Here is a 66,961-nt window from a genome sequence, read left to right on the forward strand (position 1 = left end):
AAAATGGAATATCCGAAACAACCCTAAACCTACTTAGAAGTTACTTAACGGGAAGAGAACAATTTGTACAAATTGGTAAAAGAAGGAGCAAAACTCTACCAATTAAGTACGGTGTCCCCCAGGGAAGCGTATTAGGACCTATACTATTTCTAATTTACATAAATGACCTTATGAATCTTCCCATCAAAGGAAACATAATGAGCTTTGCAGATGACACTGTAATTTTATTCCATGAACAAGATTGGACAAGCACATATAAGGAGGCTGAACATGGCCTAACTGTTCTTCAAAACTGGCTTAAAGCAAACTCCCTTACATTAAATGTGAATAAAACCAAATATTTAATTTTCTCCAAAAACAAAAGAGGACAACCAATGAATGAGCATATACTCAAACTACATGAATGTCAAAAAAAATTTCCTCAATGTTCCTGCTCGATTATAACTCAAACCAAAAGCATAAAATATCTTGGTATTGAAATTGACGATAAACTACACTGGGATTCACACATTGATCGTACTTCAAAAAAGTTAACTAAACTCATCTACTTCTTCAAAAAATTACGGAACATTTTGTCAGCTAGGGATTTAAAGAGAGTTTACTATGCTTTATGCCACTCCAAATTGGAATATGGAATAATAGGATGGGGCTCAGCAGTATCAAAACATATAAAACAGCTGAAGGTAACTCAGAATTGCATCATAAAGACCATACTAAAGGTTCCCATAAGGACATCAACAACAGAAATTTTTAAACAATTTGACGTTCCAAGCATACAGAAAATCTATGCCAAAAACATTTTGGTACAACACCTCAAAAATAATTCTCAGGAAAACACCTCACATACTCATAATACCAGAGCCAAACAAACAGAGATACTAACTATACCAAAGTGTAACTCTACCTTTGGACAAAGAAGCTCTGAATTTTTAGCAGTAAAGGTATATAACAAACTCCCACTTAGTATCAAACAAATCAAAACAAAAAACAACTGCATTAAGAACATTAAATCTTGGCTTAAGGAATTACCGGAAAAAGAACTTACTAGCATATTTAAAACATCGTCGTAGAAGTTTCTGGAAACCCTTACCCAAAACATGAAGTCGAACCATAGAAGTCGCTGAAAAATTATTCAAAACCTAGTCCCCCTCAGCACAGGATCTCCTAGTGAGGAGGACTATAAAAATCTATATCAATTAATCATATAAATATATATAATTCTTATAAAAATGTTTAAAAAAATGTAATATAGTAACTAAATAAAAAAAAAAAAATAAAAAAAAAAAAAAATTTAAATCTTCAGCTCATTGGGTTAATTTGTTCAGTTTCGGTAACGCTAATTTGATGCTGTCAATGCTAATCCGATCGTTTGGAATATTGAAAGTGACGGAGTCATGACACATTCATGTTCACGTATAGCTAATCACGTAATGGCGTAGACAACCTCAACTTTCCCCACTCTACCCATGTCAGGGCTCTGCAAATCACACCGTGTGTAGGGCCCATTAAAGGAGACGCGTATTTATCGTACCCAGTAAAATATCAGGTATATTCATGCCGTACTTGTCCTTGCGATAAATCTTCAAAATACCTGGTTCCGTATTTGTAAAGATCACAGGCCTTGAAGTACTTCGCATTTTAAAATACTCTGGTCTGTTAGAAAGTTGTATTGGGAAAAGGGACATAGTATTTTTGCCTATGGTATTTCTTTAGTGGAGTGGAATTACTCTTCACTCCACAGAAGAGGGAAAGAGATAGGTATATTATGTCGATTTCTGTGATGAGTCGTACTGTAAAATACTACCTTTTCGCTCGGTCCTATTAGAAAGGTGTACGAGGAAAAAGGACAGTAATGACCAGTCGGGGGTACCCACGCGTAGTGTGTTCAATTCCTCAGCTGGCTAAGTCCTCCATCACAACACAAGCAACATTTTCCGCTTACTGTAGAGGCAGTAGATATTCAAATATTGTCAGGTTATTCGTAAACCAGGAATGTTTCTTTATTTTTTAAGAAATAATAATGCGTATTCAACCTACGATAGTATGTGTAGTTTCTGTTCAATCGCATTATCCGTTGAATACGTTTAGCTGGCTACAGACTGTTTCAATAATTTATTTAAGTTTTTTTTTTTAAGTTAAATAAATTTCCTACTCTTTTTTATATCTGTGAGAAAATCTAGTCCCACGTTCCCAAATTATACAATACCATACATTGTTTTTGAATGGATGTATTTACTTAAAATTACTCCAAAAATGGTGCCTATTACCTACTTCATTATATTAGATTATGTAACCTACATTACACTACGAAAGTACAAACTATAAAAATCAAGCAAACATTATGTGTATTGAACACCCTCGTAATTCTGGCTCGTTACTCCCCTCCCTGCCCCTCAACTTCTCTGCTCAGTGCTCAGCACACCTCAGGACCCAAAGTAGGTATATAGTATTTTGTAGCTGGTATTTTTTTGTACATGCAGTCATTGTACCCAGTAACGATAAGTACTCGCAGGACCCACCTCTAGGACCTATCATGAAGTCTTCAGTAATTAGTCGATACTCCCAGTATCATCCTGGCAAAATCTTTCAGAATTAAAATGTTGCTTAAAATGGCATAGATTGGTGACAGCATCTGAAAAGCCAGCCACTTTCCAACCCTCCCTTTAGCCGCATCATACCTCAATTGCCACAGTCCCACTGGCTTCAGGCAATTCGTGTGGGTATTCACATTTAAAAGAAACCACGGTCCAAAACACTTACCAGCAGTCTTCATCGAATGGATATTGATTCAACTCTCACATTTTTCGCAATAAAAATATGAATCCAGAATGCCATATTTGTTTGTAGGTCAGGATTAGGGTAAGGAGTGAATTGTAACATTATTGAAAGACTCGTGTCAGATGGTAAAAATGTATTTATTGTTTATTCAGACGTTCTCCTGTACCGGGGGCTCGTAGCCTTCGGGGCGCTCGGTGGGGCGGCCCTCGGGGTCTGCGCCGGCGATGGGGGCACCACTCTCCTCATGGAGCTCCTTCAACCTGCTGGAGTCCATGCGGGGCTTCTTCAGTACCTTTACCTGGAGACAACAAATACAACAGATTTAGTACAAGTTCTGATGCTTGAATACATCTTTACGGCAACCGTTATTTTATTAGTAATAATAATGTGATAGCTGTACCATAGCTTTAATAAGGTACATTAAAAACATGAGGTACATTAAGGTTCATAACAAATAATGCTGAAAACTGAACAATGTTCCATTCCCGCTGAGAGCTCTGTTGTAACTTTCTCTTTCTGTTACATGTGTCTTTTATTAGTGAGGTTACGATGGAATTATCTAAAGTTAACACAATATCAAAATTTACACATCTGCACCCTTGTTATGAAAAACCTAGTGATTTTGTTGATAAATGATATTTGACAGGAAAAATAAACTAATCAACTCTATTTGACTCAAATGGACACAAAACTCCCAGACCAAATATGTATATAATTTGTAGCTCCCTTGAATGGTGTTCCCAGAAAAAAGGGCACTTTAAAAATAATCATAAATTTATTATCATTATTACATTTTTGAACAACCAGATATACCACTAATATGATAAGGCAAAATTGTACAAAGCTAAGTATGCCGAACCTGTAATTCTGTGTAATACTTAATGGAGTTAAATGCTTAGAACAATTGAATTTTAACATAATCAGTGTGCTCAGACAAGAAATATCAAAAGGGAACTTTATTTCTCTTCATATTTGTATCAAAGCGAGCTGTGTGGATCATCATTACACACTGATCAACTAAACAGACAAAACGAACAAGCTTAAATTTAATTTTGATCACAAAGCCAATCTTAATACTGAAAATTAGAAAATAATAAGAGACGATTCTTCAAATCATATTTTTTTTACTTTGGAATTATTATGGACGAAATGGGTGCACCTCGAGGTAGTAATAATTCCACTGGATTGCAAATGTGGCCAGCCTCAACTTCAACAGCTAAAGGTTAATGAATTATGATTTCTTACCTTCCTGATGTAAACGTCATGCAGGGGGTAGATGGTCTGACAAGCCTTCTCGATGTCCTTGGCGATTGAGTCGGGGAGCAATTTGCTGACGACTCCCTTCAGGTCGGTGGTGGTGACGTTGCGAGCAATCAGCTCACACATCTTCTTGCGGATCTTACGCACCTGTGAACAACACGCCAAGATTGGTTAGTTCATGTAAGGTGAACTGGGCGGGTGGGATGGTATGGAGAGGTGTCAGACAAGAAATATCAAAAGGGAACTTTAGTTCTCTTCATATTTGTATCAAAGCGAGCTGAAGTGTTGCATCATTGTAAAGTAATAACAATATGATAAAGTGTTGCAAATACAGTATACAATTAATTTTGTTTTTACCCAAGGGATCATTCCATGGAATACCGTGTAATTTTTTTCACAATACATTGTGTTTTGGAAAATGGGTTAATTCTAATAAGAATATTTCCATTTCCTATTGTTTACAATGCTAAATCGAAATCGTGTAAAATCAATTCGAAACCAAAAAATCGACTATTCATTTGAAGGGTTTACAATTACTAGAAAGAAGTTTTGTTATTAAATTATTTCAACTACTAAATCAGCCTTCCAAAAGCTCAATAAGTCCATCGGAGCTTCAATAATCCATATCCAGGTTAATCCGAATGTTGCCGTGATCTGAACTGCCCGACAACCCTTCATTCCGAGGCTGCTAAAAGCTTTTTGCTAATGTTTTTTCTGTAGTACATAAGAGCTCTTGCACCATATATAGGTTAACGTGGTTCTTGTTTACAAAGTTGCAGCGTTAATTAAGAGATAAAGCCTTTTCTTGGTCAGTAAATATAACGAACCAGATTAAAAATAGGTCAGTTTTTGACTAAGCGAATGTGTTTTGAAGTTAATTAAATATAATCTTCCTAAGCAAACAGCTGTTTAATTTAATTTTTCTATCTAACATACGAAAGCTTTGCGAGTTCGAACAGATGTTATTTTACATTAGTTTGGATTACCAAGTCTTTACTTGTAGTTAGTTAAACATGGCAAACTGTAAAAAATTACAGTTTGAAGAGTTAAAATTATGAGGTGACTGAACCACACAAATATAGCTGTACCACGGATAAAATTTATAGGCCTAAGGCCAAGCACACAATCATGATCTATTAACATTATATTTGGAAGGTAAGGGGTGGTTGGTGTATAATGTTACCTGTGTGTGTTGAGCATAGCTGGTCTTGCGCTGGCTCATGGGATCCTTCATGGTGAAGCCGATGCAGAACACCCTGAGGAGGTAGCCGTCAGTGGTCTTCACGTCGGTGCATGCCTCGATGAGGGTCTGCCATTTCTTTACCATCGATCTATGAAGAAATAATATTGGCAAATTGTTACTTTCTGTAGCTATAAAATAAAATCGTTAAATCATTATTTTTGTGGCTGTACAAAAAATATTCTCTGGAAAGTGCAACTGTGAATATGGGTCTATTAAAGCCAGGTGCTATTGCTCTGCCATAAGGTAAACATACAGAAAAGTGGGCAATGGTTAGTACACATTATTTTTATTTAAAAACAATGCATTTTAATAGTTATTTCATTCAAAATTTTATTAATTGTTGATTTGGCGGCTACTGTTATTGATATAAAAGTTTCAGAGGTAGTATATTTTCTTCTCTCATTTATTAACCTAAATATATATATACACCCTAGCAAAATAATTGTTAAATTTAACGAATTAATCAGGCAACAACCTGGATTATAGTAAAGCTTCCAAAACATGAAACACGTCTGATGATTTCGAAACCGAATCATCTATTCTCAGAACAGATACAAAATTAGACTAAAATCAGATTGGCAACCATAGAGCTGGAGATAAGACTAAACAATATTTACCTGAGTTTATCAGTGGTAAGGTCCATTCCGTGGAAGTTGGTCAAAACCTCACGGCCCTGGACATCCTCAGCCACCAGGCGGAACTTGCGGAAAGACCTGAGTAGTTGGAGAAGCACAAACACACGGTTAGTAAATCCTCTAGGAAACTTGGTTTCTGTAGAGCGGAGATGCATCAGTGTACTCAGACAAGAAATATCAAAAGGGAACTTTATTTCTCTTCATATTTGTATCAAAGCGAGCTGTGTGGATCATCATTATACACTGATATATTTTTTATAAGCAAACAAAACACTTTAACGAGACAAACGTGAGACATGGCAAGCAAGAAATGCCAGATATATGATTAACAGTCCTTTACGCTAACAGTCAAATTCTTGTAATAGTATTACAAATACAATCAATGATCTAATGAATAAATTGCGAATAATCGCCACTTTTAACCATAACTTAAATGTACGGATTTGTGATCAGCTAAATGAACATCTTTAACATTTTCAGCTACCTCGAGAAGACCACTGAATTAATATTCTCATTACTACACAGTATAATGTAAAATGTGATAGTAATAACAATGAAGTTATAGCATTTCATTTACTAGATTATTGTGGAAGTGTCAGATTACTGATTTAATTAAAATATAAACAAAAGAATTAAAATAGTATTGACAAATAATAATGTATGGTAACTTATGGTAAATTTGAGCTAACCTTTCGGCATCCGACTCGTTCTGCAGATCAGCGAGAGACACCTCGAAGACGCGGCCCTTCAGACCTTCAGAGGCGATCTTGGTTCCCTGGACAACAAAATAGAAACGTTAATAACTTCTTCATAGTGAGTGATACTGTTGGCTTGAGGTGTTATCATGGTAGGGGGTTTTGGAGATAGCAATTTACTGTAATACAATAAATTTACCTAAATAACGACTCACTTGTACCGCATTAAACCGTTGTATGCGTTCAGCCCTAATTAGGGTCCTAATAAGTCTGTGTACCACTTGACTGAGGGACATTTACAGATTTGTTGAAATTAGGAATTTGCTCTCTAAGAGATGTGTCCACTTAGCCGATGGGTCACTGGAGAACACGCGATCATACTAATAATATCTTTTTTAGAATAATTTGCGATGCAATTTAGTCCTTAATGCTTCGAAAAATGTATGAAAAACAAAATCAGCATCATTTGGGCTAATAAATCTTTAGGTTCCACCAATAATTTTCTGTTTTAAACGACGGCCTTAACAGGTTAAATGTAACGTCTGACTAATCAAAATGAAATTCATACTATGTAGCTTATTGGAAAAGTCTCTCGCATTACTAGGCTTACACATTATGTACAGGAGCTAGTTTTAGTTTCAAAATAACTAACCCCATAAACCCCCCATATGACATTTGATTCAAGACGTGGTAATATATAAAAATTTATGTATAGAAATCTTCATGCAGTTTTCTATTACGAACGAGGTTGAGTATATTCATGTTTGATTTAACCTCAAAAGGTGTACGACACCACATTTTTAACAGGTTAAATAATTTTGCTTTCATTTTATATTCAGTCAGTAAAATATGGAGCAAGCTTTATATCACTGTACTGATAAAGGAGGAGAATGCTGATAGGATAAAATACATTATAATAGTAAAGTAAGGTTGACTTGCCCATGACTTTAGAAAGCCGTAAATCTCTGAATAAAATTATGTAAGGTCACTAGTTAGTAAATGGGTGTAATATTTAGAGGTTATGAATAATAGCATTTAGGAAGTCAGAAAAGTGCGCTCAGACAAGAAATATCAAAAGGGAACTTTGTTTCTCTTCATATTTGTATCAAAGCGAGCTGTGTGGATCATCATTACACACTGATCTGACATTTTGAGGAGTTGAGAATATAGGGATTTCAAAAAAATATATCTTACCTGAGTACGGTTGACCAGGGTCTTGCCGATCTCCCTTTTGGGGAACATGGATGGTGACTTTACATCGTACCAATCCTTACGAGTGAAAGGGTCGATACTGAAACAACATTTTTCGATTACAAACACGAAGCAAACACATGTAACAGAAATAAATCATACCGAATTTAATACGAACTTCTGCAGAACAGAACATAAAACTATTCCACGAACTATAAAATCACTTATAACCGGCCATCGAACACATGTTTAGGTTAGACTTTGACGTGACAAACCGCGCATGAGACCCGATATTTCATCCCAAGTTATCGAAGCCATCGGGAAGAATTTTCACTAAAACTTGAGAAAAACGATTGTTGAAGAGTTTAACAGAACATTTAAAACAGTAATTCACAACTTACATCTTCTTCTTAACTCCCTTTTTCCCCCCTTTTGATAGCCCCTTATTTTTACCAACCGCCATGATGAATGCGGAGACAAGAAAGAAATAGACAATAATAAATACGGAAACTGCTTTGACTTTTCAGTGTGGCCATACTAGAAACAAAATTTATTGAAAGCCTTTCAAGATGAATAAAAATAAATTAACTGTGCAATATTTACAAATTTAAAAAATATATTTAATACATAATGTAAAACCTGAACAAAGAGAAAAATATCTTAGTTATAAAATACCTACCTGAAATAAGTTTTCTTATAACGGTTTTGTTTCAAATGATTATTGTAATAAATAAAATATAAAATGATATCGATGCATTCCGGTAAACGGTAATGATTTATATATTTAAACATGCATAGTAAATTTAATTACAAGCGATAAGGTGGGTATTTTATTTTTTTAGAATTAAATTAAAGTGTTACGTTTGTATTATGTCATTGTATGTCCATACAATATCGCAGTAATTTTATCTGAGATGAGAATAGTTCATAATTATTGTCTTTAGCTCCTACGAAAATTTATTATACGAATGTATAATTAAGCCGTTTTGAAGAAATGTATTTTTTTTTTGTAATTATTTTTTATTTTTAATAATATGTTTACATGGTACATAATTAATTTTACATCTTGGGTCTTCTTACTACTCTTCCATTGAAAGCATTTGCTTGTGTATGGAAGGGGAGTGTACATAAATGTTGTTGTTAGTTAGTACTTAAATAATTCATTGTACATAAATGTATGTTTGCTGTAGTATTTTTTGATAGTAGTGAAGGATAATATATTAATATAATAAATTTTTAAAAAAGAAAAGTATTCTTCGAAAGCAATCACTTTATGGTGTGTGTTGGTTTGTTTCATGTTATGTAATCAAACAAAAGGATTAATTTTAACAACTAATTCGTTTAAATTTATTCACCAATCAAACATTTAAAACTAAATAAAATACATGTGTGGCCATACATATACAAGGAGTCCGGGAGAAAATTTTTATTTATTTGAGAAATAAGAAAAGTACATATAAAATAATATTAACTTTGGGTTTGTACATACTATGAGATTTGAATACTACTCTTCCACGGAGGAGGAGTGGTGTTGAAAGAAAAGTGTACAAACCAATATTGTATTTAATAATAGGATAGGAACATGTAAAGTACATTAACTTCATGAAATGATTCTAAATTATCATGATAGTACACCAAGATAGTGATTGTTAAGGCTCTCGACTAGCAAGCCGAAGGGCGCAGGTTCAAATCCCGAAGTGAGCAAGTTAATTTGTGTATATTTGATTGAATAAAAATAATATGTAGTTTATTTGCGGCATATTACAATGTTAGATACTCCAGTTTGGCCCTGGTGTAAGACCACCATTCATAATTGAAAAATTGCTTAGAATCGGCTCTATCCGTGTTTGGTGAAGAGATCTGAATAGCTGGGTACATCTCCACGTTCATCTTCCCCATTTAACCCCCACCCCCCTAATACCTTCAGCCTCACAATATTCCCCAATTAGGGATGCCATAGTCTCATTTGCTCCAGACGGTTGAGAGCAGTTAGGATTCTTGTTCGGTATTCACATTTAAAAAATGATATCAAGCTTTTGAGGTAGTTTTAAGGTAAAAAAAGATTAATTATTTGTGTGGAAAAAATATTATTTTGTGGAACAATATAAATGAATATGAAAAAACAACGGAAATAGTTTTTTTCAAATCTTTTTTAATTATACCATCCTCAATAACCTCCCAAAATAAGTTCCCTGGACACCCAGTTTATAGGTACCCCTCAATTATAGTCTTATTAATACAATGTTTGCGTGGAATCAGTAAAGATAAGGCCTTACTCATAAATTTGTACACATCTGATAAACAACAATTAATGTGTGGTAAATGTTGTTTATCTATTCTGTAAAATTTAAAACGCATAAGGGGGTAAGAATTTCCACAAGAAAAAAGAAGAATTTCACTCGGTAAACCACCCAGTTAATAAATAACATGTTCATCAATTTCATTACAGGCGAAAATATTTTGAATATAAGAGACACCACTTTTATATTGAATGCTGTACCATGTGCGTTGTAATAAAAAAATACAAACGCACCTGTAAAAGTGGACAAAAGTGAAGCTAAAGAACTAACGAAATAATTTTTTTTTACACTCGTGGGTAAGTTTACACGTAAATGGTGTTTCGTATTGTTTCTACAGAAGTGATATGATAAGTTTGTACTGTACATTTCATAAATAAACCACTCTCGTACATTTGTACAGTAGCTTCTGACGCTAGCGACGTCCGCATAAATAAACTAGACGTCCGCAATGCCCAAATCTCGAACCTGGTATATTTATGCTCGAACCCATCCCAAATGCACCAATAGTTAATTCATTCGCAACCCAATGAAAATAATATTAATCAAGTTCCTACTTTTGTTTTTTTTTGCTGGCAACTCGCAGGAAAAACCTTCTCAAACATTTTCGTGTCTATGGGATATTTTAAATTTCAAACAAAACTGCCAACGAGTGGTTCATTTATGCTGCCAACAAAACTCGAAGTTCGTAAAGAGGCAAACATTTTCGACTCGTTATAAACTGTATGTTCTGTTAATTACTGTTATATTAGTATTTGTGCAATATCTTCCTTCCTTGGTAGATTTGAAATTCACCCAAAATGATCAAAAGACCTTCAGCAGCGCAACGTCTATCGGAAATCTGCGATTCGTTGAATCCAAACAAAAACAGGGGGTAAGCAAATCATATTTTTACTGTCATCGGAGTTTCATAACAGAGATTTGTGCATTTATTACTAGGCTTTTACATTTTATTACACGTAATGACACGCATGTTACCTATAAAATATTGAGATATAATGACGATATATAAAATGTACATTAGTACATAATAATGAAACAAGATAAATATAGAGAGTGCAGTAAAAAAATATCCAGGACTGTCAAGAATGGCATACAATTTTCATAACATTATTTGATAGACTTTCAATACCGTGGTATCGAAATACGCATTACCTAAAGTTGTAACAGAAAAATACCACGTAGTAGCGATTTTAAAACATTTATAAGAACCATATCCTTCTATAACATACCAATATATGGGGTGGGATCAAAATAAAAAGGATGATGTCAAAATCTAATATTTATTAGCAGGGTACAAATTAGCGAGAGTTAAGATATTAATTATGATATACATAATGAGAACAAGAGACTCTATAATTAAGATTGAATAATATCTCAGAGTGCGTTCAAGGTTCCACAGGAAGCACTTGTAGATTGGAATTTATTGTAAAGCATTATTTCGTATTTGTGTGACATTAAATAAGACTATAAGAACCGACCTTGTTACCCGCCTGTTAAGTGTGTTCTTACTGTTAAGGGGCGCCATGTGAGTTCAGGAAATTGAACTCGCAAAATGTAATAATGATTAAGCCCGATGTCCAGCAACATCTAGCTAGCTAACACGTTTCCAAAATGTCGATCCATAATGTTGTGTGGAGTTCACCCTCTTTCCAGTAGACCGTCTCCGATTCGCTTCCCGTTGAGTACTGTTTCTCTAGTTCTCCGTGAGTCGCGCTGATTGCTACTCCTCCAAAATGGGCGGCTGTACAACCGATAGCTAGGCGGTCCGTAGTCCCAACTATGGATGAGTCAACCTTAAATTCCTGGGGTAATATTGAAACTATTACAAAGTATGCGGTCGATTCATCACGAAATTTAATTATGCATTGGTTATATTTTTACAATGGTAAGGTTCTTACGATTCCTTATAACATGCACAGAAGTAATACAATATGTTAATAAAGTTTTGTTTTAATTATTTAGTCAAGATGGCGGACACAAGCTGTCGTTCATCCCGCGTCCCAGTGGACGTTCGTTGGAGCGAGTTTCGGGAGTGCAACCCTTCGAGAGTGCCGGCGGGAGCCACTTCCAGGTGCCCCGCGTTTCCGGGGGTCTTGTGGCCAGGCACCGGAGTGCTGACTCCAACAGGAAGACCCAACTTCATTCGAGGAATAGATCTGAATCTGCTCAAAGACCAAGTACTCATGTAAGTATATTATATTATGTACTAGTGCAGACCCGTATTACGTTGTATTGCGCTTTCACCTCCTTTAGCCAATGCTTCAGAATGCCTTGCAATGCCCACCATGAGGAAACTTGTCATAAGAGTAGAGACTTGTCGAGAGAAACGTAACCTCTGGAAAACCGTTTGTGCACCAATAACAAGATTTTTTTCCCGCCGACAAACCGTTCATGCGCTGCTGGCATTGGAATTTCGCCCTAGCTGGAATTTTTTGATATTTGATTTAAACCTGTATGCCACGAGAAAGTGCATAAAATTTGATAAACAGAATCGCTTGCACTTGAAGTACTTTAGAGTTCATTTTTGATTTCCTTCAAAAGAGTCTGGTATTCCAAAGGTTAAATCATAACTTAACACTCAGGTATTTTATTGGTACACACTTGTTAATTGCTTTTATCGTCCACCCATCTCTTTTTCCTTTGGCTTTATGGAAATACCCGTAATGTGAACAGTACCATCAATTAATGCAGATGAAATTTAAATTGTTTAATATATCACCTTTGTGAAGTTTATTACCTATATATGGTGTCCGAAAACAGTAGTATGCAATGATCTATACCATGTGTATAAATGATTGCATACCATGTACAGCGCCCCTCAGGTGATTTTACACAATAATGGCGTTATACAAATTATCCAATTATTATTATTATTAATATAATTTTATTTTGTTCCAGCAATCAAGATCGCGAAGCACATTCATGACAGTGCGTGAGACGCCATCCCAGCGCACACCATTGGCGCGCCAACTGTTACAGACCCCCATGTCTGCTATGGCAGGGGTAAGAAACATACTAATTTACATAAAATGACAATAATACTGCTCTGGTAAATAAAACCAGTGTCTTCTTTGAGACAACCACATTATTTAATTAATACCATTCCTCAAAATATTAATATGGAAACATATGAAACTGCTTACTGCGGTTTAAAGCCAATGAATCCACCTAGATCTTAGCGTTTATCCCATATTTTTAGGTTCTATAAATTTGACACATTATGGCAAGTGATCGCTCAAAACGTTTTTGCAAACTTGGCATAACAAGTGTATTCAATTTGGTGTATAATTATTATTGTGACAGCTGTTTCGCCTTCCGAAGGTGTCATCAAACATTCCTCAACAGTTTCTAATGCCTTCAGAAGACGAAACAGCTGGCAAGCGTAATAATTATTTCACAGCAGACCTGGGCTGGTGCCCCAAAATACTTAATAAACCTGCTTGAATCTGTGCAAAGGAGAGCGATCCGTCTGATTGACAATCCGTTGTTAACAGACCGATTGCCTTCTCTAATGCATAGACGCAATGTAGGCATGCTGTGTCTGTTCTACAGGTATTTCAATGGAACCTGCTCCAAGGAGCTAGCAGCATTGATTCCTGATGCACCGGTGCACGCGCGCGAAACTCGACGGACACGAGCTGAACACCCGTTCACGATTGACGTTGGCTTCATGAGAACGGGCCGTTTTTACGACTCGTTTTTGTGTAAGTCGGCTCGTATGTGGAACGAGCTACCGGCATCTGTTTTTCCTCCCTCCTATAATCCGAGCCTCTTCAAGGCCCGCATTAACAAATCCTTTCCTACAGCCCCTACCTTATTCCGCATCACAACGCCGCCCAACCGGGTGGTGACATAGTTCCCCTGTCTGTACACTGCACAGGCAGGGACGCTCTTGTGAGGTGTCACATAAAAAAAAAAACGTTTATAAATAAACAATTTTTTTTTTGAAATTGAATAATAATGTTATTGAGTAAATTAAAAAAAAGCTTAAAATTAAAAGAGTGTTTATCATCATCGTCATTTTGTTTCCCTTATCCTATCGAGGTCGGGGACCAATCGCCTCGACGCAGCGCCTCCAGGCCCTGTCCTGAGCTACTTCATGTGGCCTTCGTCCATTGCATGCCCAGCGTCTCCTCGCAAATAGCTTCTGCAGCTGATTTCCCCAGTTTGGGGCGGCCAACAGGGTCTAGTATTTCTGTTAAAAAAAAAATTGATAATTTAGAATTTTTGTTTGGTTTTGTAGATTCGACCCCGCACTCCTTCCGCTGAGAGACAAAGGGGAAGACTGTCTGCATTGGAGATAGCCATTCTGGCTATGCCTGGGAAGGATAACAGGTAAGAGATAGAAGTAGACATATAAACAATATATATTCTGCACATAGTACTTTATAAAGCCGAATATTATATATTTTCCTCAACGTTTTTAGTTAATAAAGTTGTATTTTTTAAAATAAAACAAAAACTTTGTATTTAACCACGAATATTTATTATTTTACACATCGACCGGTTTCGCTTAAACCAAGCTTCATCAGGATAGAATAATAACTATTAAATACAAAGTGTTTGTTTTATTTTAAAAAATATAATGTCTAACCACAAAGTAATTGCTTCTTATGAAAAAATTAATAAAGTTGCATAAATATAACATGAATATCTAATTGAGTATAATAATAATACTTTTTTTTTTAATTCGTGCAGTCCAAGAGAGAGTTTGTACATGACGTCATCATTCTAGTTTTTTTTAATTATTATTATTTTTTTTAATGTTTCTCATCTCAACCATCTGGAGCCAGTGATACTATGGCATCCCCAATTGGGGTATGTTGTGAGGCTGAAGGTATTGGGGAGGGGAAGAATATGGGGAAGTACCTTGCTATTCAGATCTGGTCACCAAACACGGCCAAAGCCATTTCAATTCTGAATGGTGGTCTTACACCAGAGCGATACTGAGAGTATCTTCCAATCTGGAATGAGCCTGGTGAACTTGCCGGGATTTGAACTCGTAACCTTCGGCTTGCCAGTCGAGAGTAGTGGGGACCAAATCCCACCCAGGGATATAGCACCGTGATGATGATGAAAACTGCATATGAAAAGTGATCATCTTCAATGATTTGAGATTTTCATGACCGAAAGTATTATTGTGATTTATTTTTGGTTATGTATGACTTGTTGCACTTCCTCCTTCTTTAGCCAACGTTTCAGACAGTGTTACAGTGTCCATCGTCAGGGCAGATGTGTAGATTGTGGTGAAGTGTGTGTTTATGTATACAGTAGAACCCCGTTAATTCGAACCCCGATAATTCGAAAAAACGCGTAGTTCGAAATTTTCGCCAAAAAAATTTCTGCAGAAAAATTTTTTCATACAAAAATTTTTTTAATTCGAAATTCGTTAATTCGTAATTCGAAATTTATTTTTGTCAGGCAACGAAAATTTGTTTGTGTAATTCGAAAAAATTTGATTTTTGCGAAAATAAATCATAATATTTCGTAAATCTGAATCTAAAAGTCAACCGTGGCGGTAAATCGCCGAAAAATGTATTTTTACGTGGTTATACATCGTCCTAATTAGTATTATTATTTTGTAAATCTGAATCGATTTACACTGGAATGTCGTATTTTTTCAAATTTATTTCGAAAATCCTAGTTTGAAGGGCCGAGAAAATACGTTTTACGCGGATATCTGTCGTAGTTTTGCAAGTTTACACCAAATATCTGAATTTAAAGGGTCGGCCGCGACGAAACTCGGCCACGAAATTTCGATTTACGCGTAAATATATCGTATTTTTACGATTTTATTTCGAATATCTGAATTTTAAAGGGCCCGCCGCGACGGAAATTGGACGCTAAATTTCAATTTACGCGGAAATACACGGTGTCCGGAAACTCGTAGTACAAGCGGGAAACTGGAGAATCTACACCACATGAGGAACCCAAAAAAACATAAAGTTTTTTGATTTGAGCATTTTCAAAAAAAAAAAAAAACCAAAAAAAAATATTTTTCGGCTATTTTAAGGCTTAAAGTTTTTTCTGGTGTTTAGGGTTGAATAACAGATGTTTTAACCCTGCAGAGCAGAAATATTTTATGATTACACCGGGTTAAATGAAGGGTGATTTCAAAATAATGCTTCAAATCCGAGTTTCTTCATTTGTTTTACTTTCAAATAGTTTTAATTAGTTGGGTACTTTGATCTTCAGTAATAATTTATAAGAATTTGATTAAAAAAAAAAAAAAAAAAAATCAACTTCAAACTCCATTTACTCGATAACGAAAGCTCAAATAAAAAAAAAAAATACTACAAAATCGACTCCAAATGTGATGTAGATTCACCAGTTTCCCGCTTGTACTACGAGTTTCCGGACACCCTGTATATCGTATTTTTACTAACTTTACTTCGAATATCCGAGTTAAAAAATACGGCGCGACGGAAATCGGCCGAAAAATTTCGATTCACGCCGAAATATGACATATTTTTACGCATTTACTTCAAATATCTGAACTTAAAAGGCTGGCCGCGACGAAAAACTGCCGATAAAATTCGATTTACGCGGAAATATGATATTTTTACGAATTTACAACAAATACCTGAATTTAAAGGGTCCGCCGTGACGGAAATCGGCCGCGCATTCTCGATTTACACGGAAATATATCGTATTTTTGCGAATTTATTTCGAATATCTGAATTAAAATGGCCCGCTGCGACGGAAATCGGCCGCGAATTCTCGTTTTACGCGGAAATGTATCGTATTTTTACGAATTTAAATTCAGATATTTGAAATAAAGGGCCGGCCGCGACGGAAAATTACCCCGAAATCTCAATTTACGCGGAAATATATCGTATTTTTACGAATATCTCAATTTAAAGGGTAGGCCGCGACCGAAATCGGCAGTGAAATCTCGATTTACGCGTAAATATATAGCATTTTTACGAATTTATTGCGAATATCTGAATTTAAAGGGCCCGCCGCTACGGTAATCGGCCGCGAAAATAAAGAAATAATTGGTATTAATACGAATTTACAACTAAAATACCACCCGGATTTGAAGAGGCGGCCGAGAAAATCGATTTTCGGCGTATTTTTTTTTCACAAAATTTCGAATTACGTGGGAATTCGTTAAGGGGAGAGCATAAATAGAGCTAAACATCACTTTGTATTTACCTAGTAAAAGGAATACCACTAATAATTTATCTAAAAATTCTATAGGGGTAGTTAGAAAAATGTCTTATGTTACCAGTGAATTAAATTTTTTTATCGTAAACTTTTTTATTTTATATGAAATACACATTGCAACCTTACGTAAAACTTCAAAAATGCCTTCGCTGGAAGCAGAATAGCTCCTATCAGAGAGATTTTTTTTTTAAATCCATCGGTAATCTCAAAGTAAATATGATACAGGTCATTTTAAATAAATAAAAAACACTTTAACATATATGGATTTTTGTTGTGATTCAATTAAACTTCCCGAATATTTCAATTATTTTCTGTCATACAAAATCCTATGGATGAAATCATTGTCCATGGCTTGACCGAACACCGCCAGTCACTGCCAGTCTCGAGGTGAATTCGGAAGTGAGAGCACGCTTATTTTGTTTATTCTCCAGTCCGCTGCCAACTTTCAAATTTCTAATAGGAATCCAGAGGAGATTGGTGCTATAGCCAAGGGGTAAGTGGAAATTAAATATCTTATATATAATTTGAAACTTGTTTTACGGTCTCAATTTTTTTTTTCCCTTTTTCAGATAATAAAGGGACTCGCGCGTACAGCGCCTTAAGAAAGAGACCGCTCCACTGGAGGAAAAGAAGAATAAGGTTGGTCAAAATACATCATTCTGATGGACACGTTTTCTACAAATTTTTACCGACTTCTATCGAAGTCGGTAAAACGGAGTAGGTGGTGGCTTGAACTCGGATCTAATTCCAAAATGCCTTATTTCGGCATCAATCATAAATTTCTCCAGTTCTCTACCGATTTAGTTCAAAATCGGGATTAGGGAGTTTGGATGTGCACTGAACTCCGATCTAATGTCAAAATGCATAATTTCAGCATCCATCTTGGATTTCTTCAGTTCTCTACCGATTTAGTTCGAAATCGGGATTAGGGAGTGTGGATGTGCATTGAACTCGGATCTACGTCAAAAAACATAATGTTGGCATCCATTTTGAATTTATCGAGTTTTCTACTGATTTGGTTCAAAATCGGGATTAAGGAGTTTGGATGTGCACTGAACTCGGATCTTATGTCATAACTTCAGCATCCAGCTTATATTTCTTGAGTTTTCTGCCGATTTGGTGCAAAATCTGGATTACGGAGTTTGGAGATGGATTTTGCGAGACTAGTGTGAAGGTGCTTTCAACGATTCTAGCGATTCCTTTTAAACTGTCGCTAAGATTTTTTCTTAGTTTATGTACTTCATTCTACTTTTTTTGTATATCTATGTTAATATTGTAAAATATATTCTTTCCCGAGTACGAAAAAAAAACATTTAAATAAATTTTCAAATTACATTCATGATTTACAAATAAACTTTTTTTCCATTTCTATCGCATTTAATATATAATCAAAAAATATTTGTCCTAACTTAATTTTACATTTTCCCTTTTTTCATACCCATTGCTTTCTGGTAATATTATATTAAAAAAAACAGTTATTGTCATTACACAAACCATACAATCAAATTTATGAACCAAAAATCTTTTCCAAATCAAAACACGATTAGATTCTATGTGACCTTGAGTAAAATACTGAGACGTCAAAAAAGGTCCAGGGCGTAAAAGATGTGACTGTATATCCATTATTTTGCTAATATGATTTTTATTCTGTCAAGTTGTATCCATTATTTAGTAAATAAATATAAATTTTATAAAGCACGTGTATTTTTATTTCGTATTTTATCAAAATGCTGACTGATTTATCAAAACCGTGTCAATCATCCCCCTATCTACTCAAAAGACGCAGGTGTTGGTTTTGAAACCGTAGCTGTTCTGGCGGCCGACCGATTCGTTTACAAGTAGCAATAATACCTAACTGTACTGAAGTCGAGATTTGATACCGTCCCCTTAATTCGAAATTTGATTTTTGATGTCCCGTGGATTTCGAATTAACGAGGTTCTACTGTATAGGGTTTATGCCGTGTTTCGTGCGTTAATCCTCTTAGGGCCGGTATTTAAGTAAATTAATAAGTTGTTCTATTAGCCGTGTAGCCTCTAAGTACCGGATTGCAAGAACTATAATAAATCCTGTAACTGATGATGGACACTGTAACTGATGATGAACACTGTAACTGATGATGGACACTGTAACTGATGATGGACACTGTAACTGATGATGGACACTGTAACTGATGATGGACACTTCAACGGATGATGGACACTGTAACTGATGATGGACACTGTAACTGTAATGGACACTGTAACTGACGGTGGACTCTGCAACGGATGATGGAAACTGTAACTGATGATGGACACTTCAATGTATGATGGACACTGTAACTGATGATGGAAACTGTAACTGATGATGGACACTTCAATATATGATGGAAACTGTAACTGATGATGGACACTTCAATGTATGATGGACACTCTAACTGATGATGGACACTGTAACTGATGATGGACACTTCAACCGATGATGGACACTGTAACTGATGATGGACACTGTAATGGATGATGAACACTGTAACTGATGATGGTCACTGTAATGGATGGTAGACACTGTAACTGATGATGGACACTGTAATTGATAACTTACACTGTTACGCTGTCCGAATCATTGCTAAAGAAGGAAGCACAATACAGTATAAAAACCCAAAAATGAATCATAATAATTGCGTATCTTCGTTTTCTCATGAGCACTTTTCGTCTTATAGAAAAATTGGCGATCCCGGCTGGCAGAAGAAGACTTGCGACCGCGTGGTGGCGTACCTGAAGGAGCACCCGCAGGCATACGCTCTGCTGCCCAATGTCAACAATCCCCTGCGCCCAATCACCATCAAACTGTTTGTGGACCTCGTCAACTGTCTGCTGGGTCTGCCCAATCATATCAATACTGGTAACTACATACAGAAGGTTAGTTGATGTTAGTTTTATGTGTTTGGTAGTAAGTTTAGTTGTATTGAAGGATAACAAATAATTATAAGCAATAGTCTCCTAAAATATCAAGACAAATTGAAAATATCTCCCGAGTAAAAATATTTGTTATCCTAACAATTATTTGTTATCCTTTGTGCTATGCTTAAAACCTTGTCTTATAAACATTAGTTTATCATTAAAAAAATAATAATATTTAACAAGTCAAAAATATTTCACCAACAAATGAAGATATTATATGTGTCGACGCCATCTAGTGAGAAATTTAGCACTATCAAAGCCTTTCCTACAAAAATAAAGTTGGTTGTTTACAGGTGGAAAAAATATAATAAGCAGTAATTGTTGATTGAGATACTAGTACATATTGAATTATTTGGCGGGTTGGAAATAAGCCGACGTAGCTCAGTGGTCCAGAGCACCTGACCGGACATCAGAAGGTGCTGGTTCAATTCCCGTCGGCGGCATTTATTTTTACTCAGGAGATATTTTCAATTTGTATGGATATTTCAGGTGACTAATTATTGCTAATAATAATTTATTATCTGATGTTTTAATTTTTTGTTTGTTTGTCTGCAGCTGCCCATCACGGCCCGCAAGATCCTGTACCCCGGGGTGATGACCAAGTCCTGGCTGAAGTCTGTAAACACCATGCACACCTACCCCAACATGCTGGCCTTCCTCGCCTACCTCGTGGACTTCTCCAGAATCAGGGTGAGTCCGCAGCTTCCTATTGAGCGGGTACTTCTTCATGAGCCTTCTGGCGTCCAGTTTTAGACGAGGGTCTCACTCAAGTTTTTCAGATTTGCTAATTTTTGATGGCTCACATCTATCTTAATAATGGTTGGTGTTATCACAATAAGGAAGTTGAGTCCGTTTTTTTAATTTTTTTTTATCAATGTTCGCATTCAAACTTAAATACTGGTATTTTTTTTTTTTTTTTTAAGTTTGTTTTCATAATTAAATTAATTCTCAAAGTTTAAATTTTATTCAGCCCGCCAAAACGAGCGGAATCCGAGCGGTAAGAGGCGGGTTGTGGTGTGACGTCATTCGAACTGTGAAAACCACGTCGCTTAAGCATTTTGTATGGAAAAATTTTTAATTCTTCAACAAGGAATTCCAGTAATTTTTTTACCAATGTTAACCGTCTATTAGAATTGATGTTATTAAAAAAAAAAGAAAATTGATTAAGATTTCATAGTTAAATTAATATTTTAAGTTAGAATATTTGCTTTTCCCGCCCGGTACGGTACTTGTACAGTATTGCCGTCGCTACTTGTTGACGTTCCCCGCGCGAATTCAGGACCACCGCGCAGAGAAGTAAAGACCAAAAGTAAAATAACGGTTTACAGCCCAGTTCGCTGTGAGACTTTTCTGGGCGGCCGGCGGCCTGAAGTGTATCACATGTTATGTCACATGTATAATAATAAAAACTTCTAAGTTATGCAATAAACAACATATTATTATAAAGCACTATACGAATATGTATCTTTAGAAATCCATTTCATATAATAATAACAACAAATACGTACATATATTTGACAAACCCAAATAAACCTTTGGCCTATACACCTCTCTCATCTAAACCGACCATCTCTCATGTAATAGAAAGAGATGCACCATAGGTGATCCGTTGTACGTACAAGTCACGACACATGTGACGTCAGAATTCTTTCGACCAATCGTGGAGCGTATACAGTCTATTGCTATTGAATGCTTTTTCAAAAACGTTTAACTAATTCTAAAAATAATAATATAGAAATATATTTATATATTTAGAATCGATATTTTTTGATCTACATGAACATATTTTTTATAAGTCTAAATATTTTTCACTCAACTTCCTTATTGGTGACCCAGTATTTTTGCCCTGTATGTATTTTATTATTATTATTTTTTTTTTTTGAATATATAAACACATTACAATAATTTACAAATGTAGATATTTCGAGGCTGATTGCGAAAAAATTAGAAATTTTTAACAAAAAATTGCCCAACTATTTATTGAATGTAAAAATTATTACGATCCTTAACCACTCAGAACATTAGAACGTCAAAAGACGTAAATATGATAATAGCGGTCAAGACATTAGAACGTCTTTTCACGTAAATGCGCGAGATTTTACAAAAATCGATTTATATCCATCACTAGTACACGGATTGCCATGATTTAAAAAACAGAGTATCGATAATGAATAATGCTACGCGTCTGTATTCAACAATATCTATGGAACGTAGAACTGCATTATCTAAGCCGATTGAATCTGTCATCTTGTTCGTTCATAATTTATTGCGTTTCTAAATAATTTATTAAAAATATTTTAGTTTGGACGGTTAATATTTTGAGGTGACTAATAGTTTTTAATTATATTTCTTCAATATATAAAGTGTTATTTCTTTATGATACTCAGAAAAAATACATTTTTCACGGCTTTGAAATAATGGTTATCGATTCTTACATATTTTTGACGTTTTCATAAAATATATATTTAGAAATGCAAATATTTACTTATAACAACACAATGCGATAGTGATTTTCATAATCTTTCCAAAACATTTTTTAGAATGAGGCTACGTTTCCCAAGACGTGAGTTATGATGCTTTTAGCAAAACTCATAAATAACACAGATATTATCACGTTTTGACAGTTCTCAAAGGAACACATAGTATATAAATGTCTTTGTCTGAGAGGTTAATATTCATTTTGCTCTTTCCAGTAACAATTAGCTACAACCTACCGTTTTAACCGAACACAGTCCATCTTTGCCCAGCAGACAATTAATGCAAAGCAAGCAAGTAATGCAAAATTGTACAAGATATAGTACAAAATCCAAAACTCAAACCAAAGTAAAATATGGTAAAAAGGGATAATTCTTTTTAAATGCAGATTGATTATCAAATAGTTTTTCTAGAAAAACTTAAATTATAGAGAATGTAATGTCAAAAACAACTTTGATATTGCATAAAACTCTCGTTTGGGGTAACTATATTACCCTCCTTCGGAGCGGGAGTGTTAATGTAATATATGTGTGGCAGCCCTGCTGCAGACTCACAGCTCTTCGGTAACCCTGCAGACTTATAACCGCGTGGTGACACATTGACCAATCACTGGAGGCCACGCTATCAGCAAACTACGCAGACTGGAATCTTCGAGACGTGGCGACCTCAATCAACCGCGTCTTGACCACATCTCAATCCTTGTTGCATTCTCTTTGTGATCTTACTAAATAAATATTTGTGATGTATAAGTTGGATATTCAAGCGATAGCTGGCACTAGTCAGAAAGCTTACTCCAGAGTCCGACAGATGTCGCTAGAGTGTAGCAATTGCCTGTGGGATATCATTGTCAGACTTCAAGCTTCTAGAAACTGAGAATTACCAACCCTCAGGTAATGAACAGTGTAGCTAAATTCAAACTAATTTATTGTAACGTAAATAAAGGCAATTATTGTAAAGAACCTTTTACTTTATCAAGAGTTCCCAACACAGAAATCTGCAAGTAAGCACACGTAATGATTTACTGAAGGATATTATTGTTAACCTTTCAGGATATAACGGCTTGCAACATGTCCTTGTCCAAACTGAGTGGAGAGGAGAAGAAAGGACCTGGCGCCACCATGAAGCAACAATACTATCTGGATTGCTGGGAAGTGTAAGTATGGTTTGAATAGGCATCTAAGAGCTCCTAACCCGGGCTGATTACTACGAGACTTATAATGTTTTATTTCCAGATTTCAGAATCCAGGGGAGCCAGATTACGAGCCGAATTTGAACGCCTACATAGACAGTCTCAAGGAAATTTATGGAGTTTCCGATGAAGGCATTATGAATCTGAATGCACAAATCACTGGTAAGTCGCCAACATTTCACTACATCCCACCTAGAGAACAACCTTTTTTTTCGTTATAAAAAATTACATTTTTATATCCGGTATAAACATTTTAACAACTTATTTCTATGATATTAAGGACACTACGATACACCTAAAACTTATTTATGTATAACCCACGAAACGCAGCAAGGCTTTTAGCTTCTTTAACATCTGTCTGTAACTCATTAAATATCTTAAATCCTTTAAAATATAGATTATTTTGGGTTCCCGACAAATTTGTTTTTGAAAGTTTAAAATTTCCACAGTTTCTTGTGGGGTAGCCATGTATTGCAAAATTTAAATTTACATTCTTAAACATTTATTTTGGGAGCATCAATTACAATTACTTTCAATTACTGTCAAACTCGTTGTGAAATCAGATATGAGCGCATCAGCAGAATGCTGCCTGCTCATTACATAATAATAATAATAATCTTATTTTTTTAGCTTAACCACTCAGAACATTAGAACGTCAAAAGACGTAAATATGATAATAGCGTTCAAGACATTAGAACGTCTTTTCACGTAAACGCGCGAGATTTTACAAAAATCGATTTATTTCCATCACTAGTATACGGATTGCCATGATTTAAAAAACAGAGTATCGATAATGAATAACGCTACGCGTCTGTATTCAAGAATATCTATGGAATGTAGAGGTGCATTATCTAAGCCGATTGGATCTGTCATCTTGTTCGTTCATAATTTATTGCGTTTTTAAATAATTTATTAAAAATATTTTAGTTTGTTATATTTCTTCAATATATAAAGTGTTATTTCTTTATGATACTCAGAAAAAAGTAAATTTTTCACAGCTTTGAAATAATGGTCAGCGATTTTTACATATTTTTGACGTTTTCAGAAAATGTATATTTAGAAACGCAAATATTTACGTATAACAAAACAATACGATAGTGAATTTCATAATCTTTCCAAAAAATTTTTTAGAATGACGCTACGTTTCCCAAAACGTGAGTTATGAAGCTTTTAACAAAACTCGTGAATAACACAAAAATTTTCACGTTTTGACAGTTCGCAAAGGAACACAAAGTAAATAAAAGTCTTTTTCTGAGAGGTTAAATATAAATATTACGGTTTTGTAAATTATTCGCTGTGTCACACTTAACATTCCTAGTTTTTCTGCATAATAATTATCTTAGAATACCTACTACAATTCAATACTGCTTGCATGCCTCTCTTTTGAATTATTTGCAATTTCTTTTGGGTTGTTTGTTCTGGGTTAATAGCCTCTCGGATTTTTTTGTAGGTGTTGTCTTTATTCTTCCAAGATTTGTAACGAATTTTGTGGTCACAAGAACTAAATATATTTTTTATTATATTATTATTATTATGTAATGAGCAGGCAGCGATTATATAATATATATATAATTGAAGTGCTCATAGATGATTCAAAACCTTTCCAAACTCGACACTGGTGAACTTAAAGTGGTGACCGGGTATCATATCAAAATGACAGTTCAACACTTTGGTGAAATGCCATCATAAATCTCATTCTGTCACCCGTCTCTCGTTCACACATCACCATCTTCCAGAATTGATGATGCAGACGACCAATCCGAACCTTGTGGCGGCTCGCAATCAGGAGGCGGTGCTGAAGGCGAAGCCCGCACAATTGGAGGAGCAGGCGCGCCAGCTGCGGCAGACGCGCGCCGACCTGGAGCGGCTGCTGCGTCAGGAGTTGCACCAGCAGCGCACGCACAAGGACATAGTGGATAAGGGAAGGGAGGAGACGCAGAAGCTGGAGTGAGTTATACTTCACTTATAGGCTTTACGAACCTGGCTTCACTTATAGGCTTTTCTTTTTATAGGCGAACCGAAAAATATGTCTATTTTTATTAGTATACTAGCTGTACCCCGCCACGCGTTGCTTTGGCTCAGTCTGTCTGTGCTGATAGAGAAACAATAGCATGTGTTGCTTTTATGTCCAACAGATGGGGCTGTTTTTCAAAAAAGCATGTTTATAGCTGTCACAGGTGACATCTATGTAATATAGGTATATAAAAAGGCACGCATATTTGAATGCAACGTTGTGTCAAAATTTCAAAGCAATCGTTGAAGAACTTTCCGAGTTTTAAGATTTTGAACAAAGGAAGATTAAAATTTTTATTAGATGTATTTAATAAAAAATAATTATCTGACTTAGTATTGAATCTTCCCTGGGGTTTAACTGCTGAGAACTTTTAAAAATTTAAATTTAAAAGATTTTGTGTGACAAGCCGCTACTCCTACGGCCGCTGCTCTTTCGCCCTTTTCCTTGCTCGTCCATCAACCCGCTTGTTTATCAGCCCTCAATTCCTTTATGTCCTGGTAGGATCAGGGTTATTTTTATTGATGGTAACAAGAATAGTCCTGCATTCCATCACCAGTCTGGAATTGGATCATTTACATTAGCGCTGGTTATCAGAGCACTGGCTTACCTATCTACATAAATAAAAATGTAAATGTTTATTTGTTTTACCTTTCCTTATCTGTGGTGTGTATTTACTACACATTGCTTCTAATAACTTTAATAACTCTATAAATATAATAAATTCTGGGTTCAGATTTTAGGTATTCCTCCGTTATACATTTATGCACTGAATTAAAAAATAATATTTTACATAGTTTTCAAATTCAATTAAAAATCAGAGATTTTTGTTGAAAATCGGGAACAAACACACCAATACAAACAACCGTGTGATACTAATACGTGAAGAGTGTGCGAGGAAATGACACGCTATTGATGTCCCGCTTTAATTCGCTATGCGGAAACATGAGACATCCACACGTCTGCAATTGTATTTTTGATTTAGATCATCGATACCTACGACCGCACAGCTGTGTGTGTGCCAGCCGCCAGCCGCTAGCCAGTCGGCCGCGAACCGTCGTTAGATGTGGACCTCTCGTACGTTTCTTTAGCATCTGCCGATGGTTTTTTTCATGTTTTCTGCAATTAAATTACAATTATTATCACTTTTGATATAAAATATAATAAACATAATCGATTAGCTATGAATATTCATATTTTTCTGATATTAAATGGGTTATTTTGAGATGTGTGTTGACTACACAGCACCGGAATGCGTGGATTTTTTTAGCACAGTAAGGGAAAGGTTAAAATCTTAAATCTCTAAAAGTTCTGAACCGATTGCTTTGAAATTTTGACACAAAATTGCATTAGAATACGCTTGTGTTTTTTATATACCTATAGTATGTAGATGTCACCTGTGACAAGTAAAAACATGCTTTTTTTTTAAAAACAGCGCCATTTGCTGGACAAACATACATATTTATAGCCATACAGTAGAACCCCGTTAATTCGAACCCCGATAATTCGAAAAAACGCGTAATTCGAAATTTTCGCAAAAAAAAATTCCGCTGAAAAATTTTTTCTTACAAATTTTTTTTTAATTCGAAATTCGTTAATTCGTAATTCGAAATTTATTTTTGTCCGCGCACGAAAATTTGTTCATGTAATTCGAAAAAGTTTGATTTTTGCGAAAATAAATCATAATATTTCGTAAATCTGAATCTAAAAGTCAGCCGTGGCGGTAAAACGCCGAAAAATGTATTTTTACGTGGTTATACATCGCCCTAATTAGTATTATTATTTTGTAAATCTCAATCGATTTACACTGGAATGTCGTATTTTTTCAAATTTATTTCGAATATCCGAGTTTAAAGGGCCGAGAAAATGCATTTTACGCGGATATATGTCGTAGTTTTACGAGTTTACGCCAAATATCTGAATTTAAAGGGTCGATTAAATTTCGATTTACGCGTAAATATATCGTATTTCATCACCGCGACGGAAATCGGACGCGAAATTTCAATTTACGCGGAAATATATCGTATTTTTACTAACTTTACTTCGAATATCCGAGTTGAAAAAATACGGCGCGACGGAAATCGGCCGAAAAATTTCGATCCATGCCGAAATATGATATTTTTTTACGAATTTACTTCAAATATCTGAACTTAAAAGGCCGGCCGCGACGAAAAACTGTCGACAAAATTCGATTTACGCGGAAATATATCATATTTTTACGAATTTATTTCGAATATCTGAATTTGAACAGCCGGCCGCGACGGAATACGGCCGCGAATTCTCGTTTTACGCGGAAATATATCGTATTTTCACGAATTCAAATTCAGATATTTGAAATAAACGGCCGGCCGCGACAGAAAATTACCGCGAAATCTCGATTTACGCGGAAATATATCGTATTTTTACGAATATCTCAATTTAAAGGGTAGGCCGCGACCGAAATCGGCAGCGAAATCTCGATTTACGCGTAAATATATAGCATTTTTATGAATATATTTCGAATATCTGAATTTGAAGAGCCGGCCGCGACGGAATACGGCCGCGAATCCTCGTTTTACGCGGAAATATATCGTATTTTTACGAATTCAAATTCAGATATTTGAAATAAAGGGCCGGCCGCGACGGAAAATTACCGCGAAATCTCGATTTACGCGGAAATATATCGTATTTTTACGAATATCCCAATTTAAAGGGTAGGCCGCGACCGAAATCCGCAGCAAAATCTCGATTTACGCGTAAATATATAGCATTTTTACGAATTTATTGCGAATATCTGAATTTAAAGGGCCGGCCGCTACGGTAATCGACCGCGATAATAAAGAAATAATTGGTATTAATACGAATTTACAACTAAAATACCACCCGGATTTGAAGAGGCGGCCGAAAAAATCGATTTTCGGCGTATTTAAAAAAAAAAAAATTTTCATAAAATTTCGAATTACGTGGGAATTCGTTAATTCGAAATTTGATTTTTGATGTCCGCTGGATTTCGAATTAACGAGGTTCTACTGTATAACACGTGGCGAGGTACAGCTAGTATTTAAATAAATATGATATTTTAGAACCCTGCTAAAAGTGTTCTTTTTCCATCATCAGGTTAGAGATTCAAAACCTGCAGCAGAGATTGGTGGACCAACAGATGACTGTGCGACAGAGGGACGATATCCTGAACGAAGTAGAGACCATATTTACGGCAGTGGAGTCCAAAATGGAGCTGCTCCATTCTATTCAGAAGGTTAGTTGTGTACATATTGAAAATGGAGTTGTGTTGGGCGTCTTTATGTCTTTAATCAATCTTCAATGAGTGGTTCCTTCGCAGATGGGCTACACCAAAGACCTGGAGTTGGGGCAGCTACAGAAGCAGGCGCTGAAGGCCAGCATCGACCTGAACAGGTCTCTGGTGGCAGTGGGGCTCTCGGCTGGCTCCAACCTCAACGATTACACCATAGACGAGAGGTGAGTAATCTATGCTACTTAACTCAACTGAACCAACTAACTTAACAAAACCTAACTTAACTGAACCAACTAACTTAACAAAGCCTAACTTAACTGAACCAACTAACTTAACAAAACCTAACTCAACTGAACCAACTAACTTAACAAAACCTAACTTAACTGAACCAACTAACTTAACAAAACCTAACTTAACTGAACAAACAAACAAACAAATAAACATTCATTTTTATGTAAATATATAATATATATATATATTTATATGAAAAAACAAAAAAGTTAGGTGATGGTAATGTTTATAACCGTTTTTATGAACATTCCGATCCTGCACAATAAAGTCCCACAATGGACTGCTCTGTAAACCAGCTAGCAAACTTTACTTTTCTACACAGGGTCTGGTTATTTGAATGTGCGCTCTTCGGTGTTCAACGTACGACTGATATCGTAGATTATTCAAAGCACCCTCCTGGTGTCAAGAATATGGTCACGTGGTTTTCCTCCAGCTCTTCAAAATGATACCCGGTTACGTGTTAGGGCAAGTCCATCGATTTGGATGTTTATGATATTTACTAATAGACTATGAAATATTCCAGAGATCTCCTGGCTGGTAATTCAATTGAAGACAACATTAAGAAGACAGAAGCCGTTCTGGTCTCCATCAAGACCAAATTCGAAGAGCGACTGCAGCAGGCTCGCCACAACAAGGAAGTCGGTGTCTGCAGGAAGCAGCAGGTCAAGATTGAACTGGTAAATGCACATTTTTATTTTGTTGCCCTTTTTTAGCAGTCCTTATCAGTCCATCTCTCAACTTGAACTTTTGTGATTTACGGATATGGTAAAACTTTGAAACTTATATCAAAAGTCTCCTTTTGATTGCTTTTTGATTTTTCTATTTTTATATTGTGATTACCGCACAATAGTCCAGACTGCTTGAAGCTAGTGGGGCTATGGCATCCTCAGATTGAGGTATGTTTATTTTATTTTATATATAAAAATGTAAATTTTCTTTTATTCAAAATCTAAAATATCCAAAATTTCTTCACCGATTGCTTTGAAATTTTTACACAACGTTGCATTCTAATACACATGTATTTTTATATATCTATATTATATAGATCTCACTTGTGATAAAAATATGCTTTTTTTTAAAACAGCGCCAGCTGTTGGACCAACATGATTTTTGAAAAGCAGCGCCGTCTGTTGGACGTAAAAGCAACACGTGCTATTGTTTCTCTATCTACACAAACAGACTGAGCCACAGCAACGCGTAGTGGGGTACAAAATTTGAAAGCTTATTTCATCACCTTTCAAAAGCAGTTTTTAGTTTTCTGATACATTAACCCATTGGCCTCCGAATTGTTTAGCTAAAAAATTGTCCTTCACATCCGAATTTACTTACCAACGTTTCTTTTCAAATCTGCAGCAAAAAAAAAAAATAATAATATTTTTTTATAGTTTTAAATCTGCTGCAAAAAAAAATAATAATAATATGATTAAACGAGGATATAAAAATATTTATTTTATAAAAACCATTTTTTTATAATTGGATTAAGAAAAGTTTTACATTAATCATACTTATTACCATAATATATATTTTTTCAATTTGGGCTGATGTTAGCCGCCCACCACGCATTTTACGAACAAGCTTGTCAATTCCCAAACCACACGCCATTTTGAAAAAATTCAATGACACTGAAATATAACAAAATTTCAATCGTAAATATCAGTAAAAACTGTACCAACGGAGTCCTGCCAATTACTACGAAATGAATGCTTAATTATCTACAGAAAGATTCGCATTTAAAATTTTAAACACGGATGTCAATAATGTATCCCCTTTTCGTTTTTAAGCCGACAGACATTAGACGGCGTCATTTGATTTTAAGACACATCGCCGTACACAAGCTGGGACGGCGTCGTTTGAGGCACATGGGTTAAAAAATATTCCATTTATTTGGATTTTATTTAAAAAAGGAAATACTCCGAGGAGGGGTTGAGTATATAAAAATGCATGATGCCCTAAACTTGCATGCATGAATGTTAAATACTCAATTTTATTAAATTAAACCATAAAAACACAATTCTGAACACCTAACCATTGGGTTCAGAGACAAGAAGCTTACAGCGCTGCCACAAACCTATGTTATTAATGCTAGGTTTAGAGACCACTTTAACATAGAATAAAGTGGGCATGATAGACCTTTATCAGTTATTTTTATTAAAGGACTTCCATGTTCCATTAATTTAATTACTTTTTGTTCTATGGTGGTCAGGAATCGGAACGGCAGTGCGTGTCCACCCTGCAGTCGGAGTTGGCCGCCATGGAGCAGCAGCTCCGGGCCGCCGAGGATGCCGCCGCCGACAAGGTGGCCCGCCAGCGGGGCGATACTCAGACCACCAAGCAGAGGACGGCCGAGAGGAGGCGGCAGACGGCCGAAATGCTGGCCAAGGCTCGGGACGACCGAGACTTCTGGGAGGACCAGGATCAAAAGTAAGTATATGGATAGGTGACTGACAACTTTTATTATTAAAAATAAGTGTTGTCAGTTATATTTCAAGATGACTGAAACCGTTTTGAAATAAACGGTTACTCGAAATTGTTTAAAAATATCGTAATAAACTTTTTTTAATACGTGAATTTTCAGTCGAGAGCGTTTTGTAACAACGGTCGGCGACGGAGTTTCGGAAGAAAGAGTTTGAAAGTATTTTATAGCAACGGTTTACGATAGGTATAGCAATTCAGTAAAATGTTTTAAATTTGGAATTCTCCACCGATTTGCGCTCTTATCGAATCTATTCGCTTGGTCTTAGTTACATGTTTTTTTTAAACGCTTATACAAAATCTGCGAAACTGTTACAACTGTTTCAGAACTTAAAGGGTTACTGTTTTTTTACTCATCTCATCTGTTGAGGAAAGCGAAGGTAGCAGTCCACAATGGAGTTTTGATTCCAACTATGAGTATATTGACTGTGTTATACCTGGTTCCATAATAACTCAACACAGTGACAATTCAACACACTTTTAAAAAGTGATATAAAGTCATTCGAAACGATGAAAAAAAAATTTTTTTTAACCTAACCTAACCTACTTAACTCAGTTAATAAAGTTTTTGTTTCATCACTTTCCATGACTTTATATAACTTTTTAAAGTTGTGATGAATTATCATTGTGATGATTTATCCGGTTACCGTTATACCTATCTGTTGTGTTCCCACAAACAGTTCTCCAGCTCGTCGTGGAAGGAGAATATAAATAATTGGGTCTTTGTGATAAATCAGGGATTTATTAATACTTTGCGTATTACAATGGTGACTCGATAGTCGACCTAACTAGAAGCTGGCTAAATGAGATCTGAAAACAGTAAGTTTGTCTGGGAGCATTCCCACTGACCCTGGCGACTACTGGCCACTAGCTACCATCTTACGGATTTCCAAGCAAGCTCTTTGCACTGCCCTCTATGATTGCATCTGTTAAGCTCTTAACTAACTCATTTCTCAACACTATCTGTCTATGTATTTTATGCCTTTGTATTATAGTCACTTGAAATGTTATTATTCTATATTGTGGCTTCTAATTATATCGACGGTCCCTATGCATACTGTTAAATCTGCATTTTGCGAGTTTACAGGGAAGCAAAAGCAACATTTGAATTTTTTTTAATCACCCGATATTATTAAATTTGATTGTTTTCGTTTAAAAACAGTTAGATTTAATTAGTCAACCTATAATAAAAAGTAAATTAAATAGTTAAGACAGTAAAACAAAAATCTAGAGACCGTCGATATGTGCGATTAGTAGTATGATTAATATTGTAAAATTGACCTGCTGGCAAATTTCTTTGGCAGTTTAGTATAATACTAAATTTCAAAAAACCCCGATGTGTGGCAATGAAATATATAGGGTTTTCCAATAAGAGGTGTTATTTTGAATAGCCCGCTATTTTGGCTATTTTGGCTATGTTACTTTTGAAGCTGTCATTTTTTGATATTTGACAAGTAGAAACTATGCCATTAATAAAAATGGAACTATACACGCTTCAACAACGCATTGATATTATTAAAATTCACTTGAGTGAATGAAATGCAAATCATCTTGAGTGATGAGGCCCATTTCCACCTCGGTGGCTTCGTCAACAAGCAAAATTGTCGCATCTGGGGCTCGGAAAACCCAAGAGTTATTGTTGAAAAGCCTCTCTATCCTCAACGTGTGACTGTTTGGTGCCGGTTATGGTCCGGCGGAGTCATTGGACCTTACTTTTTCGAAAATGAGGCTGGAGCAACAGTTACGGTGAATAGATTGCGCTATCGAGAGATGATTAATGATTTTTTATGGCCGGAATTGGATGGTATTGATCTGGACAACGTTTACTTTCAACAAGACGGCGCTACGTGCCACACAAGCAACAAAACCATTGATCTTTTACGATTGAATATCAAAATAACACCTCTTATTGGAAAACCCTGTAGAAAACAGATAAGGAAGGAGACTGAATACAGTATCTCTGAGATACAGTATCACGTATCTCTGAGACATGTGTGATATATGTAAAAACCCACCCTTGCAGATTATAAACCGAGGGTAAAGATATTACATGAATTATCTATAATATATTTTCTCTTCCACAGATGGCGCACAAAGCTGGAGCAACTGAGGGGAGAAGAAGATCTGGTGAGAAAGACGTGTGAAGCTCGGGCTCAAGCTCTCGTCGGGGAATATTTGGCTCTGGCTAAAAGCGCCGTGGAAAAAGGATCAATTTGAAAACATATTTTAATTTTACGTCTGTTTTTTTTTTTATGCTGATTTTGAGCAAGTATCCTATGATATAAATAATACGCCCAACTCCAGTAAAATACTTGCAGGATCACCAACGCTGGCCGCTAGAAGCGCTAACATGTTGACGTTGGCATTCTTATCAATGGCGGCAAATTGAATTTATGTAGTGCTTGGTGGCAGTGTTTTGCGCTTTCTAATTTGTATTTTGAGCAATATTGATTATAAATAAATGTAAAAAATGTACTACGAAACAGGTTCTGTGGGTGCAGTTTACTGATGTATAATTATAAACAACAAAAAGACTCTTTAAGTCATTTTTCCGGATGCCACAAAACTTTGACAGGTTAGTTAGTGGAATGTAATACAAATACAATATTGGACTAAATGAGTCGTATAGTAGGAACTAAGTAATTCAAGTAGCGGGTAATACATCTAGAAAGCGAGTTATCATCAAGGAATCTTGGAAAAAACACGTGGATAGCCGTAATAGGTCCTTAAAAATCTCCTATTTTGAGTGGAACCATTCATTGAGAGTCGGTCATTACTGGGTGATCCCAAAACTTCGCTCAGTTGTTTTTAATAATTTTAAAGTTTGTATTTATTGTTTTCAAGTTTTTTTATTATTTCTAATAATAAGTAAGGTACACTTTAGTAATTGTGCCCGTTGTTACTTTAGTTAACAAAAGTTTTTATTTTATTTGTTTATTTCTTGTAATAAGTAAGGTACATAATATTATTGGCAATTAACCAAAGTTTTTTTTAATAAAAATAATACACTTGTTTTGTTTGACCACGAGTTTTTATTTAGAATTAATAATTGAAAATCCTCGATTTTTGGGTAAAAAATATCTCCTTTTTGAATTTATCGAGAAGAATACAAAAAAAAATACTATCATCATAAAATTTCTACATTTCTTTAATCATTTTAATAATATATATTGTTCTATAATTTCGTTTATTCGCACAATAGCTTTTGAATTTATTGTGATAAATACAGAAAAATTGTAATCACAAAATATTTGCATTTCCTTTTTTATAATATTGTTGTGTTTTGTTCTCCAATTTAGTTGATTAGCACAATAGTTTTTGAATATTTTGTGATAAATACAGAAAAATTGTAATCATAAAATATCTGCATTTCTTTTTTTATAATAATATTATGTTTCGTTCTATAAATTGGTTTTGTTTAATTCTTAAATATTGCAATGATTGTTTACTTTTGTTTAGAGTACAAAAAATATTTTGTTTATTTTTTTAGGAAAACAATAAAAAAATATTTTTAGGTTTTCTTTTTGTAAACACATATTCTAATCCATCGTATTTTTTTGTAAAAAACTTAAAAAAAAAAAAAAAAAAAAATTACGTAAGTACATTTGTGTTTTATTTTATTTTTCTTCTATGCACTTTTCTTAACTAACTTTTATTAAAAAAAAAAAATTAAATATTTTCGTTTCCTTTAAATCAAATTTTTTGCTGGCCCTATACTTGTCATTGTTGAGAAACAAACACCGATAAGTCACAGGCTGGTGAGTTCCTATATACGATTAATTTGACAGTTACTTTCAAATGCCGATAAGTCCATCATTATTTACGTAATTACTACTAAACTATTAAGAAATTCATGGTTTTATCTTATTATTTACATCCGTAGTTTGACAGCAAAGCCCACCTAATTAATAATTCTCTAGTTTTTATTTAAAAAACCTTGTAATTAAAAAATATCAATTTGCCAACATTTCACGAAAGTGGACTTATCGTAGATAGGAACTATACGACTCAAATCACCAATGCAATATTATATTTGTATGTAAAACTATTTATTCATATTGCGTATGTATGTACATGCGCAAACAAACAATTCATCTTAATTATTTCAAAGCCCTGCAATAATGTTTTGTTTCTTAAAATAATCTATGAATGAATAATTTCAACTCTACTCTTAAAATGTACAAAAAAAAACCAAGTCGCACAACTCGCACCACTAGGAGGCGCTAGTGTAGCATACTGCCATCAAAATGTATAGGAAATGTCAGAAGTTATTATTACTACAACAGGGTATCTGATTTTAGTTATATAAAAATCTTAGTTTTATTATTGTACCTATGTAAATAAGTTTTTATTAAAATTCATTTAAGTAATACATACAGTTTTAAATATAAAAACTATTATTATGTATCGGTTTTTTTTTTATGACCATGTTCTATCTTGAGGTATGTTCCGTCCTGTATTCTCCGTCTGCATCTCCTGCATATTCATATTCTGTGAGGAGTGAAAAGCTCCTTGCATCTGGATGCATAGTTGGATTACATCTAGTTTTCACACATACTGTTGTTTGTTTGAAGATGACTTAAAACTATACCATATTAGCTGACATGTACCCGGCATTGTTCTGTATTGTTAATGATTTGGAGTAAAGTTTGAGGTTGTGAATTTTCAGATAAACTTTACTTTTCATAAATATAATATGAATGTATTGTATGGATGAACCTTCTCGAAGAAATTCTCTAAATGATAGAGAAAACCGTATCAAAATCCGTTGCGTAGTTTAGAAGAACTAAGCGCACAAACAGACAGACGCTGATAGCGACTTTATTTTATACTATTTATGTTTGTTTTATAAGTGCACTTTTCAGGTTTCCAAGTGGTGCCAAAGCTATACGACCTGTAGGTTGGAAGTCAACCGAGAACTCTTGCGTTCAAAACATTTTGAAGAACGTTTTGTTAACAGAACATTGAATGTAACTCGATGGATGAAGCAGTGCCCATAACATTATATGTCGGTATGATTATGTTTATTAAGTTACTAGCTGTATCCCGCCACGCGTTGCTATGGCTCAGTCTGTCTGTGCAGATAAAGAAACATAAGCGCGTGTTGCTTTTACGTCCAACAGATAGCGCTGTTTTTCAAAAAGGCATATTTTTACCTGTCGCAGGTGACATCTTTATAATATAGGTATATAAAAACACATGCATATTCGACTACAAAGTTGTGTCAAAATTTCAAAGCATTTGGTGAAGAACTTTTGGAGATTTAACCCTTTCACACCCGCATTATTGTTTCCACATATATAAAATATGTAATGCTTGATAAATACCTCAGAAAATTATTTGAAAATTTTTGGTATTTAATTTTTTTTTTTTTTTAGAAATTATTCTATGTTTATTTGGCTTAGTATTGGACGTCAGAGGGTATTTTTTAAATAGTAAGGTAAAATAAATATAACACAAAAGTAATACATATTACTGTTTCATGTCAAAAATGCACATTTACAATGTAGTGATAATCTCTTAGGTTTGAAACAAATAACATTTTAACTAAAATACATTCAGAAATAATCTAGGAAAATAATGTAAGTTTTTAGATTCTCACGGCCAAAAGCATTTTTGTTGTTTGTTTTTGGGGTGTTACATATACAATACCATATAATAATACAATATAAAACCATTGCATTTATACCTTGATACTGGGTACATCTACTCTAACCGCTGTCAATCGGTTTTCTAATTCTAGAATTCACCACAAGATGTCGCCACTTCCGTTGGCATTTCGCACTTGGACGGGCCCAGGCCACAAATAAATAAGCACAAACTCGACAACCAAAATTTACACATCTTCGGATCTACCGGATCTGCCCTGATGATGGACACTGCAACGCTGTCCGAAACGTCGGCTAAAGAAGGAGTTAGCGCAACACGGCATAACACCCCAAAAACAAACAACAAAAATAGGAAAATAATCTTTAAAAATTCACCATACTAGTCGAAAATATTTCCGTCACTACCAGTGTTAATTTGAATGAACATTGAAATTCATTTACGATATTCTGGCAAATGACTGTGAACCGTGAATAGTATGACAGTACTGTTGTTATTATTATGGAACATATCTTTATGCGTTAAAATATTTGTAATTCGAATAGAAAACATTGATATCTCACCTTAAATGAAGTGATCAATGACGGCAGAAATACAATGAAACTCACAATCAGCAGTTGTCAAAATATTTATCGTTTTTGTGGCTGGAATAAGGATATCAACCGAGCGAAAAAAATAGACGCCACAGAAAAGATTACAAGCTATAAGAAAACAAAAACATGGCTTTTCTAAATCGCTACCGTTACGGTAAAAAAAAAATCACAAAATTCGTGTTAATTAATTTAATTTGAATTAACACTAGGGCTGAAAGTGTTAAGATTTTGAACAAACAAACATTAAATTTTTTATTTATATGTAGATGGGAGTAAAAAAAAAAAAAAATACATGGTATAAAAAATTATGTATCCAAGTTTTGAAAATTTTATATTCGCAAAATTTCTAGACTTGCCAGAAAACATATTACATATTCTTAAATAAAATAATGTACAAACAAAAATGCGTTTTATTTTATTGGAATGATTTATGATAAATAAGAAATAATCCCCCAAATGTTAATAAAATGTCAAGCCACTGAATAGTAAACCATAGAAACGGCTTGGCGTTGCAGCCGTTTTTGTGCTACCAATTAGACAGAATTTTTTTATTGGAATGCCAAGTCCTCTCTTAGGGTATTTTCTTTAATCATTCCCAAAACCATAGACATAAAATAAGTAGAAGGATCCACACCTTGTTACAAATCCTTTATGCTACAAGTGTTTGATTAATTTTAAGTAATATTAAATAATAATCTTACTTTGGGCAAACGGACACGCCCATAACGTAATTCTACTAGTTTTTTCTTTGATGGTATTTAACCAATTTAGCTAACAATGGCAAAAACGTCAGCTATAGTTATAATGGATGATTCATAGCCAAACCATTTTGCACAGCTTATCTAATTTATTGATGTCATAGGATTACAACACACTTGTAATAAATTGTGGCAATCATAATGTTGTGCAATAAAAAATAAAATAAACTTTATAATGATACAATCGATGACTTTTCTTTTAGTTGACTAAGAAAATTTGAAGGTTCTGGTAAGAATTTTTATTTATACTAAAGTGATTTATTTATGGGCAAACTTGTAAAGTGTAAGCGCTATATGATAATACTAAATATTGAAACATAATAGGGTGAATATACAGAAAATCCTTTGACACTTTTAATACAAAAAACACTTTGTATCAGTTAGATAATAATGAACTAAGTATTTCAGTTTATGGAAATGGAAAATAATGCATTTTAATAGTTATTTCGTTAAAATTAAAATCGATTTTTTGCTTGGCGGCCATTATTATTTTTTTTATGGACATTGACAGATTATATTTTATCAGTTTGTAGTATAGCCAAAATAAAACCAATTATGGATTTCCTCCTTGGACCTAATAAGTCCTGGACATAGCCAGTGGCGGTTTGCACTAAAAAAAAAATGGGTAACATAAGTGGAACTGTAAACTAAAGTGGCGCCATCTCACCGAAGAGTTTACAAGGCATTGGCGAGCGCCGTTCATGTTTCGTAGAAATTTCAATACTGTGGTCGACATCCACATAATTGATAATTGATGTTCCCGGGTGATGTTTCTCGATGAGCGAAATGAAATTCACTTGCACCACATGACTTATGACATGTGATAGAAATAAAAAAAATTCGACCTAGTTGAATTTAACTTAATACTTTTATAGTATTACTTTTATTACTTTGATTTTTGATAATATTATAATCTGTTGATAATTATTATTTTTAGACTGCCTGAAATTTTAGGAGTGCGTTGCTCCAACGCTCCTTAGAGCTAGTCACCACTGAACAGAGCATTAGTGTGGTTTTGTATGAGCGACGTTGAAGCCAAATCTAGGGTGAGAAGAAATTGCCTGGCAGCCATCTTGTATGGCTAGCTTTTGAACTGATTTGTATGCAAAGTGGTGCATAATGAACTATTAATATTTTATTTTTGTGTTGTTAATGCAGTTATAACGGCTTATGAATTTTTTGGGTATTTGATGAGGCAAGGAATGGGATTAGTAGTAATAATTTTGGAATTTTTCACACATCTTCCCCCTCACCCCGCGGTTTCAAATTGTTCTCGAATTGCTACGTCTAGGACTTTTTAGGTCCATGATTTCCTCCATGTACCTCTAATAGGACAACATAATAAGAAGAAAGAAAATAGATATTTACGAGAAAATTATATAAAAACAAAATATTGTTAGTAACAAATAATATTTATACAGGGTGTCCGGGGGGAAAGTGCGCTCACTTCGGGAGGTGATTCTACATGGTGGTAGAAGTAAAAAAAAAATTACTTTTTTTGAAATTCCAATTATTATTTCCCCATACAAAAATATTTTTCCTTAGAAGAATATTTTTTTTCCAATACAGACATTTCAAATTTTTTACCCAAAAAATACTGTAAAACATTGGAATTTTGAAAAACGTCATTTATTTGTTTTACTTCTAAAATCATGTAGAAACACCCCCATAAGTTTACCGCACTTTACCCCCGGACACTTATGAGAAAATTGTATAAAAACAAAATATTACTAGAAGAATGTAAGAAAAAAAATTATTTTATATATTATTAAGTAAGTACTCTCAGCATCGCTATGGTGATAGACCACCTCTCAGAATCGAAAGGTTTGGATTGGCATTAACCGCATTTAGTGGCCAGATTTGAATAAACCTGGTATCTATTTCTCAACCATCCTCTTTATCGTCTCTTTCCCCTTCCCATTTCCTTCAGCTTCACAACATAACCCATATCACAGAATAAATTGAAAGAAGGTGATAATAAGGTGGGTCTGAAAGTTGATTGGATAGCTCAGTTGTCAGAGCACACGCCTGGATAGCGAAAGGTCTCGAGTTCATGTTCCATTTGCGCCAATAACCTCATGTTTTTAATCATTATTACTTATTAGTATTTAATATTGTTTATTAATTTTTCTGAATAATAACAATACGTATCCCGCAAGTTTCCACAGTGGCAATGTAATTAATTAGCAACTTTTTTGTTTTGTTTATAACATTCAAGAATCCTTGTACCATAATAGCTTGTTTAATAAACATTTAAAATTAAAATCATGCATAATTTACGTGCGAAATGAAAGGCATAATCGTAAATAAACCACTCACGGCATAATGTTTCAATGGCAACTTTGCAATGAAGTTAAAAGTTATGTTTACATATTCATTTTAGCCAGGGACGTTTAACTAAAGTAACTACTTCTCAATTCCTTGATTCCCGGAAACTGTTTTTCCCTCGAATTAGGTATAAATTTTCTGTCCAAATTCCCTAAATTCAAAATCCCACCATAAAAGGTTCCATGTTTAATTATTGATATATATTAATTTTAACATACCTTTGAGACATATACTACAAACAGTGCTATTCCATACGATTAATTATAAAACAAAAGCAAAAAAACCCAATCTATAGACCTACGTAACCTATTTAAACCTAGTTTTTGTTTCATCACTTTCATGACTTTATATAGTTGGTGTGTTGAATTGTCAATTTGATGAGTTATAATTGAAATAAAGTTTTTCTGTGTTATTTTTATTACATGTACAAAATACTAAAAATTAACATTTTTAAATCATATCATCATAAACATTTGCGATGCGTATAATGTATAAATGTTTTTGCAGGGAAAACATTGTCGGAAATGAGTGAAAACTAAAAACGTCGATAGAAATCTGATGTTTTTTATTCATATTTTCTCCCCAGATCGAGGGAAACTTCCCCATACATAACATCACTATTTATACTACTATCTATTTATTGCCATGTTTGTTGCCCTAGTGCCCCAGTTGAGGAGCTGTGATCAAATACTATAACTAGGAGAAGCTAAAGCTCAAAATAAAATAAATGAAAACTATGGCGTTCAACTGTGGACTAAACTAGCACTACCACGAAAACACTATAAAAAGAATTGTACGCATTTTTTGTATTGGTTTAATTCTTAGTTGTAGTTTTATACAGTAGATGACAGTAAAAAATATATTGACCATTTTTTTGTATGGTATGATAGGCTAGATTTTTGTTATATATCTATAGTATTAGAAGTGCTGCACATGCGCACTAATCATGAATGATCCGAATGATCCCCAGGAACGAAATATGGCGGTCGTATTTTTATGTCAAAAATTTGTAAGGTGAAAATAAGTGTTTGCCGTGCCTGAAAACTATTCCAATGAACTGAAAACAGTCGTGTATATGTGTCTGTCAAGTGTCAATCGAAAGCTTTAACTCCACCGCGTTCTAGTGCCCGTGAATTAATTTGTTTTAAAATGTGAAATATTTGTTTTCATCGCAAGGTGAGAGATGTTTCTTTTTAATTTCGGACAAATTTACGTGTTTAATGGGCGGAAATCCACAATTCAAGCCAGTTTCCCAAATTTAAATGTCTAACGAGCAAGAGATTTCCCTTTTTATGTTTGTTAAACGTCTAAATATGTATTTGTCGACATTTTTTTATTTCAACTGTCAGGTTTACCCGTCCGATATGGTATGCGTAAATATTTCTATGTCGTCTATTTGCTTTCGTTGTGTTTCTTAACGATTTCCCGTGATTCAGGACCTAAATTAGTCTGTCTTCAGCCAATTAGTAAGTGGTAGCTAGATTTACAACACATTTCACTATACACGCGTGTTTATTGGTATTTTTTATAAATAGTTTGACATCATGCGTTGGTCCGTGCTGTCATTTTCTGGCAAGTTCTTATAATAATATCAAAACGTTGATTACGTTTAGTTATCTAGTATATTCTGGGCTTGTGGATTAATTAACATGTCTAGTCACTTGATAATAATGAGTATAAGTAGGTACTCAAACATATTATTTTTGTAATATCATTCACACACTTGAACACTATAAATCATATTATTACCTTGATGGATGAAAATTGCAGACAGATAAAATTTATTTATTTATAAAACCCCTTTGACTTTGTGTAAATTCATTTTAAATAGATTTATCTGTATTATAAACATTACTCAAATTTAACATATTATTAGCTTCTTGTCTACCACCACACTTTTGTACAGTTCTGTAAGTATTTTTGTTGTTGTTTACCCGTTAATATAAGAAACAAAATAGGTTATTTTGTTCTTAGTTTGAGTTATTAAGTAATTTGTGCGTTTTTCGATTAAAACAAAACTTTCACAAACATCAATCTATAAAGACATACTAAAAAAAATCTGATCCTAATTAAAAAAATCCCATATTAAAAATTGGTGGCAAATACATCGTTTTATGAGGGAAAATTTGAAATGGATCCTTTACCATCTCTCCCGATGTAAATATTTGTTTCTAGTAATTTTCCAAAGTTACCGTTATGTTAGTAAACAGTAATAAATATATTTAGATGATTTGTACAGCACCGTTTTTGTGAAAAATCAAAATCTGGAGCTCTTTACAAATATTTTTTTCTTAACCGTAGACAATCTATTATGACCTAAGGGTTTATCCAAAACTTTCTTGATCACAAGGCCGGAACACTCATTCAAAGCAGCCTCCTAAATTGTAAGGGATTATACAAAAAATTTTTTTTTTCAATTCATTATTATTTATTAAAACATTTCAAAATGTTAAAAAAAAAAGTTTTTTGTGATGTTTTCATGAGGCTGATTTGATTCAGTGTCACGGCCTTGTGATCTAGGAAGTTTTGGTTTATCCCACTTTAAATGGCTGAAAAATTAGGTATTTTTCGCAATTTTTTCTATGGTTTCTGTAAAAGGTAATGTAAATCTTTTTGGGCTTCATAAAAACTTGAAATGTATGAATTTTATATTTATTTTACATAATTTATCTATCCCTGGAAGCAGCATCCGCGTAGCCCCTCGAAAAAAAGCTATGTCAGCTTCGTTGATGTTATTTCTGAGTAGATATATCTGAAACACAAAAACCAAAAAGATTTGAGTTCAGTATGGTCCTGTACGAACTGTCCGAACTAGAATGCTATCAGAACTAGAATTATGAATTTTGATGTAAAAATAATAAAATGGCGGCTGTAAAATCTAAAAAAATGCCTATTTTGATTTTAAAAAGTAGCTTATCATCAAAAATTTCAAATAATTCTAGTTTATAATAATTCTAATTCTATTCACATACATATGGCGAATGTGTAGTTAAAATTTCGTAATGATTTTAGTAGTTACAGAGAAAAAATCAACGAAGCAAGAAAAAAGTGGTTTAGAGAAAAAAAGCGTTTAAAGTTTTTTTAAGCTAATCAGCGCTACCAGCACCATACAGGATGCCTTCCACTTGTTCAAACAGTTCATTCATCTCTTCAGTTCATTCTGGCTGTTTGAGTATATAAAACTGAAAGGGCAGAGCAGCTAGGCTAACATATACCTGCTCGCTCGAATAAAAGCTTGCCGGAGAGCACCCTCAAATAAATCTGAAAAAATAATACTTTTCCAAATCCAGAAGTGAGATGAACCCATAATATTAAAATTATATCTAGGTACTTAATATTAGTATTTTTCCGATTTTATGTCTGGGTTAGGGCCCGTTCCCACTTCCGTTTTCAAATCGGAGGCGGGTCCCGTTTTAAAAACGGATGCCCTAGTGGCTGTAGTGGATGTATGGAGCTGTTCACACTTGTCCGACACGATTTGAAAACGGATCCGACATTTTTTGTCGGATGGCTCGCCTACGCAGCGCGTCCGTTTTCAAATCGTGTCGGAACACGCTCGCTCATAGTGTTGTATGGAGCTGTTCACACTTGTCGTCCAGTCGTTCCGGCAGAGTCCCCGCCAAACCCCGACCCCTCCCCGCCCGCTCCCTGTCGCAAGGAAGCAGGCACGCTGCGTGCTTGTATTTGGTTATTTTGTTAAGTAAATAAATCAAAACTACAATAATGGATAAGGAAATAAATCCCGAAAATTTAATACCACTGGTCGAAGAAAGAGTATGGTAATATTTTATCTTTAACCAAATAAAAACAAAACACTTGGTGTACACAACTTTTGTACATCTAAATTTTTATTTTTATTTTTTTAAGTTTACTTTTTTAAATTTTAAAGCTTTAATGAGATGCACGGAAGAGCTTATTATTTTAATAAACACATAATAAAAAATATTTGAGTTGTTATTGTTTTCTTACTTTAAAATATCGATAGCCTTTCTTCAGGACAAATGCACTTTCTCAATTTTGTATTTTGATATGTTAAGTTCTCTGAAACTCATTCCAGTAGATGGTTAAAGGAAGTGATAGACATTCTCTTAAGCCATTAAGGTTAAACGCAACGCTCGTTGTATTCTACGTGTTCACAGATGGCGTTAATTAATTAATTTTGTTTAAATACGCTTTTGCAAGGTATTGCTTTACAGTATTAAGACAAATTATTTGTTTGCGCCCTCATATACGCAATATGAATATGAATAAATAGTTTTGTCCATATAAAAACTCAATTCTATCGAGAAAGGCATACAAATACAATATTGGATTGAATCATCGGTAAAATATTGTATTTGTGTGCCTTTCTCGAAAGAATTAAGTCTTTAAACGAACAAAACTATTGATTCATATTCATATTTTGTATATACGGGCGCAAACAAATGATTTGTCTTAATATTGTAAAGCAATACCTTGCAAAAGCGTATTTAAACAAAATTAATTAATTAACGCCATCTGTGAAAACGTAGAATATAACGAGCGTTGCGTTTAATCTTAAGCGCCCTTGAGGTGATTTTTCATGGTGAAAACGGCGCTATATAAATAATCCAATCATTATTATTCTAAAATAATTAAAGAACTTTAGTTCATCACTTCTCAACTCACCAATTAACACTTGGAAAATTCCTACAGAAAATCATTCGGCTATGATTGGGTGTACCCAAAATTTTCTTTTCACTTTTTTCCTTCTTTTTAATAAGTACAACATGACAACAAGAGCTTCATCGTCGTTCATTGCGCACCATTACTGAAGAATGAGCAAATAACATGTTTTTGTTGAATCGACAATTATTTTTTTTCGTTGAGTATGGTCCGTTTTTAAAACGGTAGTGTGAACAGGGCCATTGGCCATCCGTTTTTAAAACGGGACACGCCTCCGATTTGAAAACGGAAGTGGGAACGGGCCCTTAAATCTTCCCCATAGGAAAAACTAAACCCTTCCACACACTTTTCCACAAATGATCATCTAGTCAATCAACACTAAGTGCATTATATAAGCAAAATAAATACAAAACAATACAAGAACAACACGTCAACTCACCGGAGATCAAATGAGAAAATAATTCGCCGACTACAGATATTTTCATATCAGAGGGTTCGGCTCGGTAGAACTTCTAACAGGGCCTATAAATCCTACTGATCCCTCAACATAAATATTTAAAAAATCTTTTGTTATCCTACATGTATTTAAAATGACTGATTTTTGCATTTTTATATATAAATTTTTTGATAGATTTAGTACGTCTAAATTTTTCACGAGTGAGCTAGGTATAATGCCAGTAGCCGAAATAACAAATGGTAATATTTTTATAGTCTGAGAATGCCAAATTCTTTTATCTCATTTCCTAAATCTGTGTATTTTCTTATTTTTTCACTAACAGATTTTTGAATATTAATTAAATTTATCATTCTTATTAATATGACATCCACTATTGTTAAGTAAATACATAGGTCCGTGAGTTTTAACTGTTCAACTTAATCTAAATTATATTATTATTCTATGTCAACATAGAATGGGTTGTTTCACAGAATTTGAACATCTCATCAAGTTGATTTTCAAGTTCTGTGAATGTTTTATTCATGTTCTGTTTATTATATCATTATCGGCCAGTTGTTTCACAAAACTGAAATAATATAAGAACTTAAATAAAACCTCCACAGAACTTGAAATCAACTGAAATTTGATGAGTTGTTCAAAACACGTCCTTAATAAACCATAACTAGGTATAGGTTAGTTTTGGTTACCATTTGTAGAAGAAGAAGAAGTCGGGGACATCCTAGGAAGGTTATTTAGCACATCTAGTATATTATGAATGACATTACCACTATCTCATTTGTTATTTGTTTACTAAATTAAATATGATAACAAGTTGTTTTTAGGTAGATTAAAAAAAAAAAAACGTTAACCAATCTATTATCTTTTAACCTTTTCAATGGCATGCTTTATGATTATATATTATTATGACACAATGGTTCATTTGGAAGTTTTGGTCTTTGAATTTATATTGTTTCATGGTTTGGTCATAATTTTCTAAAATATGTAAATCCCTTCCACCTATGATGTCCGAACAGCTCGGGAAGTTTTGAAGCAAAAAATTGACCACCACCTCGAGATGGTTCGTGCCTGGGGTAAGGTCAACTTGGTCTGTTTCAGCGTCTCAAAAACCCAAGCGTGTCTGATTTCGGCAAAGAGGGAGATCAATGACTGTCTGGTGCAATTTGATGGGAGCACTCTCCCCAATAAAGACTCCATTGAAATGCTTGGAGTTACTATATCAGACCAGCTCAAGTATCGGGGATCCATAGAAGCCCGAGTAATCCAGGCCTCCGAGAAGTTGGGCGTCTTGTACAGGGCTAGGAGATTCTTCAACAGTGACCAGCTGCTGACCCTGTACAAGTCTCAAGTCCGCCCAACTATTGAATTTGGAAGCCACCTTTGGGCTGGTGCCCCAAAATACTTAATAAACCTGCTTGAATCTGTGCTAAGGAGAGCGATCCGTCTGATTGACAATCCGTTGTTAACAGACCGATTGCCTTCTCTAATGCATAGACGCAATGTAGGCATGCTGTGTCTGTTCTACAGGTATTTCAATGGAGCCTGCTCCAAGGAGCTAGCAGCATTGATTCCTGATGCACCAGTGCACGTGCGCGAAACTCGACGGACACGAGCTGAACACCCGTTTACGGTTGACGTTGGCTTCATGAGAACGGGCCGTTTTTACGACTCGTTTTTGTGTAAGTCAGCTCGTATGTGGAACGAGCTACTGGCATCTGTTTTTCCTCCCTCCTATAATCCGAGCCTCTTCAAGGCCCGCATTAACAAATCCCTTCCTACAGCCTCTACCTTATTCCGCCTCACAACGCCGCCCAACCGGGTGGTGACATAGTTCCCCTGTCTGTACACTGCACAGGCAGGGACGCTCTTGTGAGGTGTCACATAAATTTAAAAAAAAAAATAAAAAAATCTAAGTATTCCTAAAAACGTTGTTTTATCTCTATTTTACTAAAATAAAGTCGCTATCCACGTCTGTGTGTTTGTGCCCTTAGTTCTTCTAAACTATGCAACGGATTTTGATAGGGTTTTCACTATCATTTAGTGAATTTCTTTCTGAAGATTTATACACAGTCAAACTTGGTTATAACGATCACGGCTATAGCGAGTTCATGGCTATAATGAGCAATTACAAAACAATAAGTACCTCGGCCTCACCATTGACCCATACCTCAAATGGAATCTACATACTCAGATCATTGCAAATAAAATTAGGAAAACAATACATTTCTTCAGATCCATAAGGAAATTCCTTAAGAGGAATCCCGGTAATTCAGAAACTTATTTAATAGGTATTTAGCCCAATTATTGCTATTCCGCTCTGTGCTACGGTCAGTCATCGTGCTGTAGATGTGTGAGTGTGTGAGTGAAACTCGCGCGTAGGTGGAGCACTCCGCCGAAAAAGCCCGCCAAATAATGATTCCTTTGCCAATTCGCTTTGTGGTATCATATTATTACATCGATGTTTGCCGGCCGGCCGCGGCGGCTAGAGGCAAGTCACAAGTCGCTACAGGACTATCTGCATGTGTGTGCAAGAATAACAATCAATTTCTTGTGACGGGACGTTCCATCTTTAGCCACCTAAATAAGCTATTATATACATATTGTCTTTGCACGCACAAAATATCACGCAAGAAATAAAAGCGGAGATACATGAGCCTCAGATGACATTTTTTAATAATTGTTCAAAATCTATTCTGCCTAATCTAAAAACCAGTTTTAGACTGAAGGAACTAAATAGGTACATTTTCGTAATAAAATGGGAGGCCTAGGTACATTATTTCATAATTTATTGTATTGCTCTTACTTACTTGACCGGTCAGTGGCTGAGTGGGCGTCGCGTTTGGGTCCCACCCGGGCGTCCCATGTTCGATTCCTCGGCTGGCTAAGTTCTCCATCACAACACAAGCAATATCTTCCGCTTAGTGTGGTGGTAGTAGGAGTTTTTCAAATGTTAGGTTATTCGTAACCCGGGAATGTTTGTCTTTCTTTTAAAAATTAAAAAAAATCTTAGTACCCATATAGGTACACCTACTAAAATATGTAGGTGCGTACATTTGAACTGCCTCCGTGGTTGAAGGGTAAGGCTCTTGGCTACGAATCCGCAGGTCGCGGCGTGCGCAAGTAAATTTTATCAAATTAATTTGTGTCGCTTTGCTAAATTAATCAATTAAAAATAATATAAAATACTTGTTTGGACAGATAGTTATCTTTTTTTTTTTATCAAAATTTAACTAAACAATTCAAGTTGTTTGAGACAGGGAAAAGTATTAAAATAAAATATTTATTTTTTATTTTAGTAAAATTCCTGAAATCAACAGGTTTTAATTCCCTTGCGATGTTTATTTGGCCAAAATGACAAATTTTTACCACATAAACATCGCAAGTGACCAATTTTCGATATAATATTGCAATTTTTTGTTCGCTATTTTGTTTTACGAATCTTATTATTGTGTTTTGTTAATAGAGCCAACGCCAATGCCATTCTTTGAAATTTTGAAAATGACAAATGACATGAAAGCCATAACACCCTTGCCAATCACCACACTGCAAATCGGATGGTGTGGAGGAAACCTCCATTTTTTCCACTCTACCTCCAGACATGTCGGGGTTCTGAAAATCGGATCATGAGTAAAAATGAACTAGTATTTAAATATCCATGTAACTCGAAAATAATAGAAAATGTCATGACTAAACGGCGCAACTTTTCCTACTGTGTTTTGTTATAACAGATCACCACGCAAATGGCATCTTTTTAAAAATATATATTTAAAAAAAAAATAGTAGCGAACCACTTGGGGTGACCTATGACAGAGGTTATCCAATAAATGGTTCCCGGGGCGGCGGTACCCATAACCACCTCCCAAATTGAAAATTATTATAGTACTTGACGTATACAAATTGAATTTGGTCCAATTTTAGTAAGATCGGCAAGTATGGTATACTCGAAATAAGTCACTAAACCAAAAAAAAACTAATAAAATATATCAATAACTCGGGAAAAGACAACACTAGTGCACCGACACAATTCGATATACTACGCTACATCACTTTGCTGTATATTTATTTCTCGAAATAGAAGTTAAATAAATAAAATAACAATATACATTATAGGTTATTGAAGAATTATAATATTATGCTAGTTACCCAAAAGTTATTTTTAAAGAAATTATCCATTTGAGTGTTTTGTATCCATATTGGCAATACGGAACGAAATCACCTCGGAGTCGGTCTGGCCGTAACGGATGTTTTTTTTACAGATATTATTTTACGTAAACATATGAAATTAAAGTAAGAATATCGGAATACTTCACCAAACAAACACAAAAGTGACCAAACGGAAAAAATAATAAAAAAAACATCGATTACTCAGGACAACACAACACTAGAATATCGAATATCGATTTATGACTACGTGACATCACTTTGCACAAATACATACGTATTTATCTAAACCCTGTCCCCCGACCCTTACCTCCCGAATACTGAGCGAAAGGGACACATGCAGCTCGGGCTACAAATACCTAAATAAAATCTTCAAAATCGAGGTTTTGTATTCCTCATTTTTCTCCTCCAAAAGTTAACCAATTTTCATTTTTTTTTTACCAACTACATAAGAAGAAACTATTCTTGTCGGACCGTTTTGCTTTTTTTAAAAATATATCGTCTAGTTTGTAGACTTAACGTCTTTTGACTGCGTTTAAATCAGGCAATTTTATTGATTTTTGGAAGGTCATAACTTCTATAAGAAGCAATTTATCAAAAAAAACAAAACGTACCGACACGCAAGTTGCCGATATCTATTTTATGTTGAAAAAATATTTGCTCTAGGGTTAAAATCCAGAAAGATAAATGGGGACTACGTTTGTATGGAAAAATCTTATAATAACTTACAAATTCTAAAAACGATTTATTTTGTAATCACCTAATCCATCATTGCATGGGGAGGGGGTACTTCATCAACTCTAGATCCTGTTGAAAAGGCGCATAAAACAATTATGAAAATTATTCTCAAACTTTTCAAACTGCAAGCAGTAACTTAATTTTCCACATAATGAGAGTATTTAATGTTCGACAGATCTATGTAAAAAATATCCTCATGCATCTCTTTAAAAACAAACTTTACGAAAAAAAAAATTAACTTAAGATTTAAGCGTAATTCGAACAAAGACATATTGCAAGCTCCAGCACTTTCTTCCACCTTTGGTCAACGTAACTTTAGATACTTTGCCACAAAAATATTCAACATGCTCCCAGAAAATATTAAACTGAGTCAAACACAGAAAGAGTTTGAAATTTGGATTTATTCAAATGATCGAGCATATACTGGTGCCCTCATCCAAACGCCTTGTCACTGACAGTTATTGTAGTATTAGTCCAGTCAGTGGGGGATAAAAAAGGGCTCCACCTTGCAAAAGGTTAGGTAGTAGCGATTTTCACATATCTTGTTAAGATTGGGACTCTAAAGAAAAAAAAAAGTTTTCGACCTTGGGGGGGTCGAGCTCGACCCGCCATCTTGGATTGAAGGTGCCAAAATTTGGTTTTTACAAAATAATTATGAAGCGGTTTATTTTACAACCAAACTATTGAAAGCAAACTTAAAGACTATATCAACATCCCTGGTTCTTCGTTGCGGACGTGTTTTAACCGCTCCGGTTTGTTTGATCCTTTCAGAAGGTTTCCCTTGCTAAGAGATCGCTGAAAATTGTTCAGCATCCGTGTTTTATATAGTGCTTACCTTCTTATTTCACGAAATGTGCGTAACTTCTACCGTTTAGCCGGAATTTGCAATTATTATAGCATTTTAAACCGATTAATTTTTAAAAGTGAAGCTAGAACGAAGATTTCTCAATGCAGTCGAAGATTTTATACCTGACTCAAGTGTCAAGTGGTGTTGGGATTTACGGGACCTTTTCAACCGAGGATGTCTGCATGGAGGACAGATAAGCCATATTTTGTTTAAAGTTTTTGTCTTTGTTTTTATTTTCTGTTTTTGTTTATGTATTTTGTTACAGATGACACTCATAAACTTCACTTTGACTTTGGTTCAAGATTTTGCTTATGATAGCCTGCGATAAGCGAGCCCTAAGGGTCTGAGACAGAGGTGTGAAATCGTCGGATCACGACAATAGAAAGAATGTATTGGAGCCAGGAAGGAGTCTGAAAGGGTCGAGAAGATGCACTAGGTGGCATGAAAGGCTGGGAGGTGACTGGAGAGACTAAGGTAAACTAGGATGAGGTGATTTTGCACAGCGGTGCTGCCAAGGTCTGTTATCTATGTGAGGATATTGTGTCGGCGCTCTTTATTGGCAGCAGACACATGTCAGCGCTATATTAGCGGCGGACACATGCCTGAACGGATGACGAGCCTCGTGCTGGCACAGTTGGTGGACGGGGTAGTCTCTCTCCCTGCAGCAGCTGGTACAGTTCCTTCGCTACCTAGGACTCTTGCAGCAGAGTCTCCATCTTCTGTCTTCGTCGAGCGTCACAGCGGTGCTGCCAAGGTTTGTTGTCTATGTGAGGATGTTGTGTCAGCGCTCTTTGTTGGCAGCAGATACATGTCAGCGCTATATTGGCGGCAGACACATGCCTGAACGGATGACGAACCTCGTGCTGGCACAGTTGGTCTAAATAACAAATGTAGATCCTAGGAAATAAATTGTACAGCGCCCTTGAGGTGATTTTTCACAAAAACGGCGCTATACAAATTATCCAATTATTATTATTATTATTAACTAAATTACCTACATTTTTTGTGGAAAGTTTTTTTAAAAAATCTAATAGGTAACGAGTTACAGCGGTTTAAAGAAGAAAATTTTGACAAAAATTGTAAAACTCCAGTTTTCTTGATAAATTTTGTACGAACATATTACACAATATCATTTTAACGTATTTCTTCGTTACAATATACTTATATAGCATCATCCGTGTGCTCTATGACGTTGATTTGTTATAGTGGGATCCTAGTCTACAGCTGACTTGGCAACACTGAGTCCTGGTTACAGGACGTTGCCTGGATGCTCGGTCACTCAGTTCATCATATGACGCTGTTTTCATTATTGGCGAAGACGTTGATCTCCTAGTTCTGCTGACAGCATTAGCACCACCCAAAAGTAGTATATATCTTCGCAAACCCGGGAGAGGCAAAACTTTTGAAAGACTGTATTCCGCGAATAGTGTGAAATACAAAGAGGCGGCTGAGAATATTCTGTTTCTTCATGCCTTTAGCGGCTGCGATACAATCAGTCGTCCTTCTTCAACCAAGGAAAAACAAAATTTTGTTCGCTTGTGCGAAACGACACAAGACTCAATGCCATGATAGGAATCTTCAAACAATATGATGCAACACCAGAAGACATAGCAAGTGAGGAACACGCTTTCTTGTTGCTTTGTACGGGGGTGACATGGATAAGGAAACCTTGGAAGAAGTCCGCTACAAACGTTTCGCAAAGTCGACAGCAAAAAGCAAATTCAATCTTGCCTCTTTGCCACCAACGAACGACGCTGCACGGTACCATGCATTTAGAACGTACCATCAAGTCCAAAAATGGTATGGAATCCAAAAAAATCCATAAATCTGGGTCTGGAAATCACCAACCAAGGACACCAACGGGCTTGTTCCAGTAAGAATGACAAAGAAACCAGCACCCGATACTTTATTAAAATTTATTTCATGCAATTGTAAAAAAGGATTCGGCGTTGCATGTAGCTGCAGGAAAGCTGGATTGAAGTGTTCTATTGTATGTGGGTCCTGTAATGGTCAAACATGCCGAAATTCGCCAGAGGTTCACATCGATGTCGAGGACGAAGAAGAATAGATTTTGTCAATGGAAGCCCAGAATCTCAGTATCACAGGCAATGAGTTAGATGATGACATTGATGACGAAGACTGTTATGTATTAAGTAACATAATTCATAGTAATGTAACATAATTTCGAAATCTACCATCGCTGGTATATCTGTGGAGTAGACCTACTGGGGATACCACAATAAAAAAATGCGCCATGTTCTCTATCCCATGGTGGTGTGGAAATGAGTTAACAAAATTATTATAATTATGTAATGAATAACCCGAAAAAATTACAAAGTTGGGAATTTCATCATTTTTTAGAAAAATATTCACATTTCCGCCACTGTAACTCGTTACCTATTAGACTTACAAAAAAAAACTTTGTACAAAAAATGTAGGTAATTTAGTTGTCTTTAAGTTTGCTTTCAACAATTTGGTTGTAAAAACGACCACTTCATAATTATTTTGAAAAAAACAAATTTTGGCACCTTCAATCCAAGATGGCGGGTCGAGCTCGACCCTCCCAAGGTCGAAAACTTTTTTTTTTCCTTAGAGTCCCAATCTTAACAACATATATCAAAATCGCTACTACCTAACCTTTTGCAAGGTAAAACTCCCCACTGACTGGACTATATGTATTGTGCTAAAACTTGCTGTATTTGTATTGTGTATATGGAAATAAAAATGTAACCTAAAATAATGTATTGCTGTATAGGAACCTATATTCAACATTTGTAAGTAAACCATAGACAAAATGCAAGAAATAATTAACTAAAAAATCTGCCTCAACACAGGTTCGCCTAGTGAGGCAGGTTATGCACAACTGAAAATATAGTATATTACGCCATATCTATATAACACTCTTATACAGGGTATGTACGGCACGTACCCGACAAACTTTAACCAGCTATTCCTTAGCACATTTGGAGTAAAAAATGTTATGGGCACTTTGCTGTCCGGTAACATTTTTTTTCCATTAAAAACAAAAAATAAATAAAAAATCCACACTCCGTCACTGTCATTTGCATTGTTTCTCGCGTTCAACAGCTGTTATTAGCAAGTGTGTCAAAAAGTGTCCTCGCTCTTTCGTACACACTAAATAATAATAGTTTAAAATGAGACGAATGGTGCCGTGCCATTTCGTTGTGATTGTAAAAGCGCGCCAAGGTAGGTACGTACGTACATTATTCAACAAAACTCGAACAAAATATTGCCAGACGGGTTTTCAAACTTTGACAAAGGATAAAACATTGGTGACATGTGGTGAAAATATGAATAATAAATTTTTTATTAAAAAAAAATGTTACCGGACAGCAAAGTGCCCATAACATTTTTTACTCAAAATGTGCTAAGGAATAGGTGGCTAAAGTTTGTCGGGTACGTGCCGATACACCCTGTATAAAACGTGATACATGATTGAAGCTTAGGTAGTAATGTTCTGTGAACACCTCACTAGGAGAACCTGTGCTGAGGTGTTCGCATGGGTGTTATTCTGCCGTCATAGGTGGAAACACAATATCCTCGTTGGGAGTCTCCACCGTAGTTCCACCCATGGTTTCAATATTTAACATTATTAGGTTACAAGTTAGAAGCTGTGTTGACATGTTCATCATATTATTATATAGACACAATGTAGTCATTTGAGGTAAGTTACGTATCAAAATGTTCTGTAGACACACAGTAGTACAAGACTACATTGAGATACATTGTACAAATGTAGAACATGATTTAAACTTCAAAATATTATATGTATATGAGTAATGATTTACATGCGGGTTTGTTTTTACGGTTTAATTTTTTTATTTATTATTATCACTTAGTATCAGACCAGTTCAAGTATCAGGGCTCTATAAAAGCCTGAATAAATCTGGCTTCCAAGAAACTGGGCGTCTGTATAAGGCTAGCATATTCTTCAATGGTAACCAGCTACTAACACTGTACAAATCTCAAGTTCGCCCAAAAATTGAATTTGGGAGCCCCACTATACTAGATAAGCCTACTTAATTCTGTGCAAAGGTTGGTGGTCTATCTGATTGACAATCCATTGTTAACAGACCGATTACCATCTCTAATGCACAGACACAATATGGGCATGCTCAGTCTGTTCTACAGGTGATTTAATGGAACCTGCTCTAAAGTGCAAGCTTTAAACACGATGTACACGAGCGGAACACCCGTTCACAGGTGATGTTGGCTTTATGAGAATAGGCCGCTTCTTCGACTCTAAGACGTTTTTGTGTAAGACGGCTCGTATGTGGAATAGCTACCGGCATCTGTTTTTCCTCTTTCATATAATCCGGGCCTTTTCGAGACCCGCATTAATAAATCCCTATCTTCACCCGCCTCGCAACGCTGCCTAACCGGGTTTCGACATAGCTCCCCTGCCTTTAAACTGTACTGGGGGCCTTCTTGTGAGGTGTCACATAAAAATAACAAAAGTATAAACATACATACTAATGAAGGTGACATTAGACATAATATACATATAAGGACATTAATAAAAAAAAAATGATAATAACACAGTAATAACACGGTAATTCTACTGTATTGCTTTTTTGTATTAATAACATTGACAACATTGCAAAGCATCTGTAAACTGCATTGCACAAGTATTTAGAAAATAAACAAAACATCAAGTGTTGCGTAAAGTGCATCGTTTTCAAAATCAATCAGTTGTAATTTGCATTTGTTTTCTTGGAAAATAAAGCATGTTGCGACATTGCATGACTGCATTTACAGATATAGGTCAAGTGGAATAATATTATTATAGTCAGTCTAGTTGTATTGCCGTCGTTAACCTCTTGTGTGCCGCCTATTGCAATTGGCACAGTCCAAAAAATCATTTCTCTGAGCTAACTTGGGGAAACAAAACTACTTTGTTGGATTATCTAGTATTTTATATTTATATAGTCACAATATTTTTATAAATATATATATGGAGTCACAATTTTTTTATAAATATATATAAGGAGTCACAATATTTTTATAAATATATATATATGGAGTCACAATTCTTTTATAAATAGTATATATATGGAGTCACAATATTTTTGTAAATATATATAAGGAGTCACAATATTTTTATAAATATATATAAGGAGTCACAGTATTTTTATAAATATATATATATATGGAGTCACAATAATTTTATAAATATGTATACGGAGTAACAATTTTTGTCTGTGAAGTTTTTTTTGTGCATAAGGTGGGCTGTAATCAAAAAGTGACATAACTACTGTAGAGCGAGGTGAATAGTGGAAATTGAGAAGGAATTTGACTTACCTTAATTTTTACACTGCATGTTTTTGTGATAATCCATATTATGGCGCTGAGTGATCATTGAATTGATCACTGCACAAGTTTCCATAAGAATTGATATTGTAGCACTGAGGGACCGCTGGGTTGATCACTGCACAAATTTCCGTAATAGACTGACCGGTACAATTGTCGTAAGGTCACCCAAGTATGTATTCTACACTGTCCGATGGGGACAGGTTCAACATGTTGGGAGGGGGAATGAAGGGACATATTGTTAAAGGGAGATGCATAAAGTTGCGTCAACAATATGAACACATTATGTGGTGTGACGGTACGACTTACAAAAACAAGTAGTTACAAAAATATAATCAACTGGCGGACGGCGAAAATTTAGTGTCGGCACGCCGAAAGTTAATCCTTACTGCCGTTCAATGGTCCTCAGTTGCCCATGAGACTACCACTACCCTATTGAATCTTTTCAGTACCTACATTGGGACTGGGATCACCCTTTATAAGCTTTGATCTGCCTTACTATGTAGTGATTAATTGATTGACTGTTTTATGCAGATGTAAGCCGTTGCCATGGAAGGTGCCCACATCCGTGGAGTGGACCCCCCACCTCCCCCCCACCACCCTGGGCGCGCGCACCCGCCCTCCCTGGCCGACCTGCTACTGCCCGCCACCTTCCTGGCCATCACCGTAGCGGGCATTCTGTTTGTGCTGCTCATTCTCATCATCTGGCTGCACAGCCTCGGCAAGGCCAAGAAATATGATAAACCCACCAAGATTCCCATGGACCAACGCCAGATCACCCAGCACTTCAAAGTCATCGTCGAGAATGCCGACGATTTCCATTTCAAACTGCCCAGCGATCTGAAGTACATCGACGAGGAGAGGGACGGCAGCGGCCATGTCAGTCCCAAGCTGATGAACATGAAGAAAAGCGGAGGAAGCAGCCCCAAAATACCGGGCAAGGACGAGGAGCCCGGAGACAGCGGGGACTCGAGCCCTCCTGGGAGCGCTAAGTCCAAAGGGGGCAACAGCAAGTTTGTCTTCCCGCCCGGCGATGAAAGTGCCGGCACGTCCAAAACCAAAGCCGACGGGAAGAAGATGAAGGTGGCTCTGCCGGAGCAACAGTGGATCTTACACAGAAAACCTCCACTCGATTGGAGAGGATACAATATCAACATTCCTAATAAAACATTTGGCCTCTCCGATGTCGTCAGAGCTGATCTAGCTGTTGATTCGGCCAGCAGTGCTGACACCTCGAGGAAGTACAGTGCCACGCGATCGCCTAGCCTAGAAAAAGATGAGAAATCACCATTCCCCGTCGGGACGAAAAACGACATTCCGATCGTTTTTGGGTTTGGAAGCGATGTTTCAAAAAAAGTTTTGGAAAGTCCGGGTATTAACAGCGGAGACTCTAGTCCCGTTGTGCAAGTCAGGGTTCAGCCCCTGGCCACGGACTCTCATTGTGTCACTTTTGATGCGGAACAGTCGAGATCCAAACCGGGAAAAGCGCCGGAGAATAAAACCGTGATAAGCCGACGTTTCGGTCCATCGAATACCGGATTGCAAATCAACACCATGTTGGAAAATGTCAATCAGAGTTTTGTTGTGGAGAAATCTGAAGTGCAACATTCGCCCAGGCTCTCCGATTCTGCCGTGGGAAAAGAAAATAATCCGAGTCCTCGTTTTTCTTTCTCGCCAAAGTTTTTCGCGACTCCTGATTCGAAGTCTCCGAAATTCTTCGGTACTCCCGATCAAAGGAGCCCCAAGTTTTTTTCCGCGGTAGATTCCAAGTCGCCGGCATTTTTCGCTGAAAACCAGAGCAGGAATGCTTCGCCGAGATCGTTTAGTTCTGACCGAATGTCACCGCGACTCATGAGTACCAGTAGTTTTAAGAGTGTACAGAGTCCTTTGATCATCGCCAATGCGGACGGAGAGTGCTTCAGGTTCGATCGGTCGGAACTCGATTCCAATAAAACCGTGACCCAAGAAGACGTAGACAGCGTATTTCTAAATAAAAAAGAAAGCTACGATGAAGAATCGTTAGAACCGTACAACCCAAAGACTGACTTAGAAAAACCCGTTGAGGATTCCGAAAATACTTCAAACGAGGACAGAATCTTAAATAACGTAGTAAACTCAACGGAATCTGTCCATTCTTGCCCAAGAATCATTAGTTCCATATCAATCCCTTGGAGCGACGAGGGATTTTTACACAAAGTAAACGACAATAAGACTGAACATTGTAACGAAATCACCGTAGACGCTTTCCATCTTACCGCTGTCACCGCCGACGAACAAGCTTTACAAAACACAAACAACGAATATACGGTACAAAAGAAACCGACGCTAAACACGAGGGAGGAAAGCACAGACAGTTTGGTCATACCGAACTCAGGCAACACCGCTAACTACAGAAGACAGAGACTCAAATCTATATCGCTCGATTCGGACAACGCCAAATTCATTGAACAAAACTTAGGCATTCCTATTGTCAAGCATTTGAAACATGAAAATTTGTATGACCCATGTAATAATAGTAAAGAGGAAGATTGTGCAGATTGCAACATTGAAGTTACGTCTCCACGAATCATCTCAAAGGCTAGCTACTTCAAGTTTGATGATGATGAAAATGACGTGTATAAGGGATACAATAGTGGAAATGATCCACGAATCGCTGTTGTTCATCAGACAGTTACTACTGTTATGCAATCAGACGACTTGAGAGCCTCTCCTGATATCGTATCTCCGATCAAATTCTTGCGAGACAATTCTTCGGCTATCGCATTCAGTGAAATGCAGCCTAGGTTTTCGCCGAAAGAATTTGACGCATTCAGTGCTGACGATGAAAAGATTTCGAAGAATAAAAACATCAGGAATCTGACAATCGATATTAACAAACGAGACTCTGAATTGGAGAAAGAATTGATGGAGTATGACTGTTTGGATTCTGGAGAGAAGAGATTGACACCGAAAACCCCAACACTTAAAATTAAAGCAACTTCGTTGGATTCGTCAGAAAACTTGAATCTCTCCTTGCCTGTTACAAACACTTTGCAAGTTCCGCAAAATTCTATTTCTGTACCCAATACCCCGAAACGACAGATGAAAAGAACTCTGAGTCAAAAGACTGGGAAACTCATAAAATCCAGTCATTGTAATGTTCATAATTACCTCGGGAATTTAAATGATCTGGGGTCAAGGTCTTGCCAGGAGAATCCACAGCGGAAATTGTTCATGAGTGTCAAATGTCCCTCAACTTATGTGGACAGCGGGATCTTTCTCAGAGAGAACCACGCCAATCTCATGCTGTTCCAAGCTTCCAAATATCCGCTGAGTCGTAGTTTTAATTCCAATTCGTCCAACTTCAGTCGACGGATGGGCTCCTTTGACGAGAATATGGTGGACCTCTCCGAAGTAGGTGGGAATTTCACAAATCAAAGAGAGTTTCTTGAAAACAGATTGAGTTTGCATAAACCCTGCGATAGCAATCTTCTCGGCTCAAATCTCTTGGGTTTCAAGCAGAATTTAAGCGTTTCTAGTACCAATCTGAAGACTTTACCCGAAGGAGTGCCGTCCAATGATTTTGACACCCACCCCGCTAATGAAAAATGCTCTAAGAAGACCTTACTGCAAAGACGAGGCTCCAACCAGAGTCTTACTATCAATCTGGATGCTGCGGGCTCGAGTCTCAAGTATTCTACACTCAGTTTACAAGGATCCAATCTTTCTCTTGCCAGCTTCGGAGCATCGAGCCACAATCTGAACAACGTCAAGAACAGTGCATCAAATTTCAGTTTAAACACAGACAATCGCCAAAAGAAAAACATCCTCGAAAGACGGAATTCAAACACTTCTCTCACGTTGAATTTGGATTGCACGCAAGGGATGCAACAAGGGAGACTGTACACCGGATCAAATTGTAACCTACAAGGGTCTCATTACAGCTTGACGAACAATGAGAATATAACTGTTGTACCGGGTAAAAAGTGTTTGTTGCAACGGAGAGGGTCAAACACTAGTTTAACATTGAATTTACAAGGATCTGTGAATTCAAACCTCGACAGGTGCACAAGTAATAGCTCATTGAATATTCAAAATGAAACAAAAGTTGGAAAAAAGAAGGGCCTGCTGGAAAGGCGAAGCTCAAATACATCACTCACATTAAATATCAATAATTCTAATCCACAATTTGATTCCAACCGAGTGTTGAGCGTTTCAAATTACAATTTGGACGGGTCCGGTTGCACTCTCAGCCGGTACAACAGCAATCAGAGTATCAATAATGCCGAAAAGAAAGGATTGCTGGAACGGAGAAGTTCGAATACATCATTAACTCTTAATCTGAATAGTTCTAATTATAATCTGCAAGGATGCGCCGGAGATGTGATGCGAAACATTGAGATCGACGAGACAGTCATACAGAATAATCTAGCCACTAACGCTAACCAACAGAAAGAGAAAAATAGAAAGTCTCTCAGTACTGAGAACTTATTCCCCAAATCTTACAAATCTAGAGTCTTGCACTGTAAGAATGCGGATAACGTTTACTCTTTTGGTTCGCACGATAATCTCTGGTCAAATTCCTACGCCAGCGAAAGCTTCAGCGAACACGCCGAGATCGCCGGCGGTCAGAATCTCACTTACGTCTGCGGCGACCCGGAGAACGAGATGATTTATGCATTTGGCGATCGCCAGCACATGGAGCAGGCCGGTTTGCAAGGCTCCATACCGATTAAAAACATCACTACAAAACCGTTGAGTCCACACTCAACTTCGGAAGACTTCAAAATGTATCTGGCGAATATACAACATCTTCAAAACGCGTCTAACACTCTGACAAGGCAGCAGTTAAAAGATTTGAATACCGTGTTTCAAGATGGGTATTCGAAAGGAGTGTGTTCTCTCATGAATAAGAAGTCGCCGACGGATATTCTAACATCGCAGCTGACGCACTTGATGCTCGATCGATTGAATCCGGATAACGAATCTTCGAACGAAGGGGAGTATAATCCCCAAAGGCTGCTTCCGGAGCCGGTTCTTCCGCGTCTGGAGTACCAGAAGACCCTGCTGAGGAATCTGCACCAGGAGTTCTGGGACCTGCCCACCAATTTCCAGGAGAAACCGATGGTGTTTGGTTCTCACCCCAAGAATAGATACAAGACAATATTGCCCAACGAACATTCCCGGGTGATTCTCAGGCCGGAGGTCGGGGAAACGGAGGAGGGCTATATCAATGCCAATTACATTAAGGTAGATGTAATTCTTTATTAATATTCATTTACAAATAATAAACATTCAAATAATTCAGGAACAACTTTTCTTTTATACCCATCAATGTAATATATCATTGACGAAGAAGATAATACTAATAAATCTAAACGAAAAATGAAACATAACAAGACAAAGAATTATAAATATATATTTATTTAGGTTTAACGTGTGCAGGTTTTTACTATATTAACACTTAATATAAAATATATTATTTTATTTTTTTTATTTTTTTATTGTTTAACTTATAACATTGTTACATTGTATATAAAATTAGATAATCATAGGTAATAGTGAAAAACATAAGTTATTGAATTTCTACTATTGTCATTTCCTTTTCATGGTCTTAAATTAATTATGCACATAATGTCTGTGACTTCTCTACCTTGAAATAAAATATTATTTCAAGGTAGTTTTTTTTATTAAAAATAATTTATTCAATTGCCTTTGCCTCATTGAGACTGTATATCATTTGATACATTGATTGAGTTCTTACTTAATAAGCATAAAAACAATGAATAAAATCCTTTATGATATTTTTATTTTTCTAGGGGCATGAGTATTCTAAAAACTGCTACATCGCGACCCAGGGACCTCTGCAAAATACAACGTACGACTTCTGGCTCATGGTCTACCAGAACAGTTGCCAGTTCTACAAGGACGGCTGCACCAAGACCAACGAGGATCGCCACTTTGGCTCCCCCCAGGGCCGGGGCAAGAAGGCGCAGGACAGTCCGGAAAAGTCTCCCGACAGCCAGGCGGGGATACAAAAAATCGTCATGCTTACGAACCTTATTGAAAATGGAAGACAGAAATGCGAGAAGTATTTTCCGTTGGAGCTCAACGAGGAAATGACTTTCAAACAGCTTCCAAATTCCAGTTATTCGTCCGCCTGTAGTGGCGGCTCTTTTTTCCCCGACAATAACAGTGTGGATGATAAGTTAGACGAATCCGAAGCCAATTCTTTCAAGATTAAGAATGTGGGAATTACGAACAAAACGGGATATACAATCAGGAAACTACTGGTCGAGTATAGTAATAAGTTTGCCAAGACAATGAAGGATTGTGATAGTGATAAAGGGAGAGTGATACCAAATATAAGTAGTGAAAGAAGTAGAGTTAGTGAAAGTGTGGAGATTATCGTAGATGAACCGCAGACAGAGATCTGTTGGGAGAAGAAGAACAATTCAGACGAAAAGGTCAGCTCTCTCGTCGTCTATCATTACTGGTTCGATAACTGGGCGGATCACAAGTGCCCTAAAGATGTGACCGCCCTCCTAGATCTTAGCATGGATGTCATCCAAAACCGCTCGTTGAACTTTGAAGAGTGTGCCGCGGGAAGTAACAGCCGACCATCTCGTTCTGATTTCGCCAAAGCAAAGAGCTTCGACAAACCCGATATTCCAAACCCACACAAATCAAATATGGATAAATCAATGACTTATTTTGATTTCTCTTCGTATTCGACCAATTCCGATTCCAATAAAGATGTAATCGATTTGGAAGGCATTCCGCGAGAAAGGAGACCATCTGCTTTTCAATTGGCGAAGGCGTTCTTTGACGAGGTTGCCAAAGCTAACACGGAAGATAAAACTAACACGCGACCCGGCAGGAAGAATTCTCTAGCGAGTCGCTTGGATTTGCCTAAAAACCGACACGATCTCGCCACGAGGAGAGAATCCACCGGACGAATCGACTCGAAAACGCACCAATCGAAGAAATCTACGCATAACGCCTCCAACGACAGCTTGAAACCGAGTTTCGCAAACAAGGAGAACAAATCTGTAGCCGAGAAACCGAACGACGAGGAATTAAAAGACATGCCGCCGATCATTGTTCATTGTTCGGCGGGCATTGGAAGAACGGGATGTCTGATCGCGATACTGAACGGGATTCGCCAAATGAAAGCCGACCAACGCGTGGACATCCTGGGGATAGTGTGTAACATGAGACTTAACCGCGGGGGCATGGTCCAAAACTCTGAACAGTACGAACTTATACACAAAGTTCTTTGTCTATACGAAGAACTAGGTTTACCTGACGGTTGAAAAAACAAAAAAACATTTGCCGGTTTAAAAAAAATGCCATTTAATAATTGTAATCATTATTATTGTGTCTGTGGCCAAAAAAATTTATGTGAGAATAATTATTATCTATTATCACATTATTTGTCTGATGAAGAAACCTTTTTTTTTATACCTCTATGAAATAATCACAGTCGTAATAATGTGTGTTGTAAAAAATATTTATCGTATTTACCTTTTAGACAATTTTGTACATAAAATAATGTGAATAATTCATCTCGTGGAAGATTTTTATAATTGTTATGATTTTTATATTGTACCTACTTGATGTACGGTTATTTCCTAAGGCACGGCCGGACTGTCCAAATACTTTGGTCAAAACTGTTTCGTCCAAAATTATTTTTTATTTGTTTTTTAATTCTCTTTTGTATCGTTATTTATTAATATATGTACAACCAAATATACAAGTTTTTTTTACCATCCTAATAAGAATATATTATTTACGAGCATATTTACCTTCTATTCTTAACAAATAACGAACGCATTTTATGTGAATATTCACATAATAGTACATAATATAAATATGTAATATGTATACCCACTAGGAAAACATATGAGATCAATAATGTTACTACAGCAAATGCAACTGCTCTAAATCACTGGCTATCGAGACAACCTACAGACCTGCCGTGAACAACCTATACATTTATACGGATTTTTAACAATCCAACCGGTATTGTTTCATGTTTTCACCGCCAGAGGCCTATTTATTTGTTGCAAATTAATGTTTGTTTTCACACATTAATCCCATTTTTTTTTGCTGTACACTTTCATGTTTTTTGCTTCGTCTGTTTATTAATAACAAAACTATATAGGGTACCTATCTAAGTTTTATATTACTCATATAAATATTTAAGGCGATGCACTACGTCATGTAATATTTTAAATTGAGCCGGTATCAATAACAACCCTTACGTAGATGGCGATAAGGTTTAAATTCCCGCTTAACACCATCCGCCTGTTTTGATTTTTGCATGAAAAAAACATGGCCAAAAAGTGCCTTTTATTTTATTTTGTGGATGTTCAGGCATAAATATTTAATTTTTTTTCGATCATTTTATAAATAACTTAATTTGCCACATTATACAATAAAATCATAACCGAAAATGGGTTTGTATGTTGGAGATTTTGAACTTTAAAACAGTTTTCATAGGCCTTTACATTATTTTTTCTGGGCTTATAAAAAGACTTATCTAAAAAATACTCGATTATTTCAAAGGCCAAGATGTATTCTACTCGCAGTATTTAAATAAAGCATCTGAAACATTTCTAGGCGACCAAATTTTCAAACCAAAAACACATGATTTTGCATTACTACGTATGGCATCGCCTTAATAAACAATATCAACTTTTGTTAAGTTGGTATGTATTTATTTTATAATTTTTGGATGAAATATTTGCAAAAAAATAACTATCTGGACAATCCGTGCAAAATCCTTTTTTTGATCATGATTGTATTCATTTTCTCATATAATTTAGGCTTGATGGAAATTTATATATTTTCCTTTGCTGAATTTGAAATTTAATTGTGTATCTATAATTTTTGGAGATGTAAGTGTGCAGATGTAGCGAAAGTCGTGTGGAACCCTATTCTCTCTGCCTACCCATTCGGGAGAGCTGTGTGATTGATTGCATGTACTACTTGTTGAGAAATTCAAATATATTTCTATGAGGTATTTATGTAAACTTAGAAATTGCCAATGAATTTGTTTTTACAAGATGAAATTGATGGAACAGTTATTTTTACTATTGGGGATATTGAGTTAGGTTGTACTACAGGAAACCTTGGCTAGTAAACAGTCACTTATAATTGAGCCCACTCAAATTTTGTCCTACTTCCTAGTCTACTTTGTTGTACAAAACATGCTGTATTGGCACGGACTCCCGTCTGACTGGAGCCAGTGGTTCTATGGTATGCCCAATCAGTGGTAGGTTGTGATGCTGATGGAAGTGAGGAGGGGGAGGAGTTGAATTATAGAAAGGTTTGGAAGCACCCAACCGTTCAGACATAGTAACTAAACACGACCAAACGCTGTTTCAAGCAATGATTCAATTATTCCTTTTTAAAAAGAAAGACAAACATTCCCCGGTTACGAATGACTCGACAATATTATTTGAATTCCTCTCAGGGAATTAATTGCTTAACAGAGGATTGAACCCGTGGCTTCAGACTGCTCGACTGATTAACCTAACCTAACCAGCAATTAAATGCTGGTCTATATCACCAGGGCGTCTTTCTAAGAGTACCTACCACTCTAATTTTTCTATCCCATTGAGTTCACCTAATTTG

The 66,961-nt window shown here is 35.7% G+C and overlaps 3 protein-coding genes across 3 annotated transcripts; 2 read left to right on the forward strand and 1 right to left on the reverse strand.

Annotated features, from left to right (window-relative positions):
• Positions 1–2,896: 2,896 nt before the first annotated feature.
• RpS3A (ribosomal protein S3A) lies at positions 2,897–8,341 on the reverse strand. Its single transcript, XM_089648042.1, has 7 exons — positions 8,204–8,341; positions 7,806–7,902; positions 6,606–6,691; positions 5,899–5,994; positions 5,222–5,369; positions 4,024–4,185; positions 2,897–3,076 (listed from the first exon to the last, which is right to left on the reverse strand). The coding sequence occupies exons 1-7, from the start codon at positions 8,263–8,265 to the stop codon at positions 2,927–2,929; spliced, it is 801 nt and encodes a 266-aa protein (XP_089504168.1). The 5' UTR covers positions 8,266–8,341; the 3' UTR covers positions 2,897–2,926.
• Positions 8,342–10,751: 2,410 nt separating this feature from the next.
• Positions 10,752–34,491, forward strand: LOC149410751 (uncharacterized). The gene is made up of 14 exons (XM_089647980.1): positions 10,752–10,973; positions 12,065–12,287; positions 13,001–13,105; positions 14,346–14,437; positions 19,969–20,167; positions 20,765–20,899; positions 23,734–23,837; positions 23,917–24,035; positions 25,610–25,820; positions 28,981–29,119; positions 29,204–29,340; positions 29,931–30,084; positions 31,611–31,828; positions 33,964–34,491. Exons 1-14 carry the CDS (start codon positions 10,900–10,902, stop codon positions 34,094–34,096), a joined length of 2,043 nt encoding a protein of 680 aa, XP_089504106.1. The 5' UTR covers positions 10,752–10,899; the 3' UTR covers positions 34,097–34,491.
• Positions 34,492–42,137: 7,646 nt separating this feature from the next.
• PTP-ER (Protein tyrosine phosphatase-ERK/Enhancer of Ras1) lies at positions 42,138–65,719 on the forward strand. Its single transcript, XM_089648373.1, has 3 exons — positions 42,138–42,341; positions 57,875–62,569; positions 63,139–65,719. The coding sequence occupies exons 2-3, from the start codon at positions 57,890–57,892 to the stop codon at positions 64,633–64,635; spliced, it is 6,177 nt and encodes a 2,058-aa protein (XP_089504499.1). The 5' UTR covers positions 42,138–42,341; positions 57,875–57,889; the 3' UTR covers positions 64,636–65,719.
• Positions 65,720–66,961: the final 1,242 nt, after the last annotated feature.

The sequence above is a fragment of the Hesperophylax consimilis genome, chromosome 27, assembly GCF_061612785.1.
Source record: "Hesperophylax consimilis isolate HC1 chromosome 27, BYU_Hcon_1.0, whole genome shotgun sequence".
Taxonomy (NCBI): domain Eukaryota; kingdom Metazoa; phylum Arthropoda; class Insecta; order Trichoptera; family Limnephilidae; genus Hesperophylax; species Hesperophylax consimilis.

Coding starts and splice junctions, on each gene's coding strand:
- RpS3A (XM_089648042.1), bottom strand. CDS start 8,265: ATGGCGGTTGGTAAAAATAAGGGGCTATCAAAAGGGGGGAAAAAGGGA. Junction 7,903..8,203: donor AAGGGAGTTAAGAAGAAGAT/GTAAGTTGTGAA, acceptor ATGTTGTTTCAG/TATCGACCCTTTCACTCGTA. Junction 5,370..5,898: donor CTTACCACTGATAAACTCAG/GTAAATATTGTT, acceptor ATTTCTTCATAG/ATCGATGGTAAAGAAATGGC.
- LOC149410751 (XM_089647980.1), top strand. CDS start 10,900: ATGATCAAAAGACCTTCAGCAGCGCAACGTCTATCGGAAATCTGCGAT. Junction 25,821..28,980: donor GAGGAGACGCAGAAGCTGGA/GTGAGTTATACT, acceptor TTCCATCATCAG/GTTAGAGATTCAAAACCTGC. Junction 29,341..29,930: donor GATTACACCATAGACGAGAG/GTGAGTAATCTA, acceptor GAAATATTCCAG/AGATCTCCTGGCTGGTAATT.
- PTP-ER (XM_089648373.1), top strand. CDS start 57,890: ATGGAAGGTGCCCACATCCGTGGAGTGGACCCCCCACCTCCCCCCCAC. Junction 62,570..63,138: donor TCAATGCCAATTACATTAAG/GTAGATGTAATT, acceptor TTATTTTTCTAG/GGGCATGAGTATTCTAAAAA.